Source organism: Sarcophilus harrisii, chromosome 3 (assembly GCF_902635505.1).
Source record: "Sarcophilus harrisii chromosome 3, mSarHar1.11, whole genome shotgun sequence".
Classification (NCBI taxonomy): Eukaryota; Metazoa; Chordata; class Mammalia; order Dasyuromorphia; family Dasyuridae; genus Sarcophilus; species Sarcophilus harrisii.
The window spans coordinates 282,774,305-282,846,393 of NC_045428.1; positions in this window are offsets into that span (position 1 = coordinate 282,774,305).

The following is a 72,089-nucleotide window of genomic DNA, read 5'->3' on the forward strand; positions in this document are numbered from 1 at the left end:
AATCTGGATACTGTTTTTGGTCAACTTTATATGAGAATATTTGAAGCCAGGATTTTGTAAAGATAACAAAACTACCAATAATGGAATACTTTAGAAAATCTACAAGGGATTATGAAACATTTCAATTAAATCAAGGTGATGTCCCTGGAAACTTTTGCAATCAAATGAGGATAAGATAGACTTGAGTGAATACTAACTATATACATGAACTAAGTACTGTCTCTATGAAAAAAATATTTTGAACATTAAAGTTTCTCAATGACAATAAAGAACAATGACCTAAGGCCCAGTCTCTTTTTTGATGAATTCCAAGCACAGAACATTATTTTATGAGGTCTCCTACCCATGTTCAGTTAATTCTCAGTTGAAAGAGAAGGCTTTAAGTGGCTTTGTCTTAATCAAAAACTTTGCAAGTGTCAGAGGCAGGATTTGAATCAACCAGCTGATTTCAAATCCACATCTTTTCATTATTCAATATCATACTTCAGAAAAAAAAGCAACCAATAAAACTAAATGAGAATAGGAAAAATGATGTTTCAATAGATTAGGCAAGAGGCTTGATTTGGCTAAAAGTGACAAGTTTTCAACTTACAGCCTAGAAATCTGGGCTTTGATTCCAGAAGGGGGAAGGAAGAGAAGAGAATTTAATTATATTTTTAAATGACCTGATTTGTGATCTTTACAAAGGAAAGCAGCAATTGTTTTAGACACAGCAAGACTTTAGTTCCTTTATTGTCAGTATGACAACAGTGGTGAATTTTTGCAAAACTTAAAAAACTCTCATATGCTATTTTTAAGAACAGTTGGATTCATATGTGATAGATTATGATCCTTTAAAACACATTTTGAATTGGTTGAATGACTGGACTCAAAGAAGAGCCATGACATCTGCACCTCAAAGTTAGGAGATCCTCCAAGATCATCCAGTACTTAAAACAGACTAGGAAATATATTTTATGACAATCTAGAGGGAACAGGGAAGAGAATAAGATTCTTAGACAAGAGAAGGTTGGAATGAACAAAAGGAAAAAAGATAATAGATGTCTTCCATTATTTCAAGGGTTATTATAACCAAGAAGAATTAGACTTGTTTGCTTATTCTCTAGAAGACAGAGCTACTAACTATGGATAAAAGTTACAAAGATACAGATTTAGAATTTTTGTAACAAAACATTGCCTAATAAATCGCTCAAAGAGTGGATAGGCTACCTTATAAGGATATGTGCTGCCTTTTGCTAGAGTTATTCAAGGATAGCCTGAGTCATCATTTGTCAAGGATGTTTTAAAGGAAATTCATATTAAGGTAATATTTGTATTAGATCACCACCAAGATACTTTCCCAGTTTTAGATTATACTGGCCACTTAAATACCCGTTCTTACCACCTAAGCATAACTTAGAAGAGAAGATCCTCTGAGCTACTAAATTGTAATAACACAAAACAAATTATCTCTCCTTTAATTAAAATAGAAAATGGCCTTGGTTGCTTCTGGAGCAGCTTCCAGGAAAATCTTTGTGGTCCCATATACTTGGAATACCTAGTAATATGCAGTGGTGCCTATTAACATTTCATAAATACTTGTTTAGGATTATTGTATTTCTTTTGTTACTCTAATGCTGGCTCTAGGATCTCTCTCTTTTAAAATTTTTATTGAAGTTTTTATTTTCAAAACATATGTAAGAATAATTTTTTCAACATTGGGTTCTAATTTTTTCCCCCTCTTTCCCCCAACCCTCCCCTAGATGGCATGTACTCCAATATTAAACATGGTAAAAATTCTATGATCTCTTGAGAACATTTTTTAACACAACCATTTTTTTATGAACTAAAGAAAGTCATCAGATTACCATTGCTTCACCTGTATTATATATCTCAACCAAGGATTGTTTAATATTTAGACCCATCATTATTTTGTTGTGGAAAAAAATCAAACTCCATTTCTAAGATTCCCAGGAAAATAGTAACAGCTTTAGTCAGATAGATATTATAACATTCATCAAATCAGAACTCTAAGAATCATAGGGTTAAAGCTAAGAGCATCTTTGTAATTTTCTTGTCCATATGTTATTTTACAGATGAAGAAACAGAGATCTAAAGAAATTATGTACTTTAATGAGAGAGTAGTAACAAATAGAAAGATCAGAGATGGTTTCCCAATGGAGGTATACATAAGCAGAGATTTGATGGAAGCTAAGAGTTATAAAATCAAAAAGGGTATTCCCTTTTTCCTTAGGAATTCCCTTAGGAATATATTCTTTGCTTATGCAAGAACATGAGAGAGAGATGGAGTGTCCAGTTCAGGAAACAGTATGGTAGGTACTTTGATTGAGCTATTGAATGGATAAAGGGCAGTAAGGTAGAGTGACCCTTAACATGTAGGTGAGAAATATGTATTTCTGCAAAGATCTAGCAGGGAACTGCCAATGACCCTTTATCAAGAAAGTTACTTGGTCAGCCTTGCTTTAAACAAAACAAAACTATTTTCAAAAGTATATAGAGAGAAGAAATGTAAAAATTAATGAGAGGGACACTGCCATAGTCTTGATAAGAGGTGGTCTGAATTGACCTTATTATTACATGAATTGAGAAAAAGGCATGACAGCAATAGACAGAAATATTTAATGCCTTTTCTCCTAGTCAAAGGTCACAAGAAAGAAAAATTCACCATTTAGACATAAGCTCCCTGTAATTATTACAGTTTCCTATATTAGAGTTCTCTGGGAAGAAAAAAATATGTAAGCAATCATGGTAGAGGAAAGGGGAAAGGGAAATAGCCATGACATAGTCATTGCAAATAAAAAAGAAATCAAAAAGCAGATCTATTTTATTCATATTGCAGATCAAAGCATGATGTTCTTATAGCCTTCTCTATGAAGAGGTAAGACTTTTCCAAAAGTATATTAGTTCTCTTCATTACCTAATGGGAGCAGAACATTTCTAACTGACTCTGTTTCCCTCTCACTCTGCTTCTCCCTCTCCTTTTTTTCTCCCTGTCCCTCTTCCTCTCCCTCTTTCTCTTTTGCTTTAGATGCCTTGCTTATTGTTATTTGACCCAATTCAGCCTTTAGTGTTTTGGCAACCCAAGGGAATTGCATGAATTTTCCCATATCTTCAGTAAGTATTCATGTTTATGGTAGGAAAGATGTAGTAAAAGTTTTTTTTTTTTTCTTTAACATTTTCCAACTGTTCCTAAAAAGATCTAAAGGTGCAACTCAGGTGCTCAAAGAGCCTACCATTATCAAGTGCTCTGGGAAAATGCAAACACAAATACATTAGAGTAAAGCAATTTTTAAAAAGCCATATTTTTTTTCTGTTCCTGAGGGACTTTGGCAGTTTAACTGATGCCTTGGAAACACAGCTGGAATGTAAAATGAAAGCCAGGGGCCCCCCATCAACATGTCAACACAGAAATGCTTCTCAGAGCAAGGCATTTTTGGAAATTAGAGCTGAAAAATAACCTATAGTGGAAAGAGAAAGATTTCTTATAAAAGTCAAAAAGGGTACAACGTCTAGGTACCATAGGGCATGTTGGGATTTCTTGGTGCATTGAGATAAGCAAAATTGTCACAATGCTGGACAAATTGATCTATTGCTTAATAAATATTCCTTTGAATGATATAAGCAAAATGATACAAAGAAATGTGTATACATATGTTTATTATATGTGTCTGTGCATGAATGTGTATATGTATATATATATATAAACATTCATATATTGTATTTATATGTGGTGAATGTTTATATATATATATATATATATATATATTTGTACATGTGTGTTCTTGTGTGGAGGAGGAAGAAAGAGAGAAAGAGGTGGGAAGAGGGAGAGACAGAGACAGAGATTAGGAGGGAGAAGACATGGATCAGAAGTTTTAAATCATATCTCTGACACATATACTGGCTATCTAATCCTGAGTATGTTCAAAGCTTCTTGAAAATTATATGCTATACAACAGGTGTAGCTGCATTAATAGAGAATTTTAAAAGCCCAGATTCGCTTTACTAATGAATTCATGTCTACTCCAAAACATCTCATTAAAATATTAAAATATGTATATATTATTTTGAGTTAGAGCTATTTCTATATGAAGCTATTTATATATCGACTTACCTATCTACCTACCTACCTATCTATTCATCAAATTTATATCTGCATTCTCTATAACAGGTGCTTTCTCCAATATACATATACATTAGTTTCAAGAACCATTTTGAACACACATGCAGACACACACACATATATTATATAATGTATATTCTATGATATTTACATATTATGCATATGTATGTGTGTCAGAGATACATGTATAAAAGATGTACCAACAAAAGTAGATAAATGATAAATGATAGATTGGTTGATTGATAATGTAGATAGATTCACCTATATATATGTAGATAGTTTATATATTATTTCAATATAACTTATATAATATAAAGCAAGAGAGAAGCAGAGAGAAAGAGTAGAAGTCAAAGTTCAAGTAACTTTAAATCTTGACAATTTGATCAGGATTTTACAATTAAATACAAAAAAAAATTACTTATACTACTCCTCTTCAATTTAATAGCATTCCTAACAGTTTCTTTAAAAAATAACTTCTTCCCTTTCCTTAAGAATGTAAAATAATCAAAGAAAATGGCTGTTAGAAGCAAGCCTTATTAACTCTTTTTGAAATGTCTCCTTTTTAGCAGTTTCTTATGATATATAAGGCCAGAAGCTGAACTTTATCATCTGACCTATGATACCATAATTAAAGACAATCTCTGATATAAAAACAAAAGTCTTCATCAATGAAGGCTGCAAGCTTTCTAACATTTTTATACTGTTTGGTCAGACAGATGTTATAAGTCAAAAGCAGAACTGAAAACAGTCCTTGACTTCAAGGCAAGTACTCTACCAATAAAATACACATTCTTGCCAAAGTGAACATACTAAAGAATAAACACTTTATGAATATAAAAATCAGAAAGCTTTTCTAGCATTGTAAAATACCTTATCTTTTCCTTTCCAGATCTCTGACCTCATTTTCTTGAAGTTACAAAACACAGTAGATAAGAGCATTGGCCCTGAACTCATTAAGACCTGAACTCAAATCCAGCCTCCCATACTTAATACTTACCAACCTTGTGATCCTGAACAAATCATTTAACCCAGTCACCTGTACAAAATAAGTAAACAAGCAAACAAACAAACAAATAAATAAATAAAATTTACATATCTAAAAAAGATAATTCATTTAGTTGAAGGGAATTTTATTTTCATGACTTAAAAAGGCATTTTTTTTTTTTTTCTGATACTACCACGCTGAAGAGAAACTGTTTTCACCTATGTTGACATCAGTTCTTAACAATGTAGAATACTTTTTGGGTGTGTAAACAAATGGAAATGTACTTTTTGAGCTATGTAGAAATGTGGGTATTTAGGGGCTTTGCCTTCCGTGTGTGTGTGTGTGTGTGTGTGTGTGTGTGTGTGTTTCTATCCTTGTTTCTGTCTCTTCCTTTGTTTCTGTCTCTGATTTTTATTCTTTTTCTTTGCCAATGACCTTTTTAATGAAATAAGTTTCTCATTGTCTTTATTCCTCTTTTTAATTGTTTATATTAAAACTGTTTCTGATGCTGAATAGACAATTTTGTTTGTTTGATTGATTTTCTCTCTCCAGTGTTATATTCTTTACTTTTTTTGACCATCTCCACAGATCTTCCTCTCAAAACCGGTTCTTTCTCTGGTGAGTGCCTCCTCATTCACCAGAACAATGTGTCTTTATGCAATGTATCAATTATCAGCCAATTATAATTTGTTTGTTTAGGAGCTAACACAGGCAACACTTTCTATTGGAGACAACATTTCTATGTAAATGGTGCTGCTTCAGAACAGCCATGGTATTACCCCCTAGGCTTAACCATATTGAAATGCGTCTAGGAGATGCTGGAGGGGTGAAGTAACTGAGAAAAAAATCCATGTATGGCCAAAGTACTCTATAATCCCACAGATGCACAAAAGTACATAATTCATTATTTCTGACTAGCCTTTTATTAGAAGTATTAAAAAGATGAATAGTCTATGTTAAGTGTCAGCTGCAGGGCATGTTGTCTCTTGTTCATTCTCAGTCCAGCAGTGGCTACAATCCTCCACATGATTCATAATGCAGACCTTTAGAGAAAGTGAATGCAACTAAAACATGAAATAGATTTGGCATATTAAGCTAATAAGCTTTGGTAAAATGCCCTTTCTGCAGCAGACAAGCAAGCATTCTGCAGGTGTCCCACTATGACTGTAAATTCAAGTACATTTTCCATTAAATTTGGTTGGATATTCCTTTTTTATGAATAGTATTTTATTTTCCCAAATACATGTAAAAATCGCCTATTATTCATTTTTGTAAGACTTTGTTCTAAAATTTGTTCAAAATATTTTCTCCTCCCTCCTTTACCTCACCCCTCTCCAAAACAACAAGTAATGTGATATAAGTTAAATATATGCAATCCTTTAAAATATATTTCCATATTTGTGCAAATGTTGTGCAAAAAAATAGATCAGATTGTTTGTCCCTTACAAAAGCCCAGACAGAAGCAATAGCTTTTGTCTATAGAAAATTCTATCAGGTATTCCAATCTTTACCAAATTTAAATTTTTGTCACTTCTTGGAAACAATTTTAAATCCAATAAAATTTTGTAAATGAAGCTTTAAAAATACCAAAAGTTGAAGCACAAATATAAATCAACTCCAGAATGCTTACCTTTTCTCACTCTTTGAGAACTTTAGTATGGAAGGCAAATAGGAAGAGAACATATTCAAAGACAGAATTTTACAGACTGGTTTGTAATGGACAATGTTGAAATATAATTTTGTTTCAAAGGCCATATGTTCCCAAAAGAATGAGAACATTAAGTGAATTGTAAATACTGTGGATAATTGTGACAAAGCAAATTGCTGCTTATTCTTCTTTGAGTTGTATTTATTCCAGGTACTTTCTGAACTTTTTCTTCCTTATTCTGCTACCTTTTCCAGAACTTCCCTACCCATTTTTCTTTTCTTCTCTAAGCCTAATCCTTTATTTGAGGCTCAGTCTAATTTTTTCTTCCACACACACAGCTAACCTGGTTCTTAACACAAAGCAAGTTCCCTGCTTTGAACTGCTCTTATACATTGTCTGTACCATGGTGTTGAAGTCTTTAGCTTGCCCTTTCAGTTTCTCCAGCATTTCTCCCATCTATGCCCTTTTCTCACTTACAAAGCCATCACCTGGTTCAGATACTCATCACCTTTAGGTTTACTATTGCAACAGCATTTTAGATGATTTTCTTTACTTCGAATCTTTCCTCCCTCTAATCCAGCTCCTATCTGGTTGTGAAATCAATTTCCTTATACATTTCATGCCATTCCTGTTTATAAATACTTTATGCATATTATCTCACTTTTTCAGCACAACAATGATGGGAGGTGGATGCTTTTATTAAACTTTTTTTAATATATGAAGAAAATGAGGCAAACAGAAGTTAAATATCTTGTCCATTTTCACACTGCTAAGTGAAGATAAATCTGAAGGAGTATATGAACTGAGTTATTCCCAACTCCAGAGTTTACAATTCTTTCTGCTACACCTGGGGTGGGGAAAGTCTGGTTCCCACTGGTTGAGGTCTACAAATTGATAATTTTGTATGGTCCAAATTGTATTATAAATATACAAATGGCCCTTGGCAGAATAAAAAAATTTCCTACCCCTCTACTACATAGTCTAGATGACTATATAATGCCTATAAATAATTAATAATTGATTTTTTCTTATGCCACTAGGATCTAAGCCCTTTCAAACCTGTCTTTATTTCTTAAAATTTCACTAAGATTTTGAAGCAATAAATACTGACGCAATATGAAATCAGATTAGATAAAAGATAATTTGTTGAATAATATGTTTTTTCATAAGATGGTATGGACTTGAAGCAGCAAAAATAATTGAGGTGACAATAATAGTTCCTATGATATTTAAATTGATGATAATTTGATTTCACTTTTCCTACTGAACCTAATATTTCATCTTTCCCAATATTAACCTTCCTTAGAGTCAGAGTACTTTAATGGTCCCATAGACATTTAGATAGATAGATAAATAGAGAGATAGATGATTATTTCATAAATAAGCCATATTGAGTTTCAGTCTCTTCCCCTTCACATGTGACATTTTTCCTAACTGTAATATACTCCTTATTCATTCTTATATTTTTAACTTTGAAAGCTAATTCAGTTCTTTCCATTGTGTCCTATTCTACACTCTTGTCATTGGCAACTAGGTGGCTCATGACTGAGTTCAAATCCAAACTCAGAAAAATACTACCTGTGGGAAATTGAACAAGACACTTAACCCCTATATATCTAAGTTCCCTTATCTATAAAATAGTGTAAATAATAGCACTTATCTCCCAGGACTGTTGTGAAAATCAAATGAGATAATAATTGCAAAGTACTTAGCATAGTTTCTGATACATCATAAGCATTATGTAAATATCATTTTTATAATATTTTCTTTAAGTTTACTACCTTGACAGTATGCTTTCCAGGGATATACACAGAAATGATGCAGTTGACACACAAACAATTCCAGAGCTAGCTCAATTTGTGGGAGACTCCAAAGGAAAGTGTGGGAGAGAAGAGATGTTGGACTAACTACCAAACTGAAGATCTACAGAGCTATAGTACTGCCTTCATTGTTGTATGTCTGTGAAACTTGGACAGTATACTAGCACCATGCTAGGAAACTGAATCCTTTGCATTTGGATTGCCTTAGGAAGATTCTGAAGATCACCTGGAAAGATAAAGTATTGGACATTGTAGTATTTTCTTAAGCTGCACTTAGCATGCAAAATCTAGAATTATAGAGAGACAATGGGCTGCCATGTAGTTAAATGCCAAACATATTATTTGTCTAAAAGACTATTTTACAGATGTGTGTTATGGGTGCTAGACCCCTTTCCCAAATTAACTAATCAGAGACATCTTCAGATACAAAGAGAAAACATTTATTTAGTCCCTGCAGGAAGAGGCCCAGACACACCTGAGAGCCATCCCAACCCCCTGCCGTGTGCTCCTGGAACCTGACTAGCTTCTGGCTTGTCCAGGACTTAAAAGCAAAAGACCGGAGCCCTCTCATTGGATGGACTTTACCAATGATTACAAATGTTGTCTGCCTCCCACAGATCACATCATTTCCTGCAATTTCACTAACTTTCTGTAGCCCAGGATTCATCCCTCCAAAGATCATGTGATCCCCCCAGGGTCCCAGTTTTGGGAATAGAGATCATGGGACTCAATACTGAGAAATACTTCATACTATCAGTCCCATTCACAGAGTAGTCACACAAGGCAAGATCTCACAGGGAGATTAGAAGAAGTTATACAAGGACACTTTCAATATCTCTCTGAAGAATTTTGGAACTTATTGTGAGGTGTGGGAGACACTGGCATAGACCCACCAGCATAGTGTGCCCACAATTTAAGCAAAGCAGAATTTCAGTAGCTCAAAAGAACAGAAGACGCACCTTTAATCAAATTTTCATGTGAACTCTTTGTGCCTGACCCAAGATAGAACATTCTGAATTTTTATTGGTCTGATCAGTCACAGTAAGACAAACTGTACTTCAATCCGGGCACAGTAAAGTCATTTCAGTTCTCTTTAAGCACTAAGGACAACAACCATTAGTATGTCTCCCTATACTCTCCCCATTTAGACCAAATTACTTAATCATAATTTAAGCTGTTCTCTGGAACAACAGAAGATAATTTATGATTAAGTTTCAAAATAAGAAACAGCATGATATTATGGATAGAGAACTGGCATGAAAGTCAGGAAGACCTGGTTTGAAGTCCTGCCTATGGACATAATATACTCTCTGAGAACCTGGGAAGACACTTAATCTCCTAGTGCTGTTAACATCTCTCTAACATGTGAAGTTGTTTTTTAAAAAGTGAGAAATCTGTAACATTAAAGGATATTTTCTCACACAAAATCATAGGCTCAGTTTCTAATCCTATTGTTCTCCAATTATTGCATGCAGTTAGATTATATGCTTTTAAGAGCAGGAACTGAATTTGTCATTTTCTTTACTTAGCACAGTGCTAGGCAAAAAAATGTGCTTCCTTAATATATCAGAAGTAAAACTAAAAATTAATTGAAATAGTAAAAGAGGATATGAAGGATAAAGAAGCAAGAGAACTTGAGTTTTATATCTCTACAATCTATAAGCATAAAATGATGAAAATATGCCTTGAATCTGATAGCATATCACTGTAGATTATGGATTCTTAAACTTTTGTCTTGTACTCTAGTGAACTTTATATATTCCTTCTCAGAATTATGTTTTAGGTTATCTTTCTTTTTAATAAGTGAAGATAATGCCTAAGTTTCAGTTAGACAATGAAAAGAACAATCTATATTTTCTCCCTCTACATTTCCAAATTCCCTCAAATTTTTCCACATTGTCTCAGGTTACAAAACTTTACTATAGATAATATACTTAATCATAAGGCCTTATCATCTCTTCATCATAAGGGTATCAAGAGTTTTGCTTCTTATTTCCATGAGAAATAAATATTTTTCTATGTTTTCAGGGGGGGAAAAAGCTACAATCTTTGTTTCACTCATGAGGCAAAAGGGTAAAATAACCATGAGAGCATTTCAAAGAGAAAAAAATCTATTTGCCTTTGGCAGGATTCAGCTAATGGCAAAACAATTATTTGTTCTCTCTGCCCCTACCACCATATGATCACTTATGGCTGATAAAATTAGATGTTTCATCTTTCAGTGTGTTAGACTTCTTACACAATGATCCCTGCCTCATAATTTTGAAAACAGCAAAAATAGAATTTGAGTATTTTATGAGAACTAAACAAAATATTTCCATTCAGTAGAGTCATATGGACTCCATCTTTTAGCATTTGAAAAAAAAATCAGAATTCTATACCCAACATGTCACAAACTGAATACTCCACAAATCACTACTGACAAAAAAGGGTTGTCAGAATCAATTTCAAACTTAAATATGGAAGTTCAGTGTTACTTTGAGCTAAAATTTTTGAGGCTTCCACAACAAATATCTTCTATTTCCAAGGATTTATTATTTCTCAAAAAGACAATTGTTTTGGCAGCTTGTTTAAACAACAACAAAAATCACCAAAATTCATATGTATATAATGAGAGGTGAACTGATTCTGATAACTCAAACACTAAATGAGAGAGACAATTACCCAACTTAATAGATTCTATATCATCTAGCAGAGAAAATGAAAGCCATTTTTCACTACCTTATTTTAGGAGAGGCTATCAACTCAACTATGGCAAGACTGCATAGCATCTTATTCCTTCCACTGGAGGAAGATCAAGAGGATATACTGATTTTTTTTTTTTGGTACATTGATTGGAATTTTATTGTGAAAGATTACTCAAACCAAGTTCATTTGCAATTTTTCTATTGTTCTAATAATAATTTAGGAGTTATAGCTTGAAGCCCATTCCACATTGCAGTTCTATTATAACTCAGCCATATTTGATTTGTAATAGGCTATCTAAATTGAAAAAAGAGGTGTTTTTTTTTTCTGAAATCCATATCCCAACTAACAATAAAAAAATTAGGTGGACACATTCTAAAAGTGCTATTTTCTGGGGCCAAATCTAATTCTTCCCTCACATAATAATCCTTCACCTATTTGAGGATATTTGTTAAAAGTTTTTTTAATCATTTTTTATTTAAGCCAAATATGACCATTTTTCCAACTCATCCTTGAATGACACTTTCTCCATTTTATTTGTCATCCAAGCAGCTCTTGCCTGGGGTGGGGTGGGAGGTCTCCAAATTGGCAAAGTCTATATGGAACTTACTCCAGAACACAACACTACATATAAATAATGTCTAGTTACGGAAGAATATAGCAACAAACTGTTGCTCCCTTTATTCTAGACAATATGTTCGTATTAATTTAGCCTAAAAAAATTCACCTTTTTTGGTTCTCATGTCACATCATTGACTCTTATTGTACACGTATTCCACAAAAATGCCCAAGTACAAAAAAAAATGCCTAAGTGTTTTTCAAAGAAACCATAACTTAGCTACATCACCCCCTACACCCTGTGCTTACATTATTGCTTTTTGGAGAATCCACATGTGGCATTTTATGTTTACTTGTTCAAGTTCAATAGCAGGCAAACTAGTATAGTAGATGGACTATTAGAATCAGAGTTGGAATGACCTAGTTTAACTGATCCTAGAGCACTTATAACTGTGTGAACCTAGGAAAACCCTTTGATAATACTTAGCATTTATATAATAAATTGATGTTTGTGAAGTATTTAAAATTTTTTACATACCATCTTCTAAATTACCATGGGAGGTAGGTGCTATTATTATAAACAACTTACACATGAGGAAACTGAAATAGATATAAGAAACTTGCCAGAGACAATAAGTGTCCAAGAGGTCCATTCAGGTCCTCCTGACTCCATATCTACATTTCCAGTCACCACCCGACCTTAATCTCTCTAGATCTCTATTTCCTCATATCTAAAATGAAAGGGTGAGATGGATGACCTTTAAGATTCCTTCTAATTCTATGTTAATGATCTTGTGAGCCTACGACTTTATTAAAATTCCATATATATCTGTGTAACATGTTTTTACCTAATCTGGGAGAAAATAATATCATATGTATGTGTACATATTTAGATATGAGATGGCCAGCAAAATCATACAATGGATAGATCTCTGAGCTTGGAGTCAACAAGACGCATCTTCCTAAGTGCAAGTTATTATTTGGGCAAGTTAATTATCCCTGTTTCCTCATCTTTAAAATTATATGGAGAAGGAAATGGCAAATTACTTTAATATCTTTACCAAAGCAAAACACCAAAAGGCATACCAAAGCATTAGAAATGACTGAAAAATGATTAAATAATACAATTATATACATATTATTATTCTAATCTATATAGAAGTCTTTGCATCTTCATTTTATTATGCCAGGATTTTAGTTGAACCTTTCAGCTTCATATCATACAGAAATTTTATAATTATGAGTTCTATGCTCAAGCTAAGTCATTGTTAAAAACAGAGAAGAGAAAAAAGTTCCCAAGTTAAATGAGAAGCCACCTTCCTATATTTAATAGAATGTGAATCTTAAAATCAGAATAACCTGGGTTCAAGTGCTACCTTAGTTACATGATAGCTCTTGGTCTTTGGGAAGTCATTTAAGTTCTTAGTGTCACGAACAATTCTCCAAAACCATATGTGATAGCCAAGACAAATAATGTGGGCTTATCCCCTCAGATGGAATGTGATTTATTTGCCCAAAATATATCTCATCTGATTATGTTTTTATAAAACTATAGATTTGTCAGCAAGCACTACCACATGACTATATTAGTATAATATATAATATATATTAGATATTATATAATGCATAATTATATAATATATATTATATATTATATTATATATATATTATTCCACACCAGGGTCTTCATGAAAAGAAAATATATATGATCATTACCTTATTTTCAATTAAATTAACTTTGTAGAATTGTCCTTCTATTTAGTAATACTAGGAAACATTTCAAGGATAAATGGTGCCTGTTTGGTGTTCTATTTTTGTCTTCATAAGCCTTATATAATTGTTGTTTTTTGTTTTTGTTTTTGTTTTTAATATTTAATTTAATTTTAATTTTTTTGTTAGAAAATATTGTTATTTACCCAACATTCAAATTTCAGTCATGGAGAAAGTGTGGCTATAGAAACTCCTTCTACTGGTAAAGGTGGGCAATTTTGCTTGACTGTATACTCTTTTTTTTTTTTTCCTGAGGTAATAGGGGTAAAATCATTTGCCCAGGGTCACACAGCTGGGAAGTGTTAAGTGTCTGAGTTCAGATATGAATTCAGGTCTTCTTGACTTCAGAGCTGTACTCTATCTACTGTACCAACTAGCTGCCCTTAGTATGTATATTCTTAAAGGATTATCTATCACATTTGGCATATTATGACTTGTTCATAGACATACAGATACTATAAATCAGAGGCAGGATTTAAAACCATATATTTTGTACTCCCAAGATGGTCTTTTATTTGCTATATCATGTTGCCTTTCATTATGCAGAATGTAAAGGCTTCATAGGGGTTAGTTGAGTCTAGGACCAAAGTGACGTATTTCTCCCATATAATGATATGTGATAATGCATAGTAATAATACTAACAATGGCAATAGTGTGTGGGAAAAGGTGAAGAACTTACAAATTAAGCACATATTGATCAGAGACTATTAGCTATAGTAGATCAAGCCTATAGGCCCCAGTCATGTGATTTTAGATAAGGCCTGGACTGTATTCCAGTGTCCAAAGAAGGGATTACATGGCCCAAGAAGCTGTATATCACCTTGTCTACTACATTCCACTGACCAATTAGAGGAAGAGTAGACTTATGTGACCAATCACAACATTTAGAGGGTGGGATTTTGGAAGTTCTTTGTCTGAAATGTATAAAAGCTGTAAGTATTTTCAAGGCTCTGGCCCTATCCTGCTATGAAATTTTGCTTGCAGACCAGGATGGGGTCCACTTCTCGAGATTCTAATAAATAATTCTGCTTTCTATGAGTGATCTCTGAGTAGTCAATTTGGGTAGGTCTTTTTGTCCCAAACAATAGTAATAAAACAATTATGAGATATAACAAGCAAAATTAAATTCATCTGCAATTAAAAATTAATATGGGAATTTCAGATGTCAGGATGGAAAAGTGAAGAAGGTTCTCTCTGAAGCCCATTCAGATTTCCCTAATAACTAATTAGAAAATTACCTCAGAATTATTCTAGAAGCAGGGAAACTTACCAGCCTGACTGAAAAGGTCTGTCTTATTGGAGTGGGAGGGGAACAAGAATCAAGAGCAATAGGAACAGGAACAGCAATAATGGTCAGCCTCACAGTAGGAGACCTACAAAAGGCTCCTAGTTTAGGGCAATCCATCAACAAGGTAAAACCTTCCTGCAAACAGTCATACCCTAAGGGAAGTGAATAGTCTATATAGTGGTGTAAGATCCCACCCCATCAACCCACCACCTTCTCCCTGCACAAGCTTCTAGGAAAGCACTTTGCTGACCAATAGGGAAGCCCCTCCCAGGTTGGCCAACAGCAAAATGCCACCAGATCTAGAGTGTACCAATAAAAAGAATCAAAACAAAAGAGCCTATCTATAGAAAGTTATTATGATTATAGGAAGGGTCAACCATAAACTTAGAAGAAAATAGCATTAAAAATAGCTACATGTGAAGCTACAAAGAAAAACGTATTGGTCTTATATGCAAAACTGTAAGGAAAACTTAAAGAGATCTTACAATTCAAATTAGAGAAGCAGAAGAAAAATTGGGGAAAGAAATGTAAGAGAATCATGAAAAAATAATAGTAATGGATTTACAAAAATTACTGAGAAGAATAATTCCCTAAGAAATAGAAATCTTGAAAATCAAAGGAGAGATTAATAAAATTGAAAGATAAAAACACATTGAACTGATAGAAATGGAAGCTGGTTTTATGGGAAAAACATAAAATAGATAAGCCATTAGTTAATTTGATTTTAAAAGGGAAATGAAAACTAAATTACTAGTATCAAAAATGAAAGGAATGAATTCACCACCAATGAAGAGGACATTAGGAAAATTGTTAGAAGTTATTTTTCCCACATTTATGCCAATAAATTTAACAACTGGAATGAAATGGATACAAGCCTAAAATTTAAATAATCCGGATTAATAGAAAAATTTTTTTAAAAAGATAATTAGCCTAATCAGGAAAATAAATTGAACAGACCATCAATGAACTTCCTAGAGAAAAATCCTCAGGGCTGGATGGATTCACAAGCAATTTCTACCAACATTTAAAGAGCAATTAGCTTCAATACTATATCAACTATTTGGGGAAATAGGTGAAGAATGAATCCTATGAAATTCCTTTTATAACACAAATATGCTGTTGATATCCAAACCAGAATAAGCCAAGATAGAGAAAGAAAATTAATAGACCAATTTCTCTAATGCATACTGATAAAAACATTTTAAATAAAGTGATTGTAATATCTTTGCTTTATCACAAGGATTATATACTTGGATCAGGTGGGATTTATATCAGGAATTCATGGCTGATTCAATATTAGGAAAATTAACAGCAAAATTGACTATATCAGTAATAAAACATACAGAAACCATAGAGTTATTTTAGTAGATGGAGAAAATGCCTTTGAAAAAATAAATGCAAAACTTACAGCACCTAGAAAGAAACGGAAATAAATTAATCTTACCTTAAAATGCTAAATAATATTTATCTAAAAGTATCAATAAATATTATCTACAATTGGTCTAAGCTGGAAGCATTCCCACTAAAACCAGATGTAAAACATGGATGCCCATGAAACATGGATGCTCTATTATTTAATATTGTACTAGAAATATTATTTATAGCAACTGTAGATAGAAAAATAAAGACAAATTAATCTGGAAAAACAAAATCTCAAAGATATTAAGGGAATCAATGAAAGTAGTGCAAAAGAAAATGGTCTAACTATAGCAGATCTGTAATTATAAAACAATCTGTTGCTAATTAAGAAACAGGCTAACCTATCAGTAGAAGAGAATAAGTACAAATTACATTATAGGAAATAATCATACAAATCTAGTACATGACAAACCTAAAGATTCAAGCTTTTAAAACAATATCTCATTATTAAACAAAATCTGATGGAAAAAACTGGAAAACGTTGCGGTAGATATTAGGTATAGAAAATATCTCACACTGTATATTAAAATAAGGTCAAAATAAGTTACACATAAAGGGCAACACCATAAACCAATTTAGAGAGCAAGGAATAATTTTTCTGTCAGATTTGTGGATAAGGGAAAAAATTATCAAAAAAGAAGACATAACATTACAAAATATAAAATAGATCATTTTGATTATAAACAACTACAGAATTTTTTTCATAAACAAAACTAATGCAACCAAAATTATAAGGAAAGCAGAAAACAGGGGGAGGGGAAATTTTGGTATAAGTGTCTATGATAAATGCTTCATTTCTGAAATATCTATAGATATTAGATATAAAACAATCAAATTTATAAAACTATAAAATAATTATGCGATGATAAATGGTCAAAAGATATGAACAGGCAGTTTTCAGTCAAAGAAATCAAAACTATCTATAGTTATGTGAAAAAATGTTCTGAAATGACCAGAAAAATACAGATTAAAACACATCTTAGGTATCCATTAACACCTATCAGCACGATTAATATGACAAAAAAGAAAAATGTTGGATGCTAGAAGGGATGTGGGAAAACTGGGACACTAATACAATGTTGGTGGAATTGTGAATTGATCCAAGAATTCTGGAGAGCAACTTAGAACTGTGCCCAAAGGGTACTGTGTATACCCTTTGGTTCATCCCAAAAGTATCCAAAATAAAAAGAAAGGACTTATTTGTACCAAAATTATTTATAGCAACTCTTTTTATGATGGTTAAGAGTTGGAAATCAAATATATGCCTATCAATTAATAAATAACTAAACAAGCTATGGTGTATAATTGTAATGGAATATTATTTTGCTATAACACAATTTTGACTTGCAAAATGATTCAAAAAAAAAACATGGAAAGACTTTTGTGAACAGATTCATAGTGAAATGAACAGGAGAAGTTTTTATTCAGTGATGGCAGTATTGGTTGATGTCGAACTGTGAATGAGTTAGTCATTTTTAGCAACCCAATAATCCCAAAAGACTAATTTTAAAGTATACTATTAGCCTCCAGAGAAAGAACATGATATTGATTGAATATAGACTAAAGCATGCCAAAACAAAATAATATAGTATCTTTTATGAAAATCTGTAATATTTTCAAATGACCTTGGATAGCATTAATCATTTTGTTAAATTGTAATATACTTTCAAAATGTTAAGAAATAGTCTTTTAATCAACTTCATGCTAATACAGAATAGCCATATAGTATACTTATTAATACTACTGTATTTTAGAGTAGATATGAGGCTCCCATGCATATTAATAGCCCTTCTCTTTTCCAAAGATAGCTCTGGCTTACCATTAACATTTCTTTAGGGTCTTCCTAAATCTAGCCTTGTCTATCACTAAGGCCTCAGATTTAGACTGGAAGTAGAAAATCATCTTGTATTTTAGAGCAATAGTTGGGCTTTGTTATAAAATGCCTGATTGCTTCAGAACTGCTTACATTTATATCTTTGGAGGACTTCATTTATATCTAGTTTTCTGGGCACAGTTCCAGATTTTTTTCTTTGCTTCACAAGTTTATGAATATTCTCTCCTAAGTTGTATGTTTAAGAAAGTATTTCTTTTCAGAAATGGAAAGTTCAGTATATTCTACTTTAGAAGAAAAGTGATAGTCTCAAGCATTTCTCTTTGACAGAGAGGTCTAAGGCAAAAGTGAACACTCAGTAAGGGCAATGATACTAGTTTGTATTTTATTAGCCAGCTTAATTAACTTCTTCAAACTCTTACTCTGTTAACTAACTCTATTATAGACCTGAAATCCTGAAGAGATAATAGAGTTAGATATAAATAATTGTAGGGAGAGGGAAAGGATTAGAAGAAGGAGAGGATTAGGGACAGGAATAAAGACTGGGCCTGTGATTTTATTGGTAAGAGAGTTCTCAAGTGAGGAAACTCATTCTATTATTTCAATTTGGTACATTCCCTGCAATCTTTATTATATGCTTAATGAATTTTTATTTATTAATTGGTTTAAAAAGCTGTTTATGAAGTTATTTATCTGGACTCATGATCATCCAGACAAAATATGTCAGAAGGGGTGATATTATAAAAATAAAAATATAAATTTACCTAATATTTATTTTGTTAAAAATCCAACTGTAAACCAAAACAAATAAGAATCAAATTCATTAATACCCATTACTCCTTGGAATAGTCTTTCCCAGTAAGCATTAGGAGGAATTAGAAAGGACCTCTGGGAGTTAAAACTCATATGTTGGATCTGTTCTAGAGGTAGTAGACATTGTCAATGCATTAGGCAAGAATTTATTAAATCATGAGTTCAGGGGGAAAAAAAGTCAAGTAATAATTCTATTCTATAAACCAAGATTTTGTGATGACATAAACAAGTTAGAAAGAATCCAGAATACCATGAGTATGAAAAGACTTAAAAGTTTATCAGATAATAATAGACTAAAAGGAGGAGGAACTTTTTTCCTTGCAGAAGAGCTTAATGGAGCCATGGTCACTTTCTTCAAGTCTTTGTTCAAGTTTTTGAATGATTATTAGGTGCTCTGCTTGGCACCAGATTACAGAACTGGAGCAGTGATTACATATCAATTAACATACATTAAACCAGATTTCAATTTAATATGATGAAATTCTCATAATAAGAAGTTCAAAAAAAGTAGAGTTGATTGATTCAACAAGTAGTGGAGTACCCCTCGCTAAAGTCAAAAGGACTAAGAATTTATTAAGCACCTATAATGTGCCAGGCAAGAGCACAGGGAATAGAACCCTGTTTCTGTTCTCAAGAAGCAGCTTAATTGGGCAAACAATATGTAAACAACTACATAAAAATAATAGTAAGTTGCAGAGAATCTCAAAGGAAAGGATCTAGATAAAGGAGGAATGAGGTAGTCTTGTAGAAGGTAGCACTTTAACCAAAATAGGAAAGCCAGGAAGTGGAGATTAGGAGTGAGTAATTTTCAGGCATCGGGGACAGCCATTGAAAACATTTAGAATTCCATCAAGCAAATTCTCATTGACCACTTTTGGAAAATATTGCAGATGGATTTGTTTTAGAGTTTTGATTGAACTAAATGGCATCTAAGACCATTGACAACTTTGAAACTTTGTGAAATTCAAGTACCAGAAAAATCTATTCCTCCTTTGACCCTCAATTGCTAAATGACCTTGGGCAAATCAATTAACTTCTCTGTACACTAATTGCCTATCTAAGAAACTGATTGGGTGGGGAACTCATTTTCCACTGCTAATTTGACAATTAAGTAAAAATTGTTAGGGGATAATTGATAAGAACTGTTGTGTAAATTCTTAAAATGAAGATTGACATGGAGATTGTTTTAATAAAGGAAAGATATCTTAACATTAGATGATAAGATTTTGGTAAGCATCATTCTATTATTGTCTAAGTTCTCCAAGTCATAGCTTAATAATAAGCATATTAACACTAGTATTGACTATCTTTTCTTATAAGATCATAACAATTTGTCTTTAGAGTCAGTATTTCAGAGGAGTCTTTGTGGCTGCCAAAGTATGCAAGGGGGATCAAAATCAAATAATTTTTAAAAATGGATAAAAATAATTTCATTTAAGTGTTAGTGTGGTTTTCTTAATTGTTAGGAAACTGAAATTGTTTCATTTTATAGTTGGAAATTCATTTTCCACTGGAATCCTCTGGATGAATGAAAACCTCATTTGAATTTCAAGTATCTAAGTTCATCTGCACATTATTTTTTTTTCCTTTAAGAAAATTAAGGAAATGAGTGGGAAATGAATATAGTCCTCATTTGACAATATACAGGGTACTAATCTTTATTTTCTGTGTTCAGTACATATGACACATAGATAGAAAACAATAATAAAACAGTACTATGATTATTTTAGTATTTGTCATTGCCATAGATATCACCAAATAAGATAAAGCAATGATTGGAAGTGGTTCAGAAAAGTAGCTGACAATGTTTCCATTGTTCTTTTATTGACTTGTGGAGTTTTATTTTAGCATTTGGGATTTGTAATAAGAAATGAGACTACAATAGGGATAAGCTACATAATTTTGGGGGTGTTTCAATGCTCAAAACACTTTCTCATGAATTATAAGATTAGTAGAATATAGTTTCATTTGCTCAGAATAAGGTGTCTCTTTTAAGATGGTTATTAGAAAACAAAAGAGCATAGAAAAATCTATCAACTGAAAATCAGAAATAACAGAATAAAATTATTCCAATATATGTAGCCTTATGTTATGTTTAGAGTAGCCACTGTACTGGCTTAAAAATATAAACAAACTATAAAAGGAAGAATAAAAAATAAACCAATCTAATAAGCCAATCTTTAAAAAAACTATACACACACATGCAATTAGAAAGAAAAAACAATCTCAATTTGGCAAGAATTGTAGAGGAAAAATGGACTAAAGGCTAGCAGAAATTATTTTATACTGCTAACATACCATATGTTGCAATAAGCTTAAAATGGAGGCATGATTTTAATATTTAGGATTGTATCATAAAATTACTGAAAGAACAAGGTCAGATAACTTTCATAGTTAAGAATAAGGAGTAAATTTCAATAAATACGGGATCTAGGAAGCTAAAAAAGGTAAAATTGATAATTTGTATTAAAATATATTGAAAATTTTGATAAAATTAAGTTCATTATTTAAAAAAGAATGAGACTGGAAAATAGTTTTATATATGTAAGGTTTTGCTATATAGCATATATGAGAAATGTAGGTAATGAAAAGTTAAAAGATAAAAAAAATATAGGTGATAGATAATGTGCACATGTACAAACACACACACACTATATATATATATGTATGAAAATATCTATTATATTTATACATAGAAGATATGGTCTCCGAAACATACACACACATAATTTTAAACATGGGAAATCATACTGTTCACTGAGCTGTAATTAGAAACACTGGTACTCAGGTCAAAAGAGCAAGATACATGTCCTTAAATCAATTTTTAAATTTTAATTTTAATATTTATTTGAATGAAGGCAAACTAAAGAGGAATCATGGAAGCCCTATAAATAGTAATCTTGGAACCTATTTCCCTTTCACTCTTTGACTAACTAAAATAGTAGGGAACAAACATGAAGACATTTTATTGAAGTATAGCCAATGAAAGAGGTAAGTCTGTCAATATCTTCCTATTTTAACTAATGATCTGGGCAAATTAAGTTTGTTTACTTTCTAATAGTTGAAGAAGCATAAGTGATAAATCTCTTTTATAAGCTCTCTAAATTTTGTGGTCTTATAAAAAAAAACTAGTCACCCCAATCTAATCACAGCTTTGGCCAAGTCATAATTGGGGTATTCAATTTGTAGCATAATATTTTATAGTATTGTCCTAATAAATAAGTATTGACATTTTTTCCACTTCACAATTGTTTTCTAATAAACTATTTCCTATTTTGTCTTCCAGACAGCCATTTTCCTTTAAATGAGCAATTTAAAAATGAAAGAAAAAGTAAGAAAAGAAAAACAAATTCATTAAGACTAACAAACCATCACATTAAAACAATCTGACAAAATATGCAGCGTTCCACAGTTCTTCACACATACCTCCTTCATCTACCAAACAAACAAAAAACAGGAAAAACAAAAATAGGGGAATGACTCTTATATGTCTTTTTATGGTCATGTTTAGTCATTACATTTTCACATTTGATTTTATTTGTTTTCATTGTTATTTGCATTACATATAGAATATGTATATATATGTATGTATATATAGATATATATATATATGAATTCTATATATATGAATATAATCTATTCCACATGACGATTCCTTCAGCCACTACAGATATTCAATCAGGAGGGAAAAAGATTTTTTAAACTGTCATTAAAAAAACTGAATTAGATTTAATTTTTTACATATTTCCAGAGAAGGAGACTATGTAATAAATTGAGGGAAGGCAGATTTCATCACAGCATAAACAACTATTTCCTAAAAGTTAAGGTCAAGCGGTCATGCATATACTGGTCACCCAGTTATATGATGCTATATCAAAATTTCGTGCTTTATTTTCAAGTATGGAAGTTGAAATAGTTGACTTTTGAAATCTTTTCTGACTTTTGGGTTATCATAAATGGGATAAGCATGAGAAAGCAATAATATTGGTGGAAACTACAAATCAATATACATTTCTCATTTTCTTGCACCCCAGGGCCAATTTTATTAGTAAGTAGAGTAGAAAACTAGCTTTATGTCATATCTATGGTATATTTGAATAATATTAAAAGACTCCTTTATGTGACCAAAAAAAAAATTACTTTTCAACTCACTTCTTTCTGAATTTCTACAATTAGAGCTTCATTATTTCATGTCTGCTATTAAAATGCAAATGACTCCCAGAGATGATAACAAATTTAATCTTAATAATCATTGAAGTTTCCATGGTATCTCTTCCATGCTGCTTTGTTACTCCTGTCTAAAAACAATATCATTCTCCCCAATCTATCATAGGATTTTGTAACTCTCCTATGCAATCATGGAATGTTGTAGTATAATTTATATATATATATATATATATATATATATATAATATATATAATATACATATAATATATATAATAATATTCCTCTCATTTATTATTACCCTCATTTCATAATTGATGAAATCGAGGCAAAGAAAGGTTAAGTGACTTGTCATACAGCTAATAAATATCTGAGTCTATATTTGAACTTAGGTCTTTCTAATTCTTGACCTAGAGTTCTTACTATATATTTAAAATTGTATAAAGAGTTTATAGTCTTCATGAAGGCTTCATTTAAATTCTCTATCTCCCACCTCCACCCTTAGGATTTGGCAACTGTTCTTATAATAGTAGGCACTGGACTGAATTCAGCAAATTCTTTAGTAGAAGTAGATTGTTATGTGGAAGAGGATAGAATCATAAAGATGGTGGATAGAGGAGATTTCTCAGGATATAGAAGATGGTGATTTGCCTCACAGAGTTGACTTAGAACTAAACCCCTTGCACTCCAGTGACATCCAACATTGATGACCAATTTTCATGATATTTGTATGTTATTTCTCTTCCCTTCCCAACATCTTAAACAAGAACTACAACAAGTAATTTTCTCACTTTGGACTAATACCATAACAATTCACTTTTGGTTTAGTTGGTAGGGAGTAGAAACAGAGGAGGAAAAAAACAAACAAATAAAAAAAACAAAACAATGAGACATCCAAAAGGGAACAAAGCTAGGGAAGAGCTCATTAACTATAGACTTAATGATTAAGAAGGGAAGAGAGGAATTTTGTAGCTTTTAATTTGAACAGTCTGTGCTAAACTCAATTATTTTATGTAATTTAAAAAATAAAGATTCTATCGTTGAATACGTTTTGACACTCTAGGACAAAGTTCCAATTACACTAATTATTATCTTGGGTTTTATCCAAAAGCTCAAAATCAATTAGATAAAATGTCAGGCTTTCTCACCCCACCCCGAATTATAGAATATGATTTTGATTATAATTATATAAATGAAATTATTTTCTTTTAACATTCCATATTCATATCCAAGAATAAGGATTTGAGGAAGAAAGGGAGGGAAGAAGGGAGGGAGAGAAGAAGTAAGGAAGCAAGATAATCATAAAAGTAGAATGCTTGTGCCTGTTTGTGCCATTTCTCCCTAGATATGAAGATAGAAGACTGCATTATCAAATAAATGAACCATCTTGTACCTTCCTTCTTAGGAAAGCATTGAGGAAAGATCAATGTCCTCTTTCCTTATATCTTTCATGCTTGGTTTCATAATCCTTCTAAATTATCAAGATTTTAATGTATTATCTTTGTACATGGGTGTGAACTTTCATATTTAATGGCTTAAGAGATCAATATAGCAGTGTTCTATGGTCATGAAGAGTTCTATTTAACCTCTAATTATAGCTCTTTACTGAAATTTAGAGCCAGATAGAAGCCCTTTAAAAGTAAGCTTAATAAACCTCAGCATAATCCCCCCATCCATAAATTTCTACAGGCTGCCCTTATATGATGGGAGTCAGGCATCAGTGATAGACAGAAATGTGGTTTCATAAATATAGATTTTAAATATAAGGTTAGCTAAGTGGTCTTTTAGAAAACATGTTTCATATATAATACATATGTTTTATTTGCAGCTTATAAAAGTGCCAGTGAGAAAACAGCATCATAAAACATAAAAAATTATATTCTTGTTTAGTTTATATGTTATTAATCTTATATCTCAATAAGTCTACTACTAAAGCTTCATCCAGGCTTTCAACATATAGGTAAACACAATGTGGAAATATTTGTAATTCTCATCAGGTAGCAAAAAAATCTCCTCTCTAAGTCATAGAACATACTTGAAGTCACTAAATTGTCAAAACATGTATTGAGCAATGTGGTATGCTGGATAGAATGTTAGACTCTGGGTCAGGAAGATCTGGTTTCAAATTCCACTTTTGACTCTAATAAATTCCATCTTGAGCAAGCAGTTGATCCCCAGAGCCTCAGGGAGTTATCTAAAACATTGTGTGAAATAACAGATGGTTTATGACCTATTTCAGTTGGGAATTCCTCAGGATGATAAAATCAAGAGACTTTGATATATATATATATATATATATATATATATATATATATATGCAATAAGGCTTAAAGTTTCTTAGATGCTTTTGGAATTCTGCAAATTTTTTGATAGATTTAAGAAAATTGTTTATTCAATTAGAGATTCTTTCATTCCCTTACTTCTCTGATTTTTCTTCTGTTCTCCATTCTTCCATCCTCTCTTTGTTTTTTCCTTCCTTCCTTTTTCCCCTTGTCCTTCCCTCCCTTCCTTTCCATTTTCTTCTTTCTTTTCCTTATATCTTTTCTTCCCTTCTTCCTTCCTTTTTTTCTTCCTCTCTTCCTTCTTTCTCTCCTATCCTCCCTTCCTTCTTTTAATTATTCTCTTCTTGACTGCCTTCCTCCTTCCCTCATTTCCCCTGTTTATCTCTTTCTTCTCTCTCTGTTGTCCTGCCTTCTTTCCTCCCTTTTTTCCTTCCTTCCTTCCCTTCTATTTCCCTCCCTTCTTTCTTTCCTTCTTTTCTCTTTTTTCTTGACTCTCTTCTTTCCTTTCTACTTTCTTTCCCTTTTGTCCTTCCTTTCTTCTCTTCTTTCTTCCATCAAATTTATTTATGTTAGATTTTAGCTAAGTAATATTTGGAGATAAAATGAAATAAAAATCATAAATCAGTGTCCCTGTCTTTAAAAAGATTGTAATTTAGTTACAAGAAAACAACAAAATTTGAAAATAAAATTCAATCTGAAACTGAAGTATCTATTGTTTTGCAATAAGCAATAAAGATAGCAGGATGATAAATTTTATAGTAATTTATGTATTTAATATTTAGAGAATAAGTATTCTGAATATAAAGACTTAAAAGACTTGGATTGAAATGAGCATTAAACTTTATATAAAATTAAGTCATTCTATTGTTTTCAAAGAAATTTTATTATAATCATTTTTTGATATTCATGACATATCAATGACCTATTTAAACAGTGTATCAATGTTCTCATTCTATAGATGAGGAAACTGAGGTTTGGAGGAATGGTATAACTTGCTCAAGTCACAGATGTGCTTGCTGGGTAGGGAAGCTGGTACTTGAATGTGGGGTTTTCATTTCTTATCTCTTATACTCTTTAAGTGTTATGCCAGGGAAGTATTAAGTAAACTTCAATCACCATGGAAACACACCCATAAACACACATACACAAATGTGTGCTTATTAAACTAAGATCAAGAACCTCATAGTAGGAATTGTGAGAGGATGGTCAAATATGTTATGGCTCAAAACAATATGGATTGTCTGCCTCTCTTTCTCCCAACCACAACAAACAAACAAATAACAACAATAAACCCCACCACAATGCCATCATGTTAGGCAAACACACCAGAAGGAATAATGTTCAAGAGAAATAGAACTTCTTCATTCACTTCAGAATTATGGAAAGATCACCAGAATTTTATGTCGTGCCATGCCAATGAAACTACCAAAGAATTGCTTTATAAAGATAGAGGAAATAATAGCACAATTCATGTGTACAGAAAAAAAATCAATAATCTTGAGAAAAACTAAAATAAAATGTTAGAAGCAGTGCTTGCAGGGGTATGCTTTAAACTATAATATGAAGCAGTATTTGTCAAAATTATTTGGTACTAGTTAAAACATAGACATATCAATCTGGAACAAATTATATATGCAACAGCTAAAGCAAATTAACACCACAGCACAATTTTGACAAACTTTAGGATTTTGTCTATTATGGTAAGGTGTCACTATTTGGCAACAGTTTATGAGAAAACTGGAAAACAATCTGTAAAAAATTAAGTTTCCAACAACACGTCATACAGTAAAAGTACATCATGCTGTGTAGTCCTATGACAGTCACAGAATCAATTCTAAAGTTCTTGAAAGACTAAAAGTCCTTGTATCACTTTTTCTGATCACCTTTTAAGTGCCTACTTTGTGAAAATTGTCCATAAAATAGTCTTTTTGGCAAGCATCATGTTTGATATTGGACCAGTGTGGACAGCCCAACAGAGTTGTGCTCTGCAGCAGGGTTGGAATGCTTGGCAGTTTAGTTTGAGAAAAGACCTCAGTGTCTTGTATCTTATACTGCCGGTTGATCTTCAGGATCTAAATGAAAGTGATTCAATTTCATGCATGGTGCTGTTATACTGTCCAGGTTTCACAAGTATATAAAATGAGGTCAGTACAACAGCTATGTACAGTCTAACTCCAAATGGATACATGATTTAGATATAAAAGGTCTCATCATAAACTAAACTTGAGCACCAAGTAAGAAAGCTTTTAGAACAATGGATGGGTGAAGAGTTCATGAACATATAAGAAATTAAGAGGTTCATAGGAGATAAAATGGACATTTTTGATTACTTAAAAAAAGGTGTTTTGCTTTATCTTTGTTATTTTTTTCCACAAATAAAAGCAAAACGGATAAAATGAGAGAAGTCACTAGGGGGTTGGGAGTGGTAGAATTCTTTTCAGTAATTTTCTATAATAAAAGTCTTGTTTTCATCACATACAGTGCAATATTTCATATTTACAAGCCATTATTGACTGCAATATCACATGAGTGACTCATACTGACCATGAAGTGTTACCAAAACCCACAGAGCATTTTCAAAATTGCTATCTATTTATGCACTCTCATCTTATATTTGATCTTTTATATCAAAGTGAAAAGCTTTACATTTGTCACAATTTTATTTCATCTTAGGGATTCAGTTTAGTGCTCTAAATCTGTTAAAATCCTTTGAGTCTTGACTTTGACATCTGGAAGATTAGCCAGCCTTCTTAGTACATTATCATTTGCATTTACCCATTATATTTAATTATTAATAAAAATATCAAAAAATACAAAACTGTACATGTATGTTTGTATGTATGTGACACTCTGCTGAAGACACCAAACTATTTAGAAATATAACTATTAAGAAAAAGTCTTGGGTTCTTAGATTTTGGTCATCTGATTTTGTTGTTATTTGTTGTTGTTGAGTTGTTTTCAGTCATGTGTGATTCTCCTTAACCCTGTTTAAGGTTTTCCTAGTAAAGATAACTCAAGTGATTTTCTTCTTTTTTTCTTCTCCAATAAATCTTACAGATAGCAAAGTAAAAAGAATAGGCTAGGTGACCAGCTCAAAATTACACAGCTAATAAATGTCTGACACTGGTTTCAACTCAGGTTTTCCTGACTCCAGGGCAGGTACTCTATCAACTGTGCCACCTAGCAACCCAAATGGTTTTGGAACAATCTAATTATATGTGATTATCTAATCTATATCTCTTCATCTCTATAAATATAGTTTTAAAACTTTACTGACATCTAGATAAACTATATTCACTCTATTCCCTCATTTTTAGCATAGTAATCATGTTGCAAAAAGGAAATAAGGTTTATCAGTTATGACTAGCCCCATGATGCCTCTGTCTTAATCACTGCTTCCTTTTCTAGATATACACTGACCATCTTTTTAATCATTTTGTTCTAGAACTTGCCCAGGAATCATAGTCAAAATTGATGGACTTGAAAATGTTCTTTTTTCCCTCCCACTCCTCTTACTACCATTCTTCTTCCTCTCCTCCTCTTCTTCCTTTTGCTCCACCCCCCCCCCTTTTTGATCCTTCTCCTAATTAGGAAAATATATTATGAAAAACACCAAAACTGTAGAATTTTCTAAACACACAAATGTGTTTAAAGTATGAGAGGCACCAAAAGAATAATAAGCAAAAAAGATTCCTATGTTTTGGAGGAGGAATGTCATTAAATTCAGCTAATTTTACTTACGAATAGTTCTTTGGCAACCCATCAATTTTCAACTCTGACCTCACCCTACCCTCACCCCTTCATCATGGTTTTCCCTTTAATTTACACTGCCATTTCTCCAAGGTAAGAAACAAATGTAGAACCTACAATCTGGTGGGTAAAAACAAAGTCTCTTTCCAGATTCTTTCCTCCTCCACCCAGGATTTTGATTGTCTGAAACTAAACAATCACAGAATATAAATTTTTTCACTATAGTCATCCATTATTTTTTTTACCTAGCAATAAAAGTTTGAACACAAAAAAACCAATGACAAAAGAAAAATAAACATCTTCCTGTGTCATTGCTTTCCTGAAATGAAAAATGAAACCACATGATCTTGTATAAGAACCATTTAATATCTCCCTTTCATATGTTGATTATATTATCAATTGAAAAATAACATACTTGATTAATTCTCCTTAATCATTCTCCAAACCATGCTGAACAATTATATTATCTTAAGTCTTGCAACAAATCCAGAGTTTAAGTATTTGTTAAAACTTTATTATGTTAAAAAAAAATATATCAGTTGTGCCCAATTAAATCACCCGATTAAAATGTACCATTAATAACATCGTCATCATTATTTCTATCTAGAATTATAAAGGACTCATAGTTGTGTAAGGATATTCAGTAACATTTTAAAGTTAATTTTTATTTGTGCTTATAATGAGATATGATTCAGGGAATCTTGGATCTATTTGATGATTACCTCCAATCATCTTGATGAAATTATAGGATTTGGATATTTTTTTTTGGAAAGTATACCTTCCACGTACCACAGTTCTTCCTAAGTGAAAATGTGGAACTCCTATGTTTATTGCCTGGTAACAGGGTCTGTTTCCAAGATAATTCAGATAGAAGTAACATTGATTGTAGAGTTTTTTTGTTTTTTTTTGTTTTTTTTTGTTGTTGTTGTTCTTGTTCTTGTTCTTGTTGTTTATTTGTTTTTCCATATATGGTCTATAAATAACAAGTTGTAATAAATATCATTTTACTATATACTCTTAAATGTTTTCTTTCCCTTGGATTTCTAGATTGAAGGCAAGGGATAGAAGGGAGATTGGAAGAGATAAATAAAATTTTATATACCTATATCCCAGAAGAAAATTGTGATTTGCCTCCCCAACCTTGTCAGATAGAGAAGTCCAAGCAATCTGATTTTTGTGTATCTTCTTTCTGTATGTTTCCCTTTCTGCACTCATGTATAGAATAACAATCCAGAGAACCGTATGTTTTTCGCCTAGAACAAGGGGGATTATGACATAAATAATCTATAGTTCAGCACTCCCAAGTTTATGTCAGTTGTTATCGTACTACCTTCTCAAAGGGAGATTTCTCATGGTATCCTTTTTCAAAGAAAATAGTAGAAAAACAACATAATGGTCCTACCTCTGAAGAATTAAAAACATGTTATTATTGGTCAAGAGATCTATAACCTAGTGACATCTCCCACTCCCATAATATTTCTGAGGTTTGCTTGGACACTGCAAGCCCAAGATAAATGGGAAAATTTTGGTTCAAAATTCAAGTTTGTATACTATGTCAATATTAAAAGTTTTGCATTTTTTTGTTTTTTTCAAAACATAAAATAGATGAACCAAGGTTTTGGTTTGAAAGATGGTATATCTATCTAGTTTTATAAAAGTTTATAAGACATTTAAGGATTTTCTATAATATCCGATATAATCTCCAAATGGTATTTATTTTGTGGGTAATGTAAAAAGAAGAGGGAAGAAGTTTATTAGATTTGTGGTGGATGAAATACAAGTAGACTAATGCCCGATAACTCTATTGAATGCTGAGTATCTTTCTAGAGAGGTAACCTATTCATCACATTTGGAAAAATCTGAAAATGAGTGCATAAGTTCTATTTTTAAACCCCTCCTGGAGAAATTCAAATAGAAGAATAATAAGTCAAGTAGAGAAGGGGTCTCTTCTTGTATCAGCTGAAAGAATTGAATTCCACCCTTATATATACCATGCCATTGACTTTTGGTTTGATTTAATTTGGTTTTATTCTTCAAATTTAAACTGTGGTACTTTTTGGTACAAGGTCAATAGTATTAACAAGAAACATTAGTGTGAAAGAGAAGGGATTTAGGATAGGGAGTAACTTAGAGTCTATGAAAGTACTATAAATCTGAGGTGTTCCAGTCTAGTTTCTTTGTCCTCCTAAATTTGAGGATTACCTTATTATTCAAGTGAATATGGTACCAATCCAGCTATATGTATTCATTCTGCCAATGGACAATATTTATAGACTTCCTTTTTCCTTTATGGATCAGATCATTTTCTGAATAATACTGGATCTCCCTGAGGTGGCTCTTTACTATTCTTTAGACAGATGCAATCGTTATAGTCATCAATCAAACAGTATGCTTTTATTTAAATCTACTATGTGTAATGGACTGTGCAAGGTACTATGGACATAAATACATAAATAAAATTTTCCCTACCCTTAAGTAGTTAAAATTTTTAGGGGAAGAGACCATATACATAAACATTTATTTTTTAAATAAATAAATATAAGGCATCTTGAGGGAGAGACAATACATTAAAATTGGGAGGATCATGTGGAAGTCTTTTTCCTCTTGAACTCTGTGTATATAATTATATAACCATACTGACAATAATTATTAGCATATCCTTTCATATTTTAAACTTCATGTGAAATTGATAATTGGAAAGTTATTGAACTGTGGTTTTATCTGAAAAAGAAACTTATGTGTTTTTAACATATACAAGAGACAAATAGTCAGATGATGTTTTGCTGCTAAGTCAAATATTTCTTTTTTATTTAATACATGCCACAGAGACTGTTTTTGTTTGCTTTATACCTATTGATCATGAGTATGAAGAGATAATCTCCTGTAAAAATTTTATGTAATTCTAGCATTTATATTTTTATATCTTCATCAGATATCATTCATATATGTGAATATTGTTCCCATAAAAATTTTATAGAGATGAAAAAGTAGGCATATGGCTTGGTAGCTGCTGATATCCTTTCATTTGGCTTTTTTGTTAGTAATACCATCTGTGATTTTTCCTATCATTTTGGTACTACTCAGATATCTTGAAAACCTATCTGTCAATGCTTTCCAAGTTGTGTTGCCTGTAGTGCACAGATTTCCCCTTCCACCATCACCCTTTCCCACCCCCTGCCTGTTTGCTTAGTCTAAAACAGATGCTATTACTGATTTCATCTTTTTATGTGTCATTTTTAGTTTCTCATACAGAACATTAAGTACAATATAGGAAAGAGGCATTACTTTCACTTCCATTGTATGAGAATTGATCACTATCAAAGTTAGTAAATCTATTCTGCTTTTTTTTATTTATTCATTGAGGTTTTTCCAGGTACACCTTTAAGTGTTTTGTGAATGATTTGGCTTAGCTGACACTAACATAAAGCATTTTACAGACTCAGTTTACCCTCTCGGCATTATCATCCTTCCAGGTATATCTTTAAGTGTTCTCAGGATGATCTAGCTTAGCTGACACTAACATGAAGTATTGTACAGACTTATTATTTCTCTGCATTATTTCTCACAGTTTTGTGAAGAGATACTGCTAAAAACATTACATGATCTACAACAATAAAAGAATAGAATTAAGAATAATAATGATGACATTTATTAACAATGGTAACAATAATAACATTTCAAGATTTTTTCTTCAGTACTATGAGGCAAGTGGTAAAAAAATGCAATACCCCTATTTTATAGATGAGAAAGTTGAAAGCTGTAATAGTCAAATGACTTGCTAATGATTGCACTTCTAGTAAGTTTTAGATTTTGAACTCAGATTCTGGTTTTTTTTTCTTTTAGTTCCGTGTCTAGCATTCTTTTTACTACATTGTGGGGTTCTTTATTTTCCTTTTTTGGTCTGTATCATCATTACTTAATAGTTCTTCAGTATGTACAATGTTTCAAAACTAGTAAAGTAGTCAATGCACAAAGTAAGTTTTGTTTTAATCATTGTAAAAATATTTTCATCACTGTGTTGCCAATAGAATGGATATAAATCTCTCATTGAAACACAGCTTATCAAACAGGATGGTAGAGGGGGAAAAGCATATGACTCAAAAGTCAGGACATGCAGGATCAATTTGAAACTCAGCTCTGACTTTTCCTAGTTATGTGACTTGAAGTCAGACTTTCAGGCTCTCTGTTTGCCCATATCAAATGGGATTATAAATACTAGTTTATTACCTTGGGGGAACAAGGGGGCCAAGCAAATGAACTAATTTTTAGAAAAGATCCAAAACTCAAAGTACTTGAACCCATGTACCAATCTACAGTTTTATGGTTTGCTTAATCTTTACGTCATCTAAGTCTATCAATCTATTGATAGATTCTGGAGCCTTGCCTGATAGATCTCCAAGCTAATTACTACCCTCACATGCTCAAACATTTCAACTGGATGAAAAAAATCAATAAGAATAGCTAAACTTTATTCTTTGCTCTACTTAGGGATCTGAAATTGAAGGGCCTGGAGAGAGGAAGACCTAAATTAAAATTCAGTCAGACTTTTACTAGCTATGTTACCTTTGGCAGGTTACTAATTTTATGTGCCTCAATGTCTTTGTCTGTAATGTAAAGGTAATAATAACCTACCACATTTCATAAATGTATTCAAAAAATGAGATCATTCTAATGGGGCAAGTTTGGGCAAGATGGTTCCCTTTCCTAAAACAGAATACATGAATTTTAGAAAGGTTATTTATGATTTATTAAGGCACAAACAATGGTCATCCCTTTAACTCTGACAGACCTTAACATAGCTAAAATATATAGCATAATTGGCCTAGATTTCAAAATGCCCTTCCAGTTTAAAATTGATCTTAATCGCAGGTACTCTTAAAATTCTTTAAATTGTACTGTAGTTAGTGATTTAGAACACATTAGAATTAAATGAAGTTAAATTTTAAATTAGTAAGCGGAAACATCACATTTCAAATCTTATCTATTTTGCCTGACAGACTCTAAATAACTCTCTGTGCATTAATAATTATTTTGGCCAAAGGGGAAAACTTTTTATTTTGTAGTAGAAAAGGAGTTTAAAACTAAAGGGTAAATCCCAAGAGATATAATAGGATTTTATTAGTTTGATAAATTATAGGAGTGAGAGAAAATGTTCCTATCATTTATTTATCCTAAGGTATATTTGGAATTCTACTGCTAAATTTCAATCAATCAGATAATCTCTGAAAACTGATAATTGGGAGGCTAAGTAAAAGTAATACTTATTTTTAAAAATATGTGGGTTTAGAAATCTGGTTTTATTCACACTGTCTTTTTAATTATAATTTATTTCTTTAAAAATAAAGATACATTTGCCTATTTTCTTCAATATACCATGTCATACCTAGAGCTATAAGAGAGATATTAATAACTTTCATTTATATAGTGTTTTATGCATTTTACATACATTATCTTATTTAATTCTCACAATAGCCCTGAGAAGAAAGTGGTATGAATACACCTGAGTCCATTAATAGAAGTTTTAAATATAGAACAAGAAACATGAATGTTACCATCAACGGAAATAAAGTTTCAGACAGTAGGCCATCACTTCAAATATAGACAGAGACAGATTGGAGGCCACTTATTGGATTGGAAAGGGCAGGATTTAGCCCTAGAGGGGCTATCTGTTAACTTTTAGTTTTTATTGATTATTCTTATCAACTATGTTATAGCTACTTATGGCTGATGTGGCCTCTCTTAGCATAGAAGGCATGAGAAATTTCTGATATCTTTCTCCACTGCCTCTGCCTTCCACTCACCCTACCTCCTTCCAAACACAGGTATTGCCTTAAAGGATATGCTTTTCCCCTTTTCAAGTTGATGGTGAGTATGTGAGTTGTAACATTTTGCCAATTCACAAAGATTGTAATAGTAAAAGCTTGTACTGTCATGCTCTACCTGGGTAGAGCAAAGACATATTTTCACATATCTAGAAAGTTCGGAGAGGCAGGTCATAAAAGACTTTGAAAACCAAAATAGAAGATTTGATATTTGATTCTGGAAGATTTAGAGAACCACTAGAGGTTAGCGACTGTGGGGGTTGAACAGTTTCACAACTATGTTTTTCGAAGATTACTTTGGCAACTCAATGGAGGATGAATTGGAATAAGGAGAGAATTGAGGTAATAAGGCAGTAACTCTCCTTTTCTCAAATTTTGAGTTTGCGATTATATCTCTCCCCTCTCCTCCCTGTCCACCTGAAATAAAATAGTAAGCAATCTGATATAGATTATACTTGTGCAATAATGTAAAACATATTTCCATATTAGTCATTTTATGAAAGAGAATTGGAAAGAAAGATAAAAACAGTATACTTTGACATATATTTTAATATATAATAGAGAAAGATACAGAGATAGCATATAGATATAGAAATATAGAAAAATAGATATAGAACCAGCAACTTTGCTAAAGTTGTGGATTATTTCTAATAACTTTTTAGCAGAATCTCTGGGGTTCTCTAAGTATACCATCATGTCATCGGCAAAGAGTGATAATTTGGTTTCCTCATTGCCTATTCTTATTCCTTTAATCTCTTTCTCAGCTCTTATTGCTATAGCTAGCGTTTCTAATACAATATTAAATAGTAACGGTGATAGTGGGCAACCTTGTTTCACTCCAGATCTTATTGGGAATGGTTGCAGTTTGTCTCCATTACATATGATGCTTACTGATGGTTTTAAATAGATGCTGTTGATTATTTTAAATGAACAGGACCAGGAGATCATTATATACTTCAACAACAATACTAGATGATGACCAGTTCTGATGGACCAGGCCATCCTCAGCAACGAGATCAACCAAATCATTTCTAATGGAGCAGTAATGAACTGAACTAGCTACACCCAGAAAAAGAACTCTGGGAGATGACTAAAAACCATTACATTGAATTCCCAATCCCTATATTTATGCACACCTGCATTTTTGATTTCCTTCACAAGCTAATTGTACAATATTTCAGAGTCTGATTCTTTTTGTACAGCAAAATAACGTTTTGGTCATGTATACTTATTGTGTATCTAATTTATATTTTAATATATTTAACATCTACTGGTCATCCTGCCATCTAGGGGAGGGGGTGGGGGGGTAAGAGGTGAAAAATTGGAACAAGAGGTTTGCCAATTGTTAATGCTGTAAAGTTACCCATGTATATATCCTGTAAATAAAAGGCTATTAAATAAAAAAAAATTAAAAAAAAGAACAAAGAAACTTAAAAAAATAGATATAGAAATAATTCTCTAATTAATAATGATTGAGAGCATTTGTAATATGTCTATAGATAGCTTTTATTTCTTCTAAGAACTGCCTCTTCATATCCTTTGACCATTTAGCAATTGGGAAATGACTTATATTTTTATAAGTTTGTCTTAGTTTTCTATATAGTTAAGAAATGAGACCTTTATCAGAAATTATTGCTGTATCATATGCAAAATTGTCATCTCTGCCCTTACCCAAATCACTGGAGAAAAAAGGGGTTAAATAAGTATAGTCCTATAGAAACAGTAACTTGAAGCATTATTATTGGTATTTAACAAAACAACATTGAGTCATTAGTTTATTATTATTATTATTATATTAGTTTACTATTGGGTCCAGTAAGTCAATCTTTTTTTCTACATATCCTACCCATATCTCTCCATCTTTTCCATAACAATGACAGAAAGAAACTTTGTCAAATTTTTTTCCAAAAATGTAGATAGACTTTCTACATCCTTGTGATATATTAGTCTTAAATTCCTATTTTTAAAGAAAATTAAACTAATATGCCAGACTTGCTTTTGATGAAGTCATGCTGGCTCTGTTCATTGACAATTGCCCTTTCTAAGAGATTCATAATCAACCGTTTACTGATTCAAAGTCAAATTTGAAAGCCTATAGTTTTTATACTCCATTTAAATCTTTTTAAAATGAAAATAAAGGGGCAGCTGGGTGGTGCAGAGGATAGAGCACCAGCACTGAAGTCAGGGGGACCCGAGTTCAAATGTGATCTGACACTTAACATTTCCTGGCTGTGTGACTTTGAGCAAGTCACTTAATCCCAATTGCCTCAGCCAAAAAAAAAAAGTATATTTGCTACAACAACAATAATATTTATGCCACAGAATAAATTAGTTTTTCTCCATCTTCCTTCCCAGTTCCCCACAAAACAAACAAATAACAACAAAAACTCCTTTCTTTATTAATTCCCTACTACAAGGCACTCCTATTCTGCCAGTAACTTAGGCTATCAATTTAATTTACATGTGATCCTCAATTCCTAACATTCAGTCATCCCATACATCTAATCTACAAACAAGTCTAGTAGATATTTACTTTCATGTCATCATTTGTATATGTCTACTTTTCTCCTTTTCTTTTGGTGTAAGTCCTTATTATCTCATCCTGGACAAATGCATTAACCTGCTTGTTTCTCACTGCCTTTTATGTCTCTAAACCAGTCCATTCTCTACTAAATTATTACATTGATCTTCTTAAAGTAGAGATCTACCCTCTACCCCCCCAAAAAAAAAAATCACACACTATTCAGTTAAATTCAATGGCTTGCTATAACCTTGAGAATCAAATATAAAATTACCCCTGGCTTTTAAAGCCCTTCATGACTTAGTCCCTTCCTACCTTTGTAGTCTTCTTATATCTCATTCCCCTTAATATGTACTAAGATCCTCTTTAATTCATCTCCATTCTAATTCTCAAAGAAGATACTCCATCTCTTGACTGTTCATTTTTGCTTATTGTTCCCTCATGTTTTCAATATACTCCTTTTCCTCTCTACCTTGAAGCTTCAGTGGCTTCCTTCAATTTTCAATTAAAATCTTCTCCTCTGTTTCCTAATAACTCTTAATGTTATTGCCTTCCCTCAGTGATTATCCATATTTTCTCCTACTATCTGCTTGTTATCTGCCCTTTTAGATTGAGTTGACATCTAGGGAATGTTTTGTTTGTTTATTTGTTTTATTCTGCTTTTTTTTTTTTCATCACCACTATTTAGCACAATTCCTGACATATAATGTGCACTTAATAAATGCTTGGTGAATTTTCCCTAAATTTTTTTTGAGATATAATTGATCTGATATTCTAAGGCTCAAAGTACTCATATAGCTTCCCCATATCCTAAGGGATAAAATAGCCCAGCACATAACAAATCAGGGGTTTCATAGGTCTGATGCACCCTCCTAAAAATGTGTCGACTGGACTACCATGTCAAATAGAGATGGACATAGCCAATCAATACTATTCTTTTGCATGATGCCATGGCCATACTTTTATTAAATAAACTTTTTATTAAGTGTTATCTAGTATATGAGGGTCTCATTTTGTTTTAATTTCAAAGCTGAAAAGCTGTACACACCTGAGTCAGAACATCAATCCTTCTCCAAAGCTGAGCCATCTCCAACATTCTCCACTAGATTTCAAAGTCCCCTTATAGTGACATAGCTCAATAGTTTCCAGGGATCTTTAAAAACATTACCTATTTCAGTCAAAATATTTAATCCTCTTGTAGCAATAATAATTGTGACCAATTTTTTTGTATAATTAAAGTCATTAAATCAGTTTTCATCATTATTGGAAAAAACATTTCTTATTTTGGAGCACTGCCATTTTCCTTTATGTATCACAATAGTATTGATCCTTTAAAAGAGGTACGGGTTAGGTTGAAAAAAACATGAATACAGGGGCCACCCAAGAAAAATTGTGACATCTTCGAGATTTTTTTCTTTATTTGTTTCTACAAATCTAAATTCCCAGACAGACAGTTATGATATAAATACATTGCCATAGGGGTCCCAAGGGCAAAGAAATCAGGGATTTTGAGAACATTGCCTCATGACATTACAAGTTGATCCCCCGAATACCATAGGTACATACAAAGGTTATTATATAGATTTTGAAGGGTTACGTATAAATTACTTAAGCATAGATCACTGTATGGATAGAGAGGGGTTACTGTCAAGATGGATATCAATGGAATAGAGAAAAAATACTTCAGTTCAGCAATGTCACCTATTGCTTTCATCATTGCACTTTAAATATTCATTTCTAAAGAGAACAACTCTATTTCTTAAAAAATGATTATACTTTTATCCAAATAGAATACACCTCTTTCAAGGTATACAAGATATCTCAAGATTTGCCCTTTAACCATTCTCCAACTGAGAATTACAGTGACTTCTACAGAATCACAGAATTGAAAATTCCACTGAATTTAAGAGCATTGAATACACTTAGATTTAAAACTCATGTTCAAAGAAAACTAACTCCTCTGTTTGGCCTTCATTTGTCATATAATCAAACTTTTGCCTTCTTTCTTTGCTTCTTTTGCTCCTATCTACTGCATTTTATATTGAGGTCATTCTAATGGAATGGGTAGGGTGAGGATGGGGAAAAGAGAGAAATAGATGCTGTCTAAAAGTACAATATCCTATATGGAGCTATGCCCAAAGGGCATACCCTTTGATCCAACAGTGTCTGTACTAAGCCTGTATTTCAAAGTGATCACAAAAAGGGAAAAGGCCCCACATGTGCAAAAATGTTTGTGGCAGCATTTTTTGTATTGGCAAGAAACTGGAAAATGAGTGAATGCCCAATCATTTGGAAAATGGTTAATTAAATAAGTTATGGTATAAGAATGTTATGGAATATTATTGTTCTATAAGAAACAATCAGCAGGATGATTTCAGAGATGCCTGGAGAATCTTACATGAACTGATGCTGAGTGAAATGAGCAGAACCAGAAAATCATTAATACACAGCAACAACATTATACAATGATCAATTCTGATGGACATGGCTCTTTTCAATAATGAAGTGGTGTAGGCCAGTTCCAATAGTCTTATGATGAACAGAGCCATCTGCACCCAGAGAGAGGACTGTGGGGACTGAATGTGGATCACAACATATCTTCAGTCTTTTTTTGGTGTTGTTTGCTTGTATATTTTTCTTTCAAATTTTTTCCCTTTTTGATCTGATTTTTCATGTGCAGCATGATAATTGTGGAAATATGTATAGAAGAATTGCATATGTTCAACATATATTGGATTACTTGCCATCTAGGGTAGGGGTGAGAGGAAGGGAGGGAGAAAAAAATTGGAACACAAGATTTTGCAAGGGTGAATGTTGACAACTATGGATATATTTTGAAAATAAAAAGCTTTATAAAAATGCACTATCCTTAAATTTTCTGCTTAAGCATATCAGAGTATGACCCTGCTCTTTCAAAGCTTACTTTCAAACTAACTGGTTAGAACAATGAGATGGAAAGAAACCTTCATTTCATGCTGAAACTGTAAACTTAACTCCACTGACAGCAGTTAGATGAATAAGTGGACAGAGTTTCAGGACTAGAGTTAAGAAGACTCAACTTCCTGAATTCAAATCTGGCTTCAGACACTTAATAGCTGTATGATCCTGAGCAAGTCACTTGTTTTTCTCAGTTTCCTCATGTGTAAAGTGAGCTGGAGAATGAAATGCTGAAGCAGTATTTGTGCCAAGAAAAGTTCAAGTGCGACCACCAAAAGTTGGACATGAAAAATAACTGAAGTGAGCTCCTCTGAAATAGTTTCTAAACTAGCCACTTGGGTTTAGTACTCAGATATGGTCTGAAGAACAGTGGTCTAAGAAATAAGTGGGATCATTAAATTTAGAGCTGAAGGGGCTCTTAAAAGTTATTCAAGTCAACCCATTCATTTGAGAAATGAATTAGTCAGAGTCAGACAGCAAATTACTGGCAAACTCAGGTTGAGAATGTAGCCCTATTTTCTCCATTTTGTATAGTGGAGGATTTTATCTCACCATGCTGCCTCTGTGTTTATCTCCACAACCAATGAGTTTTAGATTGATGGTGCAGTAAAGTTCTATGGTAAAATTCGATGGAAAATTAAAACTCAAATTACTAAGGGACTGAAGTACAAAGAGGAAGGTTAAATAGATAATGACAGAGTGGTTTCTATATTTTGTTGTTATAAAAATGTAGGCAAAGTATGTTAATATAATTTTAAGCATTCATTAAATATGCTAAGTCAATAGGCTCTTTTGGCTATCCTAATATTTTATGGCATTATTTGATAGTTATATTGTAAAATAATTATATTATCCCACATTTCTTACAGTCACACTTTAAGGTTTGCAAAGTGCTTACATTACATAAAACACAGTTTGGCCAGTAATACAATTTAGGAATTCAAGACGAATGGTGCTAACATATATTGTGGTTTACTACAGAGCAAGCAACTCATCATTAAATTGCATGCCAGCTTGAGATCATAGACCAAGTTGTATAGAAATTTTGAAGTCATCACGACTTCAAACATCAAGACCAATCAAAATCCTAGTGTCCTAATTCCAAAGCCATAGTTTGTACAACTGTACTAAGGGTACATGTACTTCTAAGCCCCTTTTGGAAATAGGACATTCAATCTTGTTGCAACACAGTGTTTGAAGGACTCTTTCTGAGATAGACCTTGTTCTCAGTGTCGCTGTCTTCCTTCCAGTGTAATGAATAACTTTTTGTTGACTCAGTTGCTTGAATGTCTCGAGGTCTTTTAATTCCTCTCTAATTATCAACTGCAGCTTTAACAGGCTTCCTGGATCTAGGAAGCTTTCTTAATTTTAACCTTCTAATCTCCTTTGACTTAGTTATGTCTGGTATAATCTCTGACAATGCCATCTCCTCAATGATTCCTATACCTCGCTACTTAACAACATAGATTTTAATTGCTTTGTATTTATTCTCTTTAAATTTATTCTATATGAAATTCTGCATGTACTTGGTACTTCCCATGATAGTGTGATTATTCTATATTTTTTCATGTATATCTTCTATACCTAGTACATTTCTTGACTCATAATAGGTGTTTAAATGTTTGTTGACTGTCAATTTTTTTGTTTTTCAATTGGGCATGTCCTCAAATATAGATATGTTTCTCTCAGTCCATCAGTGGTTATAGCTTATTTTGTTACTTTAGGATAGGGCAGAAAAGAACCAGTGATGGAGAAACACTTCTAGGAATTTTAACAATCCAGAATTAGCTGACTGTGATCAAGACAACTCCTAATGTGTTGTAATGAATGTGCAGAACTTGGGTTAATAACTTATTCAGTGGACATGTAATTATGGCACTTTTCCTTGTCTTGGCATTTGTCTTTGAGTCATAGTAGTTTAAATTTCACTATCACCTCTGCCATGTCAACACCAATATTTACTAGTGACCACATAAAAGATAACTTTCAAGGCAGGTGGGTATAGTCTTTTATATAATCCAGGACTTCTTAAACTTTTTTACACTTGCAACCTATTTTCACCACACAAATTTTTACATGACTAGGTATATAGGTACTTAAAATAGGCATACAAATAAAATACTTGTTGATAATAAATCATAATTTCATAACTCCCCATTCAGTTTTGTAACCTAATAGGAGGTCACAAACCACTATTTTAAGCTCTGTTTTAAACTGTTCCCACAAAGCATACCTGTATAATCCTATGTTCATTTATTTTTTCAAAAAAAATTATTTAATAAGAATTTAAGTGCTTACTATATGCAAGATAAGGTGTTATATGATAAAAATAAAAAGTCAGAAATAAACCAGAACCTGCCTTTATGTAACTAACATTATACTTGGGAAAATAGTGAATTACCATATGCATATAGGTTGCATCTATATATATTATTTAATATAAAATATTTAGAAATAAAATAAAAGAATTTTGGGAAGAATAAAGCAGTAAAATGAAAGAGGGGAGAAATCATGAAAAAAATCATAGGAAGAGGTACATGAATTGAGCCTTGAAGAGATCAAAGGGTACCAAGAAATAGAGGTGAGAAGAAAGAGCATTCAGGCATGGAGTATAGACTTTATAAGTATCAAGTTGGTGATAGAATTTCAGCTTCAAGAAAATAGATCAGTTTGGCAACTTCATAGAGTAAGCAAAATGCCAAGAAAACTAAACTAGGACCAGATAATGAATGTGTGTGTGACATATCTATATCTATCTATCTATACACATACATATATACATATATGTGTGTATATTAAATCAAGACCTAAAAGAACATGGTTTCCTTTAAGATGAAGAGATATGTAGGATTAGAAGACTATTCTTACATATCCAATTAAATAAAATACAGGATAAAAATTAGTCATTTGTCCTTTCTCTTCAGTGAATAGAAGAAAAAATATATAATAGGGTATTTTAAAGAAAGAATAAGATAAAATTTAGGAGAATTTTGAAAATTTAGGAGAAATTTGAGTAATGTCAGTCTTTTTTTGTTTGTTTGTTTTGTTTTTGTTATTGTTGTTTTGAGATTCACATTGAGTATTCCTGACAGAAACTTCATTTACACTTGAGTGAAATAATCTCTTTAAATGATACTTGAAAAGCTGATGCTAGGTGAAAGTCTATAACATATCACCAAAATGAGATATCTGGCTTTATCTCGTTTTGCTCCTTTTTTTATACTTTCCTATCTAATCAGAATGGAAAGTTTATGCTTTACATATATATGACATTTCATGCCTCTTCTCCTTATGTTTGGAATACTATTTCCAGTGGACTGGGAGTGCCAGACCTGGAATCAAGAAGACACAAATTCTGAGTTCAAATCTGGCTTCAGGCACTCCTAGTTGCGTGATCCTGGGCAAGTCACATAAAGCTGTTAAGCTGTTTCCTATATGAGAAATGAGCTAGATAAGGAAATGGCAAATCTCTTCACTATCTTTGCCAAGAAAAGCCCAAATGGGGTCCAATGACTTGGACACAACTGCAACAACTAAACAATAATCCTAAAATTCAATAGTACCTTTAAACTCCCTTTTTCTATCCCTTCTGGCCAAATATTCTACAACCACAACTATAATAGAAATCTAATTAATGGAATAGGATCTTAGGAAACTTGGGTCATGCTGAAATTTATTCTTTCTCCTCAGGCCTCCTCCTCCATAATCTTTTTACCATATTTCTGACTACTCACATCAGAGAGTAAGTCCCTTGGATTTTCTCCTCCCTTATTGGTAATTATCTTTATTAAACTACAATTTTCAAAAGTCCTTAACACATTTCATTTTCTCTATCCCTTCCTCTGCCCCCTCCTATTCTGAAACCAAGGATCACAACAAAATCAATTCTGTCTTTGTCCCTGGATGGGATGTATCAAGTTCTTAGTTTATGTCACTGGGGAGCAAGGATTGTTGCATTTTAAAATTTATAATCTAATTGCTTCTTATAGAGCTTGATATAGAGAACCTTGAAAAATATTTGCTGAAATCAATTGAGATGATCCTGTACCCATATGATTAAATTTTTCATTGGCTTTTGACAGATGTGAATAAAAACACTTAAGCTAACTTATTTCCTCTCCAAAAACCTCTTGATGGTCCTTCAATTTTTGTGTATCTGCTCTTCATTTTCTAGTATTATTTATGGAAAGGAAAAAATATAAATGCTTTAGATCCTTCCATTCTGCATCTTTGATACATAGTTTATCTTTGTTATTTGAACATTCTGAAAAGATCAAGAGAGCATACTATGTGCCAGGCACTTTGCCAAAGTCAGCTACAAAGAAAAAGATGAAATAGTTTCTGTCCTAAAAGAGATTATATACTAATGAGGGAGGCATGTAATATATGTGTATATAAAAGATATATTAGCTATAATATATATTATATAATAAAGCATTAATATTAACAAACATCTCATTTGTATTATGCAAAATTTTAATATTATTAATATTAATAGTTATTATTTATAGTATTATAAGATAACATTGTATCATTAGAACATATATATATATATACTCCACAATGTCCCTACACATATAAATATGTTCATACTACATACATACTTACATAGAGTAATGCACAAAACATTCACATAAGCATAAATGTTTATATATGTATACATCTATGTTGTGAATACACATATATACATATGTGTGTTTGTGTGCATGTATTATTTAGAAATGTCTATGTTGGGGGGCATATGTGAAATATAATTTCCTTTAACAATAAGTATTTTACCTTTTTTTTACATAAATTTTTGTGTATATAAATATATATATATATACACACACATATGTAGAAAGAGAGATATCTACATATGTATGTATATGCACAAATAAGAATTGGATCTCTCTATATAATATATATAATGCAACATAATATTGTATAATATCACATCAAATCATAATACATATATTATGCGTATCAAACTATACTGTATTGAATTAAATTTTGATAGATTATATTACATTGTTTTGCATTGTACTAAACTACATTGTTCATATGTTACTTATAATTTCATGTCATTAGACTCTTTTATATTTTATTCACATATATGCACACATATATATGCAACATGAATGAAAAATGCACATATATATATATATATTTGCACACATAGGTACATACATATATATATATACTTGTGTATATACACATATATTAACATTTTAAATAAAAGTAGCTAGCATTTATATAAAATGCCAAGGTTTGCAATGTACTTTATACATACCCCCACACACACACACACACATACACACACACACACACACACACACGTATATATGCAGAGCTTATGCAATAGTCATTGAAAAATCAAGATCAATCTTACTTCATGATTAAATATTTGATTATAAATTATAATTTTATTGATATATTATGATTAATATTATGAATATAAATTTATTAAATAAGTATATATATTGAATATGTATTATACATTATAAAGTATACGATATTATTATACTATAAATACAAATTATATAGTTCCTAGTTCTTGCACTTGAAATAAAAATTATATTTGTAATTTATTTTGTCTAACATTCATATTTAATTAATTAGATAATTTCCAAAATAATTTTCAAAGTTCCTTAGAATCACAAGCAACACACTCCATACATTGGTCACTCAGTGATAAACCAATGATTTATTCAGAACTAAGAAAATAATGCTTCATTTAGAGAACAATATGCTATATCCAGCTCATCTTTGTACCTAAAAAAAATTGTGTTTTTATTGAATTTTTACTTGAAGTAAGACCAAGATTTGTATAATTTATTTATGATTAAAAGGATCCCTTTGGTTTGTTTCAAAACAGTGAAATTCTCATGTGGATATAAATGGAAATGTATAATGTTTTTGCATAGTATATGTCCTCAGATAGTTCAAGGTAAATCTATGAAATAAATAAAGTCTGTCTTCCAGAGTCCTCCACTCCACTTGAATAATAATGACAATAAAATACTGATATGTTTTATGGTAAGATGAAGAGAAAACAGATTTCTTCTGAACTTCAATTCTTTCCTCTGACTCATACTGGCTATCCCCAGTCAAGGCATTTAACATCTCCATAACACAGAAAACCATCTCTTGCTATAAATTGTAGATCAGGTTCTACTCTGTATTGGGAGAGGGAATTACCTTCTAGGGAATTTTATATGATAACGAAATCATAGATGTAAGACACTCCTCCTTCCTTTTTGTCCCAACCAAGTCTTATAATTGTATGATTTATAATGAAGAAAATTTACATCCTATTAACATCATATTAATAATATCAAATGGTACTAGTAAATGAAAATCAAATACAAGAAGACTGAAAGGCCATCAAGAGGCTCCTTAGAGAGGAAATGAGAAGTTAGCAAAAGTGCTTTTATTGCTTAACTGTCAAAAATTAATGAGAACGAGGATATATAGAATTAATTTAATTGAGAAAAGGATCCAAACCTTTCTTTGACTATGGATCTTTGGCCTTCCATCTACTGCTGAGAGGCTTGTTCCCTGAAAGAAGATGACAAAGTATTGAACTGGGCATCTTCCATTTACCCCAAAATAACTATTTTTCAAAATGTGGAGAACTTTAAGTACAAAGAGGAGCCACCTTCTTTTTGAAGGTGTTAGAAACTTCCTCAGGCCTTCCATTTTCTTCTTCTCTATCTCTTAAGGAAAGAGAAAGAAGAAAGTCAATGGAAAACAGGCTTTCCATTTCCTTGGGGGTTTTGTTTTTTGTTTTTGTTTGTTGTTGTTGTTGTTGTTGTTGTTGTTGTTGTTGTTTGGCTAATCTCTTGTGATTAGGAAAGAGGGAAGCAATTATCACCCATATAACCATATATAATTCTTGTTTCACACTGAACTTTTTTTCATATTTCTTTGGGAAGAAGTGACACCTTCTGCTCAATCATGAAATCTCATAACCAGTCACATTAAATGATTCTGAACTCCTGTAAATCAATGCCCAAACCCCATTCTCTAACCTCAAAAATTGATACCTTATTCTCGTCCTTCTCAACTCTATCATTCCAAAGTTGTATCCAAATAACATTCACCCCTTCTACTGTGCCCTCTAGAATTCCTGTTCCATCAGCAACAAATTTCCTTTCAATGAAAAAACAGTTTCATCTCACACTGTATCCAATAAATTTTATTGAATCCCGACTCTGTTGACTTGTCTGTGCCTTCACTCAGTTGGAGTTGGACAAAATAATTCCTAATTATTGCTTTAATTTCTTTTTCAATGGTGATAAGTTCATCCCTTTCATTTTTGATGCTGGTGATTTGTTTTTTCTTTCCTTTTTCTGATCAAATTAAACAAAAGTTTATCTATTTTGTTAGTTTTTTTCCCACAAAACCAACTTTTTTTTTATTTGTTCATTAGTTTTCTAAGTTTCAATTTTATTAATCTCTCCTTTGAGTTTCAAAATGTATTATTTGGTATTTAATTGGGCCATTTTAATTTTTTCTATTCTTGCTTTTTTAGTTGCATGCCTAAATCACTGATTTCCTCTTTCTCTATTTTCTTTGTGTAGCTATTTAGAGATATAAAATTTCCCCCAAGAACTGCTATGACTGCATCCCATAGGTTTTGGTATGCTGTCTCATTATTATCATTTTGTTGGATGAAATTAGGGATTGTTCTTGTGACTTATTGTTTGACCCTCCCCCCCCCCAATTCTACAATTTCCAATGGATTTTAGTCTATTTTTCCTCTATCCTTCATTGAATATAATTTTATTGCATTGTGGTCTAAAAAGAAGGCATTTAATATTTCTGTCTTTTTGCATTTGATTGTGAGGTTCTTATGCTCTAATACATGGTCGTCCTTTTTCTAACTTTATGATTTCCTTAGGATACAGAGCCAGTAGTGGCACTGCTGTGTCAAAGGGTATGCACAATGCTATAATCTTTGGGCACAGTTCCAAAATGGTTGGATCATTTCACAACTCCACCAACAATGAATTAGTGTCTCAGTTTTCCCACACCCCCTCCATCATTTATCATTATCTTTTCCTGTCATTTAGGCAATCAGAAAGGTGTGAGACGGTACCCCAAAGGTATTTTAATTTTCATTTCTTTAATTGATGACGATTTAGAGCACTTTTTCATATGATTATAGATGATGTTAATTTCATCTGAAAATTATCTGTTCATGTCCTTTGATTATCAATTGGGAATGACTTGTATTCTTATAAATTAGACACAGTTCTTTATATATTTTAAAAATGAGACTTTTATCAGAAACACTGGCTGTAAAGACTTTTTTCCCAATGTTGTATTTCCCTTTTAATCTTGTTTCTGATGATTTTGTTTGTGCAAAACCTTTTTTTTTTAATTTAATGAAATCAAAGTTGTCCATTTTGACTTTGATAATGTTCTCTGTTTTTTCTTTGATCATACATTCCTCCTTTTCCCAAAGTTCTGATCAGTAAATTATCCCTTTGTCTCCTAATTTGTTCATGGTATCATTCTTTATGCCCAAAGCAAATACCCATTTTGACTTTATTTTGGTATGAGGTGTGAGATGTAGGTCTATTCTGAGTTTCTAACATATTATTTTCCAGGTTTCCCAATATTTTTTTCAAATAGTGAGTTCTTATTCCAGAAGCTGGATTTTATGGGTTTATCAAATCCTAGATTACTATAGTCCTTAATTATTCTTCCGTGTGTATCTAATCTATTCCCCTGATGTGTCACTCTATTTCTTAAGCAGTGTGAAATGGTTCTGATGACTCCTGCTTTATAATATAATTTTGGGAATGATGATGCTAAATAATTATCCTTTGTATTTTTTTCATTAATTCTCTTGATATTCTCAATATTTTGTTCTTTCAGATGAATGTTGTTATTATTTTTTCTAGTTCTAAAAAATATTTTTTGGCAATTTGATTTGATATGGCACTAAACAAGTAGATCAATTTAGGCCAAATTACCATTTTATTATATTAGCTCAACCTAGTAATGAACAATTGATATTTTTACTCTTTAGATCTGACTTTATTTGTATGAGAAATGTTTTGTAATTGTGTTCATACAGTTCTTGGGTTTATCTTGATAGGTAGATCCCCAAGTATTTTATTTTGTCTACAGTTATTTTTTTTAATTTTGTTATATCTTTTTATTTGCAAAACATATGCATAGGTAATTTTTCCAAGATTGACCCTTACAAAAATTTCTGTTCATATTTTCCTCTTTCCACTCATCACCTCCCCAAAATGGCAGGTAGTCCAATACATGTTAAATCCAATGTATGTGTACATTTTTATACAGTTATTTTGCTGCACAAGAAACATTGCATCTAGAAAGAAAAAAAGAAACCCGATAAGGAAAACAAAATTGCAAGCAAACAATAGAAAGAGTGAAAATTCTATTGTGGTCCCCTTTAGTACCCATAGTCTTGTCTCTGGGTGTAGATGGTTCTCTTCATTACTGGACATTTGAAACTGCTTTGAATCAATTCATTGTTGAAAAGAGCCACAACCATCAGTATTGATCATCATATAGTCTTGTTGCCTTATATGATGATGTCCTGGTTCTGCTCATTTCACTTTGTATCAGTTCATGTTAGTGTCTCTAGGCCTCTCTGAAATCATCCTGTTGTTCATTTCTCATAGAACAATATCATTCCATAACATTCATATACCATAATTCACTCAACCATTCTCCAATTGATAGGCATCCATTCAGTTTCCAGTTTCTAGCAACTGAAAAAAGGTCTGCCACAAACATTTTTACACATATGGGTCCCATTCCCTCCTTTAAGATCTCTTTGGGATATAAGCCCAGTAGTAATACTGATGGGTCAAAGGGTATGCACATTTTGATAACTTTTTGAGCATAGTTCCAGATTGTTCTCTAGAATGGTTGTATTCATTCACAGTTCCACCAACAATGTGTCAATATCCCAGTTTTCCCACATCCAATCCAACATTCATTGTTATCTCTTCCTGTCATCTTCACCAATTTGAGAGGTGTTCTAAAGTTATTTTAAATGGAATATCTCTTTCTATCTCTTGCTTTATCAGTAATATATGAAATGCTGATGATTTGTGTGACTTTATATTATATTCTGCAACTTTGCTAAAGCTATTAATTGTTTCAGAAGGTTTTTGGATGATTTTCTAGGATTCTTTAAGTATATCATCTGCAAAGAGTGATAGTTTTATTTGCTCATTGCATATTCTAATTTCTTCTTTTCTTATTCCTAAAGCCAACTTTTCTAATAATGTTGAATAATAGTGGTGATAATGGGCATCCTTGTTTCACCCCTGACCTTACTGAGAATGCTTCCAGCTTCTCTCCATTACAAATAATATTTACTGTTGGTTTTAGATGGATACTACTCAGTGTTTTGAAGAAAGCTCTCTTAATCCCCATGTTCTCTATTGTTTTATAGGAAAATGTGCGTTATTTTTTTCAAAAGTTTTTTCTGCATATATTAAGATTATCATATGTCTTCTGTTGGTTTTATTACTGATATAGTCAGTAACGGTAATCATTTTCCTGATATAGAACTAGCCCTGTGTTCCTACTATAAATTCCACATGGTGGTAGTGTATTATCTTACTGATAAATTGGTGTAATCCCTTTGCTAATACTTCATTTAAATTTTTTTCATCGACATTCATTAAGGAGATTGGTCTATAATCTTCTTTCTCTGTTTTGGCTCTTTCTGGTTTAGGTATCAGTACCATATTTTTGTTATAGAAAGAAATTGACAGGACTCCTTCTTTACTTATTTTCCCAAATAACATTTGAATTAATTGTTCTTTAAATGTTTGATAGAATTCATTTGTGAATCCATCTGGCCATAATTTTTTTCTTATGGACTTCATTAATGGCTTGTTCAATTTCTTTTTTTCTAAATGGCACTATTTAAGTAACTTATTTCCTCTTCTTTTAATCTGAGAAATTTATATTTTTGTAAATATTTATCCATTTTGGTTAGATTGTCAGATTTGCTGCCACACAGTTTGGCAAAATAGACTTAATTACTGTGTTAATTTCTTTTTCATTGTTGGCAATTTTACCCTTTTTATTTTTAATGATGGTGATTTGCTTTTTTATTTTGTTTTTCTAATTAAATTAATTAAATGTTTATCTATTTGTTGTTTTGTTCATAAACCAACTCTTAGTATTATTGATTAGTTCAATAGTTTTCTTAGTTTCAATTTTATTAATCTCTCTTGATTTTCAGAATTTCTACTTTGGTATTTAATTGGGGGATTTTAATTTGCCATTTTCTAGCTTTTTTAGTTGCATGCTCAATTCAATGATCTCCTCTTTTTCTATATTTTATTCATGTAGCGAGTTAGAGCTTGAAATTTTTTTCTGAAAATTGCTTTGGGTACATCCCATAAGTTTTGGTATGTTGTCTCATGAAATTATGGATTGTTTCTGTGATTTGTTGTTTGACCTACTCATATTTTATAATAAGATTATTTAATTTTGAATTGTTTCAATCTATTTTTCTTTGCCCCTTTATTGAATATAATTTTTATTGCATTGTGGGCTGAAAAAGAAGAATGTACTATTTATGGCTTTCTGCATTTGAGTTTGAGGCTTTTATACCCTAACACATGGTCAATTTTTGTGTGGGTTTCATGTCCCACTTAGAAAAAAGTATATTCCATTCTGTCTCCATTCAGTTTTCTCCAAAAATCTATCATACCTAACTTTTCTAAATTTCCATTTACTTCTTTAACCTATTTCTTATTTATTTTGTGGTTCGATTTTTCTAGTTCTGATAGAGTGAGATCTTAAGATTCCCTACTAATATTGTTTTGCTGTCTATTTCTTGCAACTCTCTTATTCTGCTCTAGGAATTTGGATTCTATGCCACTTGGTGCATATACATTTAGTATTGGTATTAATTCAGTACCTTTGGTACCCTTTAGCAAAGTGTAGTTTCCATCCTTATTTTTTTTATTTAGATCTATTCTTTTTTTTTCTTTTGCTTGACCTGAGAGCAGAAACTCTACCCCTTGCGTTTATTTTTATTTTTTATTTTTACTCCAACAGAAGCATAATAGATTTTGTTCCAGCCTTTTAACTTTACTCTGTATGTTTTATTCTGCTTTAAATGTGTTTCTTGTAAATAATGTAGGATTCTAACATTTAATGTAGTCTGATAATCAGATTGCATTTTATGACAGAGATTATCCCATTCACAATTAAAATAATTAACTCTGTATTTTCCAAGATTCTATTTTTCCCAAGTTATACTTTTCTCTTTCCTTTACCCCTTTCCTTCAACAACATTGCTTTGCTTCTGACCATCACCTCCCTCAATCTCCCTTCCCTTTTTCAACTCCTTTCCCCTTTCTTATCGCTTTCCCTTCTACTTTTGTTCTCCCTTCTCTTAGCCTTTCCTTTTCCTTTTTCCTTTCCCCTTCTAGTTCTCTACAGGGTGAGACAAGTTTCAAACTAAATATGTATATTATCTGTTTGAGTCACATCCTACAAGATTTAAGGTTCAATCAATGCTCATCCCCCTCTCTTCTTTCCCTCAACTGTAATAAATCTTTTTTTGCCTCTTTTTGTGATTTAATTTAACCCACTTTACCTCTCCCTTTCCTCTTCTTTCATTACAATATTTTTTCACTCTTATTTTCTTTTTTATATCATCACATTAAAGTCACTTTACAGCTACACCCTCTGGTTGATTGGCTATTTTCAATGGCTATTTTATGTTCTGATTCTAGGATATGAAGGTAGTTTTCCTTGATGATTTCTTGAAAGATGTTATGCAGACTCTTTTTTTTTTTCTCATCATGATTTTCAGGTAGCCCAATAATTCTTAGATTGTCTCTCATGGATCTATTTTACAAGTCACTTGTTTTTCCAATGAGATATTTTACATTTTTTTCTGGTTTCGTTTGAGTGATTCTTGATGCTTTACTGGGTTATTCACTTTCATTTGTCCTAATTTTTAGTGAATTATTTTCTTCACTTAGGTTTTTATGCATTTATGCATTAAATGTATCCTTATGCATTTAAACAATTTTACTTTTAAAAGAGTTATTTTGTTTTTGGATTTTCCCCACATTTTTCCAATTCTATTTGTTAAGGAGTTGTTCTCTTTCAATTTCACCAATTCTATTTTTAAAGGTTTTTTTTTCTTCAATTAATTTCTGTTTCCTTTTCCAAAATCTCCTGCAAAATTCTCATTGATTTTTGCTATTTTTCTTCTGCCTTTTAGGTTCCTTTTTGAATTTTTCCAAGAATGCCTTTAAAGTCAGAGACCAGTTCATATCCCCCTTTGAAACTTCATCTGAAATGGTCAAAAGATATGAACACACAATTTTGAGATGAAGAAATTGAAACTACTTTTACTCATATGAAAAGGTGTTTTAAATCACTATTGGTCAGAGAAATGAAAATTAAGACTATTCTGAGATAGCACTACATATCTCTCAGATTAGCTAAGATGATAGGAAAAAATAATGACAAATGTTGGAGGGGATGTGGGAGAACTGGAAAACTGATATATTGCTGATGCAACTGTGAATAGATGCAACCATTTTGGAGAGCTATTTGGAACTATGCTCAAAAAGTTATCAAACTGTGCATACTCTGACCTAGCAGTGTTACTACTGGGCTTATATCACAAAGAGATCTTAAAAGAGGGAAAGGGCAAAAATGTTTGTGGCAGCACTTTTTGTAGTGGCAAGAAATTGGAAACTGAATGGATGTACATCAATTGGAGAATGGCTGAATAAATTATGATATATGAACGTTATAGAATATTATTGTTCTGTAAGAAATGAACAGCAGGATGATTTCAGAGCAGCAGGATGAGGCCTGGAGAAACCTACATCAACTGATGCTAAGTGAAATAAGCAGAACAGGAGATCATTAAACACAGCAACAAGAATATTATGAGGTGATCAATTCTGATAGACATGGCTCTCTTCAATAATGAGTTGATTCAAACCAGGTCCACTTGTTCAGTAATGAAGAGAAGCGTCTGCACCAAAAGAGAGAACTGTGGGAACTGAGTGTGAACCACAACATAGCATTTTCATTCTTTCTGTTGTTTGCTTGCATTTTGTTTTCTTTCTCAGTTGTTTTTCTTCTTGATCCAATTTTTTTTAGTGCAACAAGATAACAGTATAAATATGTATGCATATACTGGACTTAACATATATTTTAACATATTTAACATATATTGGACTACTTGCCAACTAGGGAAGGGAATGGGGGCAAGGGAGGGAAATTTGGAACAGAAAGTTTTGCAAGGGTAAATGTTGAAAAATTACCCATTCATATGTTTTGTAAATAAAAAGTTTTTATTAAAAAAAAGAAGTAAAAAAAAAAAAAAAAAAAAGAAACTTCATCTGGAGGCATTTGCCTTTATTATCCTCAGATTTGAATTGCTATTCCCTGTCTCCACTAGAGCAATCCATTGTCAGAACTCATTTATTTTTGCTCAATTTTAAAAGTTGAAGTCTGCTCCTAGGACACAGGATAGACTGTCACAAGCTTCCTCTATAGGGCAACAACAATAGCAGCTTCACTCTGGGTTTGGGACAGTTTTGCAAGCTTCCACACTGAGTTGGTTGGGCCTGGATGAGTATCACCTATTATGTTGCAGTTCAAAGCTCATATTTGCCTTCTGTAGTTGCATTGGAGGTCTCACAGCTAGTCTGCTGATCCAATGACCTTCTCAACCAGAATAGAATAACCACCATGGCTGTATTTTGTCTAAGAGTTTCTTATTTTTCTCCATATGGGTTATCTTTATCCTAGTTCTCGCTGCACTATGCCTGTGGTGAGTTGCATTCTCCCCTGTCAATGGAGACAGACCTTTCCTGAAGTTTTTCCAAGATATATTCTTTTTTTAAATAGCCTTTCATTTACAAGTTATATGTATGGGTAACTTTACAGCATTGACAATTGCCAAACCTCTTGTTCTAATTTTTCCCCACCCCTCCCCCAGATGGCAGGATGACCAGTAGATGTTAAATATATTAAAATATAAATTAGATACACAATAAGTATACATGACCAAACCATTATTTTGCTGTACAAAAAGAATCAGACTCTGAAATATTGTGGAATTAGCCTGTGAAGGAAATCAAAAATGCAAGTGGGCAAAAATATAGGGATTGGGAATTCAATGTAATGGTTCTTAGTCATCTCCCAGAGTTCTTTCACTGGGCGTAGTTGATTCAGTTTATTATTACTCCATTGGAACTGATTTGGTTCATCTCATTGCTGAGGATGGCCAGGTCCATCAGAATTGGTCATCATATAGTATTGTTGTTGAACTATATAATGATCTCCTGGTCCTGCTCGTTTCACTCAGCATCAGTTCGTGTAAGTTCCAAGATATATTCTGCTGGAAATTTGTTACTCTCCAAATATTGGTGGGTTTTGTTACACCAAAATCCAGTTGCTTAATCTATTACTGATTCTGAAGGAATCCGGGAAGAGCTCAGGCAAAGTCTTGTCTACTCTTTGCTATCTTGGCTCTGCTCGAACAGCACTAACTTTCTTAACCTTTCTGCTGGCCAAGGTCAATCTTTCTCCTCATTCATGATCATGATCTCATTCTCTCCTACTTCTCTTCCAACCATTTATTTTCTCTTTCTTTTTCTGAATTCTCAAATCTTTATATGAATCCTTGATGTGGAAATTTCTAAAAAGTCTCTTCTTTGATCTTTTTTTCCTCTATTTTTCATAATAATCTTTACCTGGATTCTCTATTTTTATGACTTCTCAAATTTCTCTGTGTCTATCTGTCTCTGTCTGTCTCTCTTTCTCTGTCTCTGTCTCTTGCACACAAACAGTACACACACAAACAAACAAATACACACAGAGAGACCAACACACACACACGCATTCATGTTTTCAGATACATTTAAGAGATGTTTGTATGGACCTCAAACAAGGAATATCCAAAGTACATGGCTGTCATATTGTCATTCTTTCCATCTTCATCACTCAAAATTTAAAGTTTTGACTTTCTATTCATTATCTCTCTTATCTGACCAATTAAAACATCAACATAACGTTATTTAATTTGTAGCTTTGTAATGTGAGGCTCATATAGTTTGCAAATTACAACTAGAAATTAATGCATTGCTCCCATCAACCTCTATGGACTCTACCTCTCCAATATCACCTACTATAGTACTCTGGAGAGTAGATATTAATGACCTCTTGCTGAATTAATGATCATCACATTAAATGACACAAATATTTTAGAGTTGGTACTTGCATCTATAAAAGAGAATATGAAATGAAAATTTTGAAACTGTTGGTGAACTTTAAAAGAATAACTTTTGTGTAATGTAGATTTATAGGTTGAGAGTTATGAAGAACATGAGAAATCATTCCCCCATGTTACAGATGAGGACATTGAGGTACAGAAAGATTAAATTATTTGCTAAGTATCATAGAATAAGTACCTGGACTATAATTAAATTTCAGTTCTTTTTGACTCCATTACCTTACTCATTAAAATTTGGGCAGGGAGACAAAAGAGAATATTTTTACTACAGTGATATTATGGAAAAACCCAAAGGATAATATTCAGGTGCAAAGTGAAGAGGTGGCTTGTCTGAGTGCCTTCACTGAATGGAAGTTTTGGAGGACCTCTTTGTTCTACTCTCCAATCAGAGGGTTCCCAGTGGCAGAGAATACTTCATCTTATGTCGTGAAGTGAGTATCAAGAATGGTATAATCTTTCTTTTTTTTATTATAACTTTTTATTGACAGAGCCCATGCCTGGGTAATTTTTTTTTTACTACATTATCCCTTGCACTCACTTCAGTTCCGACTTTTCCCCTCCCTCCCTTCACCCCCTCCCCCAGATGGAAAGCAGTCCTATACATGTTAAATAGGTCGCAGTATATCCTAGATAGAATATATGTGTGCAGAACCGAACACTTTTCTTGTTGCACAGGAAGAATTGGATTCAAAAGGTAAAAATAACCTGGGAAGAAAAACAAAAATGTAAACAGTTTACATTCATTTCCCAGTGTTCTTTCTTTGGGTGTAGCTGCTTCTGTCCATCCTTGATCAATGGAAACTGAGTTAGATCTCTTTGTCAAAGAAATCCACTTCCATCAGAATACATCCTCATACAGTATAGTTGTTGAGGTATATAATCATCTCCTGGTTCTTCTCATTTTACTTAGCATCAGTTCATGTAAGTCTCACCAAGCCTCTCTGTATTCATTCTTCTGGTCATTTCTTACCGAACAATAATATTCCATAACATTCGTATACCACAATTTACCCAACCATTCTCCAATTGATGGGCATACAAGGAATGGTATAATCTTTCAAGATGATGAGGCTGCTGCATGCATGATGGATAAGTCCAAAGGAATTCAGAGAGGTGGAAAATGAGGAAATTGATGGCCATTGGTGACCCAAAGCATATGCAACCTTATTGTAATTATTTTTTGAAAAATATAGCATGTCCTATACACACCTACATTTGAAACATTTTACTGATTGATTAATACTTTATTTCTGACAATGATTTTGGATTTTTGGAAAATATGTTTGAATTTATATATGTGAATGAATCATTATATAAATACAGATTCTTAAATTTTGGAAAGATCTTACCTATTATTAAATGTAATATTCTTCCTATTCATGATGACAATTTCTTTTCAAGCACAGTATTTTGGGGAATTCAGCCTTTATGTTCTTAAAATCTTACTATATACATAATTTCACTACTAGTACCTAGGTATATAACCACATATTCCATCTAAAAATTCTTAAAATGGGAAACATGAAACAAATAATGTCAAAATGTCACTAGGCATTAAAGGAAGGATTCTAAAATTATGAAAAATATTAGAATTCAACATATGAATGTAATGAAATATTTTGGCTTTGGGTTTCTTCTGAAAGTGTGATTTTTTTTTTTCTTTTTGGAGATGGAGATAGATGGGATGAGATTTAGAAAAAATCATTATAAGAAAAACCTCTAACAAACACAGTTCATAAAATACATTACAAATTTAGATCAATCTACTTCAATCATATTATCTATTATTATTTTGTATCCTTGTCTGCCAGTTTTAGATAATTTAGTTTCTGCAATTCTGGTGAAGCTTCCATTCAATGGACAGAACAACAAAAAATAGACTGAAAACAAACCGTGGCTGGAGAAATTCGCAGGTGATATCAGAACAATGTAGCCTGCTATACCTGGCCGTTAAGTTGGACAATTAACCTGCACTGTTTTAATTTTCCATTTTCACGTGAACTCAAGTAAGCACACACTGATCTCTCTCTGAATTGTCAAGGCAGATGTTGGTATAAAGCTGGCTTGACAGGTACAAAAATATACTGAATTATCCATCAACTAATTGCAGCAGTTGGCTGGAACAGAGGTCAGCCCAGAATTGCCAAGCAGACAGTCACATAAACAGTTTATCATTAAAAAAAAATAAAATGGATGGACATATCAATAGATTTAAACAGAAAATCTACCATGTTGCATGCAAAAAAAAATCTTGCTACTTTGCCATGCTAACATCAGAGGAATTAAGGAATTTCAGTGTGCTGAACCTATTTAATCTATTAATTCCCATATTGCAACCATTAAGTGTGTTAAATTTTCTATAATTGTAAAAATGACTCCCCCCATGTGTGCTTAATTTTCAGAGAGTTTAGTGTCTGTGAAACAACTCAACTGACAGCCCAGAAGACTAAGGCATATTTATTGGCAGTTCATAAAGGGCAGGGCAGCAGCTATTGTTATCACCTTTACCATATATGTGTTTCTCAGCTAGAAGAGAGCTTCACTGAAGGGAAGTGAACTTATTTTATAGGTTAAATAGTATTCCCAGTGACTGAGAATTTTTTCCTCTTCAATATTGCTGTTATCAACTCTTGTTGATTGATTCTAAGTTCCCTTTTGAATCTTTGACCATGATTCAATGACTGTACTTTAACAGAATATTTGCTTAATAATTTAAGATATTTTTTATTACATGATCAGAGATTAGGAGAAAGAATAACTCCTACTTTTCAAACTGTCAGATCACCCTTTTCTCATCTGATTGAATGTACTTGAGAAGGGAATATTGAGAAGGGGAACTTGAATTGCAAGTTTCAAATTTTTATTCTTTATTCTAAGGCCAATACTGAAAATCTTCTGTCAAGTTTCTAATATAAATAAATACCATATAAATGTAATTAAGCATGCATACGCACATAAATATAGGGATATAAGTGGTACAATGGATAGAAAAATGATCTGATAATCAGGAAGACTTAATTTCAAATTTAGCTATAGATATTCACTAGCTATGTTACCCTGGGCAAGTAATTAACCTTTCAGTGTTCTCAATTGTAAAATGCAAATAACAATAGTATTTACTTCTCAGGGCTATGTGCCTGACATACATTACATGTTTCATAAATTTAATTATAGTGGTATATCTATATTTATATCTATATGAAGTTGGATCAGGGATTTAGATGGCACACATAGGAAGATGACGGAAATATAAGGTCATATGAGTTTTATCTTTAATAATTCACTGGTAATATTACATCTAGGTTTTATTGCTTTATGTAAGGCATTAATATAATATTTTCTGCTAATATAGTAGTCTTTTCCCCCTTTATTCCAGCTGTCAAAGATGCCAAAATAATACTTCATATAATATTTCATTTATTTTCTATTATTTCTGCTGTTTTGCTATCATAGAAGGGATATTGTAATACTTCAGTGAATCTAGGATGCCTTTCTAAGGACATTCTCTCCAATCATGCAAGTAGTAATCCATTCAAGTAACATCATAAACAGAAAATGTATCACCAAGTAGCAAACCCACTGGTGGTAAGTTGCACCATATTTAACCAGTTCTGGAAAGCAAATATGAACTATTAATAGAACCATGCTTGTAAATCTTCTAAAAGAAAAATGTGAACAGATCTTACACTATGTCATTGAAAAATAATTATCAACTCCTTAACTCCACTAATTGTTAAGTTGCAACATTCAAAGTTATAAGGATAGATTTATAAAACTGGAATAAAACCCAAGCAACAAACAAACACAATATAGTTCTTAGTTATTATTCATTGTAAATCATAGTATTTGGGTTATAACAAATGTAATTTCTTAGGCAATTAATTAAGATGTCATGAAAGAGAATATTATGATGTCTGATAAAGAATATGCAGGCAGAATCTCTCTGATAACTAAGAGGATTTTATTTATTTCAGCCTAAAGGGCACAGTTTTGCTTACTTTGATGTAGATAAAACCCACACTTTAAATGATACAAAGCCATATCCTTTTGTGACTAATAGACTAACATAAAATCCAAGAAATATTTAGAAATACTAAATATTAGAGAGATCAGGCAATTGAATTGGTTTTTAAATTAAAATAAGCATTTAAAACTAAATGTATAAGATTTAAAGTTATCTGGGATTATCATAGGAAGATAAAGAAGCAGGAATAGAAGAGAGATTCTGAGATAGATTTATATAACAGTTTCTGTGAAGAAAACATAACACTGGTTTATAAAAAAGACTTAAATAATATACTAAAATATGGGCCTCTATATGAAAAGAAAACCCCGATCAAGAGGGAAATATTCATTCTATAGTCATAAGCAACTAGGCATTATGAATAATTGAGAAAGATCTAATAATCATCATTATATCAGTAATGCTGTAAAATGGAGAAAAAGTCTGTCACAAGAACTATTGTAAAAGATTTATAATGATAGTGAAATGAAAGTTTAACTCTTCTTTACTGTAGCTTAATTATGCATCCTTTCCTTCTCTTGAGTTGTCTCCACTGAGACAACTTCTTCTGTTGTTTTTTTCTTTGCCTTCCCAGAGTAACTTCATGTTTATGTTTTTGTCCATCTAATTTTCTTTCTCTATGGATTTTGTACGCAATAAAAGAAAAAGGGAAAACAGAAAAAAAAAAAGATAAATTGACGTTTTGTTGTCTAGAGTCTAGGATTCCTAGCTTCCTTCCTGTAATATTCTCAGGATATAATATTGTGATATTGTTCAAGAAATCATCTGTGCCAGACCAGTTATACAATCTCTAAAAAAAATGTAAAAGGATTCATTTCCTCAATGATGAAGTCTTTGTCATGACACCGCCATAAAATTTAGAGGTAATTCACACATGACTATTTGAACCATGACTTTATGTTGAAATAAACTCAAGAAGAAGGGAGAGAAGTCAGACATAAACAAAATGTGTCCACAAATGAAGCCTTGGTTTTCTTAAAAGGTATTTGGAATCTTCAAGGAGTCAGGAAGCCACAAGGATAGTAACAAATGGAAACTATAGATATGAGTGTGAGGAGTTCCACCAAAACTGGATGGTACAAGCATGTAAATTAGAGGCAATGAAATACAAGACAACATACAAAAAAGAGTAACAGTGGACTTTGCATTCACAGAATCTATGAATTTTCCATATTATTCAGGTCTATTGGAAAGAAGTTAAGTTCCTATCAAAAATGATTATTTCTAGAGGTCCTCAACCCTAGGATGTCTGAAGTCACTATCTAGGTTCCATGACATGGAATGATCCACTATAAGAAGGGGTCGTTTATCTCACACTTATTGGCTCTGTGATCCTGGAAATCACTTACCCTTTTTGCCTCAATTTCCTCATATATAAATATGATAGAGAAGGAAATGGAAAATCATTGCGGTATTTTTGCAATAAAACTCAAAATGGAGATATAAAAAGTCAAACATAACTGAACAACACCACCCAAAGTTATAACATGGAAAATGGAATCTGATACTAGAAAAGAAGGCAGATTACTAGAGAAGGAGAATTGAATTCAATCTTGGATAAAAATTTTTCAGGTTTTCTTTGGGTGAAGTAATATCTAACCTATATTTGATGATCTTTTTTTTTTCTTTTTATTTGTTTGGTTTTTTAGCCCAAGCACTCACATAAGAACTAAGGCCTCTCTTAGATATATGCCAAGTTTTGTTATTTTCAAGAAAAACTCTGGATGGGAGCAAAAAAAAAAAAAAAAAAAAAGATTGATTCTGATATTTTTGGATAGGACAGAAGCAAAAACATTAGAGAGAAGCTTCCAAGATTGAACCCATTTAATGTCATTCAATCAACAAATATTTATTAAATGCTTACTATGTGAGCCAGTGAATCTAGAACAATAGGCCATTTAGCACTCAACATTTTGCTAAGGTTCTTTTCAAGAATGAAACATGAAAAGTAACTGAATTTTTTTTTGGGGGGGGAAGCAGAGTCAATGAGAAGATGAGGATATATATGAATGACATTTTAGAAGATACTAAATTAATACATTGCCAGAATACCAAGGCACAAAAAGGCTATTTCAAGTCCTAAATATTAAATAAAATATGATATCAGTTAACTTTTCCACTGTGCTACATAGATGAAATTGTGTTTGGAGTAGCACATAAAGCAATAAAGCTTTTTATTGATGCTTTTCTCCAAAGTGTCAGTTATTGATACATCCTTACTTTTAAAATCACTTGTTTTTGTATACATTGTGTAGAATACATACTTTGTTTTTACTTATGTGAGCACAAGCTAAATCCCAAAATATAACTTCAGCTCCTTAGCAGCAAGGGGTATTTAATTTCTGGAATTATATGTCTAGTATTTAGCACAGTGCCAGACATGTAAGAGGTATTTACTAAATGTTTGTTTATTGACTGACAATCAATAATAGGTTGAATGATTTCAAGTTCCATGTAAAAGGATTATCAGCAATTTCAAAGTGATAAATAGAAGAATAGAGAAGTAAGAAGATAAATCAAATTGAATACATATTTTGGGGTGCCTACTATGCACATCCCTTAATGAAATGCTTCAGTGACTTGTTGGCTGTCACAAATCCTACCAAATCATCCTCCATTGACAAGATAAATACTAATCCTTTATATGTATTTTACTTGAGTTTCACCATTATGTGAGATATGTACTACTATCAATAGTATAATCATAATTTTATAGATAAAAAAAAACTAACTCTTGGAGAGATTACATGGCTTACTCATGATCACATAGCTAGTAAGTGTATAAAGTAACATGGTGGAAGAAAAACAAGAAACATTCTGATACTCTTGATAGGACAGAAGCAAGGCACAAGAGAGATTTCCAAGATTTAATCTAGACTTAATGGGGTATGCAAAGTAACCAGAAGTCATACTTTCTCTTCAAGGTTCCTGATCAGAGGTCATAGTTTTTGCAAACATGATGTGCCCATGATTTAGACTAGAAAAGAGCTCACACAATGTGTAATATATAGGTTTTTTTTATCATGTAATATCTCTTAAGTTCCTTGACTTACATTTGGGTTACCTTTGTTGAAAAGAGGAAAATCCAAGCCTGCACTTTGTTGTTAGGCAAGACAATAAAGAATGTGGAAATAGATATTACTCTACCTTCTCCCATGCCCATAACTTCTAATCATTGGAGTAAGGACTACACAACTGCCTCTCACTTTATAACCATCACATCTGATTTTATAGGTATCACACATCTCTAAAATGAATTCCATACTGGAAAAAAGAAGAGATCATTGTGAGTCTCCCAAACATTTCAAAGTCCTTATTTATGGATATATCTCTATCTAGCTATAATTTGGTATCATCTATACCTATAATCATATCTAGTTATCTATACACATGTATAGACATATCTACATATAGAACATGTTTATATATGCATATCCACATGTATACACATATAAATATATTCATTAACATTCAAGTATGTGCCATATATATATGCAATATATATGTAGAAGTATATATATACATATATATGTAGGTATGTATCTATTAAATATACATGAATATGTATTTATATATATATATATATATATTGCACATACTAGATATTTAATATATTTTATATTGTGTTACAATTTGCATGTGTGCTTATATAAAACTTACCAGAATTAAGGACTCTCAAATAAAAATAAATGTATTATTTATGCATGAATATATATATAATATACATATACAATATGAGAGTTGTACATTATATATTGTCACATGTGTATGTTTCTATCCGTATCCATCAGTTTATCTATTTCTATCTATCTTCTATCTATTTATATTACATCCATATAAAACCTGAGCCGTATTCTGATTAGTCTCTAAATTTTACTGGTTGATAACAGTCAAGATTCAATTCTTTTCAAAGATTCCAATTTGAGAAAGCCCTCCTTGTACTGATTCATGGAGCAAATAACACTGGCCAGATGTTTTGTTGCTTGGTTGAATGTTGTTAAGGCTTCATGTCAACTGAACCTTTCCTTCCTCTAGCATTTGCTCCCTGTGGGGGTGCATCAGAACCTAAGGTGGATAGTGTTTGATGAGGTGAGGCAAGGTGGGTTGATTTGCCCTAGCATTTGGTTAATAGTCTGTTTTTATTTCTGTAGTCTTGTCTCTATTTGTTTACTGGTGCTCAGTTCTATAATTTGATTTGGTGTTCTATTTCTTTCAGTTTACAAAATGAAATCTTGGGTGACTCTAGAAAATAAAAACGACAGGAATGTGGATTCCTGGTGTGAGAAATAATCTGCCACTAGGCCTCCTGGGTACTATTCCATTTCTAGCTCTGTCACTAACTTTCATTAATACACATGGGAAAACTTGAGGAAAAGAAAAAAATGCTAGTATTTCTAGGTTACCTAAGTATTTCTGGAACCATTGCAGAAAACATTTCATATCATTACCTGGTATTTCAGCAAGTGTTAGATTGATTATAAAATAGTAAATGTGCTGCTATGTTCAAGCTGTGTGATTAATTTTTAACTATTGAAGATACTCTCGTAAGACTGTCTGTCATGAGCTTTTCAGTCAATAGCTAATAATTAGATGTCTTCTTACTCATAATAAATTCTCAATGCACCATCACTCTTTCTTGACATAGAAATGTACTGGCAAGTAAGAAAGATTCTCTCTCCCTCTGCAAATGATATTCATATATTAACATAATCCCTACACCATTTATTATAGACTTAAAATGTGAAAAATGAACTTACAGAAACCTATTTATTATTTACTATTCTATCTTTAAGTACAGTTAATACTCTTAAATGTCTGATATTGTCTTAAGTAGCACTAAGCTTGCTTGAGTTTAGGATTGAATTCACCCATCATTGAAATTGATACCCATTAGACCACTATTCTTCAAGACAGAAATAAATAGACTATATATTGTGCACTTTTGTCTATTTTCAAGTAATGACAATGTTGAGAGTATGTGTTGGTTTATTTGGATACTTGTTGTCAAGTTCAGACTAAAATATATGAAAATATTATTTTAAAAAAACAATAACAACTGAAAAGTCTAAGTGAAAAATCATAGTTCTGAAATGTTACCAGGTATTAGAAAATTCCAGAGCATGTTAGCAAAGACTTGATATAGAGAAAAATTGCCTGGAACAAATCACCTGTTGAAGCTCCCCTTCTGTCATTCCGAAACAACTTTTCCTCTTCCTAATCAGAAACATCTACTCTAGTTCAATATTTTAACTTTTACTTTAAAGTATCCCTTGAGGAAAGATTGATTTTGAAGCTTGCCTAAATTTTTCAGTGCCCCTGGGAATGGGAGAACTTTCTAGGTTTGATATTTTCTTAGGCTTGATTCAAATTTTAACTACCCAAATACTGTACTGGCATGTTCATGTACAATACTGTTCATAGAAATAGCCATCTTATTGAAATTCAGCACTGATTTCTTCAAATCTAATCTTCTTTTCTTGTGAGTATCAGGACTGTGTGCCAACAACAATTACTTTAATTCAATGGCACCATAACCTAAACCACATGAGCACCATAAAAAGTTTACTTTTTTGCCAGCTGCCACCTCTTATACCACCCACAACAGGCTTGTAATCACCAATCATAAAGAAGGTATTTCAAGAAATCACATATTTTAAATTTTTATTGTTCATGTAACAAACATCCGAAATTACTGTGTCACTTGTACTACCTCCCTCCCCAATTGGGCAAATTAAAAAGAAAAAAAGAAAAAATATATTGCAATATATATTTTCCTAATCAAGCAAAACAAATTCCCATGCCAGCCAAGTCCAACAATGTATATCTCTTTCTGCATTTTAATTTCATCACCTTGCTCTCAAAAGATAAACAATTTGTTAAATCTTAATTTTGAGCGGAATAATAAAATTTATTATATTCATTAGTCATTCAGTTTTTTCTTTAAAATGTTATTATAAAATGTTTTATTATTAATTGCATAAATTGTTCTAGAGCTGTTCTTTTTAGTCTGTTTCAATTCATCGTTTTTTTTAATTGTCTTTGAAATTGTGTATATCTTTATTTCTTATATAATGATAATATTCCAATACATTTATATATCTCACTTTCTTAGCCACTACAAAATAGGTGAACAATCCCTTAATTTTCAATTTTGAAATGACTATTATATATATTGTTGTAATATAGATTCTTTTCAGCTTTCTTTGATTTCTTTGGGATATAGAGCAAGAATTGTTATAGTTGGGCCAAAGAGCATGAAAAGTTTGGTAACATTTTAGATATAGTTTCAAATTTCTTTTCAGAATAGTTGTATGAATTCAATGCTATACCAACAGTGTACTTTTAGCATTTTCTGATTTTCTCAACTTTGATAATTTCATTACATGAGTCCTTTTATATCTAGGTCATGCATCCTTTTAAAGCATATTTAGTGCATGATGCTAAGTATCATTCTAAACCTAATAAAGCTATAAAATATTTCAGATTGTGTAAGATTTACACAAGGATCAAGCAAATCTAATTACAAATTTTTTTTTGGAAAAAATAGATATAATTAAAAAAACATTAATTGTTCATGAGTATGTAAAGTCACTATAATAAAAATGTTTTTAGTATCTGTTAATTTATTTATTTAATGTTATAATAATAAAATTTCCAAAAGAATATTTTTTAAAATTAGGAAAAAATAATGTGGAATTAAAATTTCAAGAGGAATAATTAAAAATAGTAACAAAGACATCTATCAATAACAGATCTCAAGCTATAATACAAATCAGTAATTATTAATCTTACTTGGTGAGAAAGAGACAGAGACAGACAGACAGAGACCGACACAGAAAAACCTTCAGAGAAATGAGAGAGCGGAGGGCAGAGGGAGGGAGGGGTGGAAGAAAGGAGAAAAGAATAAAGGGGAAGGGAGGGAGGGAGAGAGGAAAGGAGGGCAAAAGAGATGGATGCAGAAACAGAGGGGAGAAGTTGATCACTGCAGCACAAAAGCAAACATAAACTATTAAATAGTATTTGATAAACACAGAGACCAGTTACAGAGAGAAGGTTTCATTATATGAAAAAACTGTTGGGAAAACTAGACAGCAACATGGTGATCACATTGTTAAACTATTCTTTCAGTAAATAAATTATGAACTTGCCTCTTTTTTCCCTCTCTAAAGTCCATGCTAATGACACTTGTGCTACTTTCTTTGCCTTCTATGTGTCACAAATTAAGACATTCTTGTATTTATCTGCACAAACTCACACTTTGCATATCTATTTTCAGAAATTGATTCCATTATTGCATTAATTCAATTCTTTGCTTCAAACCCTCACCTGCCAAAAAGGTTCCCAAATGCGATCACCTTAATTCATGGCCCTGTGACCTCCTTATTCCAAGGTGAGATCATGCCAGATAAACTTACTACAGCCACCCAAATATATACAGGGTTGGCATGGAAATGATAACAAAACAGCAGAAAATAAAACCTAAATTACTGGTTAGAGTATATAACATTAGTTTTTTTTTTTTTTTTTTTTTTTTTTTTTTTTTTTTTTTTTTTTTTTAATATCTTCCTTTAGGAGAAAGAGGAGAAAATAGATAATTATCACTTATAAAACATGTTATTTTTTGAATTTCACTTTCTACTTTGAGCAAAAGATATGTGCGAAATTTATCCAAGCATATATGAATTTAAATGCAATAATCAAGTATACTCAACAATTCATATAATAGATTTCCAGTGAAAACTATCTTGGGATTAGGGTATTTTGTGTGCCTGGATCCCTTCAAAGACATAGGCCATGACCAAATGGAATAAAACAATTATTTGTTAAGTGACTACTATATTCCAGGCACTGTTCAAATATTATCTCAGTTGATCTTCACAACAACCTGTGAAGTAGAATTTTTCTTATTTTATAGTAGAGGAAATTGAGACAAACAATCATTACTTGCCCAAGGTCTCATAGTTAATAGGTGTCTGAGGTTGGATGTGAACATAGATTTTCATGACTCCAGGTCTACACTGTCTACTGATGTTCTTGATTTAAAATTTTAAATATTGGTGTTTTTACTTGTGCTAGCCATACAGAGGATGCAATTAATTCAAAGTAAAGACATTAAACTATAACAGCATAGTAAAGAAAACTTACTACAAAACATTTTGCACATAATTTCTACCATGCTATTCCCAAAATAAACAAATTTCTCTTGGGAAGAATGGGAACACAGGTGAAGATAAATGGGCATAAACAACATTTATAGAACACATATGGGTAAATTATATGTGACATTCATAAGGAACATGTGTCAAGGCAACACAGATTGTTAAAACCATGGACCTAAACTTTAGAATCAAAATATTTGTCAATAGGCCATCAAATTGCTCACACTGGTATTACTCCCCATTCATTTCAGGTGTCATATAATCATTTCCCAGCATTTAATCTTTGTCAAACATATGTTACTGCACCTAAACTTTAGCAAATATTTCTCGCTTTTGGTTATATATAATCATTGCTTGAAATTTTCTGCTGTAATCCCAGTGATTCTCTCAGTGGAGTGCCAACTTCCCTCTAAAAAAAAAAGTAAACTGGAATTTTTGCAATTGTTGATTTTTTTTCTTTGTTTTTGACCAGGAGATTTTTGTTCATTTTTAAAAATAAAAGTCAAATTCCTAGTATACATTCTTTCATAAGGGGGACTGTTTCTCTAAGACTTGACCAGAAGCATTATAATTCATTTTTCTACTTCTGATGTCCAAGAAATATATGGCCAACCAGAAGCTTTCTTTTATATATCTACAGCTATATAGCTATAGATCAACACATATATATGACTATACAGTAATAGTTTAGTTAACTTAGAAAAATTAAATTAATACCATGTAGTCACATACAATGAACGTTACAACTTTTTCTATTTTTAAAAAGCTTGTGATTATGTAAGATTCTGCTGCAATCATTTGTTTTTCATAATTTCTTTTTAACTTCACAAGATTCTGATACATATTTTTAAATTTTTTAACATGACATCATGCCACTTTGACTATTACACATACCTTTGCTAAAAACAATCCATTCTTCCAAATGTAGCCATGATTGTAGCACATAGATTTTCAATTATATTTAACTCATGCGAGTTTTCAGGTCACAAAGCATTATTCTCCATTATTCTCTCTCTCTCTCTCTCTCTCTCTCTCTCTCTCTCTATATATATATATATATATATATATATATATATATATATATATATATTTGTTAGCCTTTTACATAAGTAGCATGTTGCAAGGTTGTTTCACAACATTCTCTCTCCCTTTGGAGATTTCTATAACTAGAACTATTCTGATTCTCATAGGTCAATACTGATTATCAGAATTGGATATTCTAGCTAGGAGAAAAACATATTCAGGTCAAATAAAAAAATTAATCTCAAAATGATTTTTTGATTTTTTTTTGCAAAGATGTTTTGTTGTGGTTAGTCTTTAATTTCTGAAAACAACCATGGCATCAGGGAAGTGATGCCATGATATTAAAGTGGATTTGATTTAAGTGAGGGAGGGTTGTGCACAATCACCAATCTTTATTTCTTCTCCAGAGCCATCTGGGTCAGAATGACTGAACAGTGGCCCTGGATTCAGTGGGAAACTGATCTTTTTAAGCTAAGGTCTTTAACAATTCTCACCTTTGTGACAATGATGTCTATTCAGTGGTTAAGGTTAGATAAGAATTGAGGTAAGGAATGATCTAGTAAAAAAAATCTATCAGAGAGGGGAAAAAACCTTAGGATTTGGGGCCAATACTGTTATGAATAAGCCTAAATCTTAGTTCATCTAAACTTCTTCTAACAGTTGTTTAGGGACAGAATTTAATGAAACAACTTATTTTCATCAATGAAACTTACTTTTTGAAAGTCTTTAGTGTTCTACTTGTATTGTATTGATCATGAGCATATTTTTCTTCATAGGAACACTTAGCAGCTATTATTTTATAAATTATATAATGATTCTTTCACACTCAAAGCTATTGTATACTGAAGGATAATCACTATTATCCCCAGCTAGTGTGCTCCTCTAAAATTCTTTGTTTTCCAAGGATAATTTAACAGTTTTGAAATATGTATTGGCCAGTTCTTGGTTTTTTTTTTTCAACAACCCTTCAATGCAACTGATTTTATTTTAATGTGTGCTTAAATATATTTGAAATGCTTGATTCACCCTCTACCAAAAGCCAGTCCAACATTATTTCTATCACTGAAACAAGTTTTTTAAAAGCAAATTTTTTGCAAGTTTCCTTGAAATAAATTATTCTTAAAAACTACATAATGAAAAATAAACAGTAAAATAATGTAATGAATCACTTATATGCAACAGAAAAACCAGAACTCAACAGTAAAAGAACTAAATTATATAAGGAAACAAGTTGATTCTGTCTTAATCTGGTCAAGGTCAGGATGTTTCTGAACAATACAGGTATAAGTAGTTGCACAGACATTTGACCATTGCTGTCACAAAATGAAATCATATCAAAGTTATTGCTTGTCCCTAGTAATGAACACACCACTTTAAATACCTTGTATTCATATAAATATGCATAAACATTTGTATCGCTGCTGTCATCAAAGGACCTCAAAGTCAAGTCAAGCAAAGCTATTTGAAGGGTATACATTAGATATTTTATTTGCTGAATTAGTCCTTTCAGGCCTTTAGATAATAAGTTTGCCATTGACTCTTTCAGAATATAACCAAAACAAATTTGTTCATTTTCAGAATACTAATCTGGGGGCCTTTGGAAACAAAATTAGATAGTGGGAAGTTTATGGAATAGGAAGGACTAAACAATTTCCAGATCTAGCATACTTTATCTGTCTCAGTTTGGGCAAATGATTTATTTTCTCCAAGCCTCAGTTTTCTTAAGTTTAAAATTAGTAATTCAAGTATGATAATCTCTAGTTAAAATCCTTTTAAATTCTAGATTTACAATCCAATATATGAAAGTGGATAATTTTAATGCAATGGATGATTAATAGATACTCTCTTATGCTTGCCTATTCAAATATCTTATCATAATAAGTGAATGAAAAGCATGCATTGAATGCTTACTATGTACCAAGCAATAGATTAAGCATTTGAAACACAAATGCAAAAGCAAGATAGTCTTTGCTTTTAAGAAATTTATATTTCTGCAGGAGGAGATTATACATACAGGGAAGTGGTAGCCAGGTATTTTGCTTTACAGGGATAAGGATAAGAACTATAGGAAAATCAACTGATATATTTTCTCCAGAAATAATAAAATTTTGAGTATTTTTTCTAATAATAGAAAAGGAAGTAGAAGAGAAAGAGGTGGAAAAGAAGGCAAGAACACATGCCAAATGGTAGCTCCAATG